The 72089-nt window shown below is 46.6% G+C and overlaps 1 gene segment (V, D, J or C); it reads right to left on the bottom strand.

Moving 5' to 3' along the window:
- Positions 1 to 14358: 14358 nt before the first annotated feature.
- Positions 14359 to 46912, bottom strand: LOC130024139 (immunoglobulin heavy variable 4-30-4-like). The segment is given in 2 exon segments: positions 14359 to 14711; positions 46831 to 46912. Coding segments are annotated over 2 exon segments (399 nt in total).
- Positions 46913 to 72089: the final 25177 nt, after the last annotated feature.

Genomic DNA, 72089 nt, shown 5'->3' with positions numbered 1-72089 from the left:
TTATTTCTATGCAGTGCAGGGGTTGAGATATATCCAAGAAGCCAGAAAATATGGTCTGAATATGATATTAAGAGTCAAGGGTGAAACCTAACACGCAAATTAACAAAATTGGACTGAAATAAATACAAATGCACAAACAAGTAAGACAGCGTGAGTGGGTGAGTCTCCCCCTCACGTCCACGGTAGCTCTAATGTGGCCCCCGAGTTCTCCTGAGCTCAGTGAGAGCCCTCGGAGACAAACAGGAGACAGAGACAAGAAGTGTTACTTGTCTTCCCATCACTACACTGTGGGGCAGAGCCTCTAACCTCCATCAAGGACCTCAAAACTCCTTTCATATTTATACTTCAAAACTACATCCCAGCATGTATTGAAAAACAGACAAGATGAACTCTTGTGTTTTGTTAAAAAAAAATAAGTAAAAGAAACAACTGTCTCACATCCTGCCCAGATATGTGGCGTCCAAGATATGTTTTCACTCACGTGATCAAATGGGAGAAAACAATTTCTTTTACACAACTCAGAGGGCGGGGAGTAAACTTCCTTGGACCTGATCAGGGAGACCGTCCAGGTGGTTGCTTGAGAAGTCCAGAGACTAGTAAGTAATTAGAGACAAACCTAAATAGTGTGCACATGTGGGGCCCTTAAGTCTTTGGGACAAACTTCATCTTTGTTTGGCCCAACAGAGCCCAGTATGTGGCTGAAGTTCTCTTTGCCATTTCAATATTCCTGCTGTCTCCTCAAAATGGGGTGTAACGCTGAGACAATTGATAGACTCTCTAATGTACAAAGGACACGACTCGCTGTAGCTCTGTCCCGGGGGTCCTGTCCCAGCACAGCTGCAGCCCAGGACCCAGAATCCTCACAGCCCTGCCCTAACCTGTGCTGTCTCCCCATGCTCCACCCAAACCAGCAGTTTCCAGGGAGACTGGACCCCAGAGCTCAGGAAGGAATGGAGAAAACAGGAGATGCATAATGAAGGGAACATTTCCTAAACCACGTCGCTAAAACACACTGGTAACATTATCTCCTCCCCCCCTTTATTATTGATTCACCATGAGGCACAGTAACAAAGTTTTGATGTTTGACCTTTAATCACACAATCATCAGACACCCATCCCTTCACAAGTGCACGCTTTCCACCACCCAAATCCCCAGTATCATTCCCCCTCCCACTCACACACACCACCACCATTCCACACCTCCCCTGCTGTGTGGCAGACAATTTGCACAGTACTCTCTTTCTCTACTCTGGTTACCTTCGATATTTCAGACCAGTCCCACCACCCACCACTCCTACCTTCGAAAAGCAATGCTAATGTATTTGGTATTGCTTCATATGCTCTAGAAATTTAAAAAAAATGAATAATTAGGGTCTGGAGAGATCGCTGCAGCAAATTACTGGGGTCCTCAGACCCCAGACCACATTCATTTGTGTGTCTCTGGATCATGGCTGTTTGGGAGCGTAAGTACACAGTGGCCATATGTGGGCATCATCTCAGAGTCCCATCAGGGTGGGGGGAAGGAGAAGGGCCAACTTCTCCCCTGTCCTGTGAGGCCTGGCATTTCCCATCACTGCCACCTTGTACCTGGAGCTTTTTGCTGAGTTCTAGAAGATGGCAGAAGTCTGGATTCATAGGGGACAGGCGGAGGGATGACACCTGTCCCTGTCTGGAGTGGCCCAGTGAAAGTGGACTATGGCAAAATCAAGAGACATCTCTGCAGCAAGTTGTTCAGGTCAGAGATTCATGTGTATGTGTCTGGATCATGGCCATGTGGGACTTTAAATAGACAGTGGCCATATGTGGGTGTCACCTCAGAGTCCCATTGGGGAAGGGGGAAGGAGATGAAAATGATCTTAAACTGATGAAAACTCACTTTAGCTAAAGATTTTTTAACATGCTTTACTCTATAATCAGTACATTAATGAAAATATATCTCTTTGATCAATCCTCCCATACTCATTTTATGCGTTTTTTATTCCTTACACATATAAAGTAAGTCATCCTGGATCATAATTAGTAATTTACTAAAAAATGAGAGAAATGAATAAAACCATAAATCATTCATTTTGCATTTCTCATTATAAGACACTCCTGGCATGAGAGAAACACTTCCATGATTTTGTTCTTGACAGCAATTTGTGTAGGTACAATGGAATTTGCACGTGATAGCTCAAGAGTGTCTCAAGACTTTATCTGTTACCACTAACTGATACCCTGAGCTCTACAGGGAGGACCAGGACACAGACAGGAAGTAAACATGGAGAATGCCAAATGTGGCCCCCAAACCAAAGAAAACACATATTGTCTGCATTTGGATAAGAACAGGTTTTCATAATGATTAGATACTCGTCCATTTTATCCCAATTTATTCGTGTGTATCTGGGCTGATAATATGGTTCTAATAAGAAATATATCTTCACAGTTTAACTTTATTATTGACATTGAATCTATGAAACTTTTTATTTTTAAAGTGAAGAGGATTTAATTGCACATTTGAGATGTTGAACAGGTGACTTTGGAAGGTCAGAAAAACAGGAGAGTTGCCTCAGTAGTGTCACCATATGATGGGAGGGGGGAATGTATATCCTAATCCCCAAATTTCAGTGTCTCGGGAGGGTGAACGGAGGTTGAGGTTGATTCACAATGAGAAATTCATTAAAACTCACACCTGCAATGGTCTCTGTATGAGCCTCAGTGTAAGAAGGGACCCTGGGCTCTCGGGTGTGGCATATCTGGGGATGTCGGGATAGTGGGGGCTCAGGGACATGCTCTTGGTCCTTGCATCTTGCCTCACTGTGAAGGGGTCAGCGTTGCCCATGTCACAAGACCTGGTCTCTCCTCTACAAGGGGTGAGGGGTGGAGAAGTATTGGGGAAATCTGAATGTCCACTTAGTGAGTGGATGGAGGACGAGAGGTCAGGCAGTCCAGGAGAACAGAACTCCCGGGTGTAAGGTGACCAGGTTGAGTCTACCAGGCACCAGGTCAGTTGGCACAGAGTCTGTCTGAGGGCAGAAGGAAGGAGCCAGCACACAGCTGAGTGAACACCAGAATTTCCCTTTCTGATCAAGTGACTCTTACAGAAGATAATGATAATTCTACAGGGTCATTTTAATTTCTACAAGAGAATAATGTGTCCCTTAGGCCCCATGATCCTGTCATTGGAAACTTTTCATCAGGACAGAGAGAGTATGATAAGTCATTACTGCCCACAGCGGGAATGTAGGACTAAGGGCCACAACCCACAGGACAAGGTGCCCTTGGGGTCATCTGAGAGCTGAGGGGCAGTCAGGCCTGATCTCCACAGAAACATGATTCATCTGGTCATAAGCAACGTTTCCTCAGGGGAGAGTCCTCAGAGCCTCCTGAGGGCCTGTGCCACTGAAGCTTACTCTGCTTCCTCCTGCAGGTGGTTTGTGTCTGTACCCACACAGCCTTCCCTTCACTGTGTGTCTCGCACAGTAGTACAGAGCCTTGTCCTCCTCCCTCAGGCGGCTCATTTGCAGAGAGAGCGTGTTCTTGCTGTTGTCTCTGGAGACGGTGAACCGTCCCTTCACAGAGTCGGCATAGTATACATAACTACTTTTACTACTTATGCTTGAAACCCACTCTAGGTCCTTCCCTGGAGCCTGCCGGACCCAGCTTATCATGTAGTCACTAAACGTGAATCCAGAGGCTGCACAGGAGAGTGTCAGGGTCCCTCCGGGCTGCACCAATTTTCCCCCAGACTCCACCAGCTGCACCTCACATTGGACCCCTGCAAACACAAAGACATCCTGGTCAGGAAACTCTCCTCACACAGAGGATCTGTCTCTCCCATCTCTCTCATGCTCTGTGTCTCTGTCGCCCATGAGTTACCTGAGTTACCACCTAACACAGCCACCAGGAGAAGCCAGCTCAGCCCACACGCCATGTTGGTTCTGTCACTCTCAGAATGGAGCCCCTGGCAACCCCTGAAGCGACTCCTCTCCTGGAGCCCATGCTGGGATGGGCTGTTTTCATCATAGCAGGGAGAGGCTCATTTGCATATCCTCCTCCTACATAAAACATTCTGTTTGAACCGAAAGAGTAAGTTAAGGACTCCAGAGCAAACGTCAGGTTCTGGGGGTGACTTGTGATCCGGAAAAGATTCTGTCATGCAATTGTTATATGACAACAAGTTTGATTTGTGATATTTTGTCCTTATTTTTGATGACTACCATGTAATATCTACAGTCATATTTCTGTCTTATGCATCATTTTTACACAGAAAAGCTTAAATATTTTATGTAATATTATCATAACACATTGTAAGAGTTGGCCCCATTATTGAGACAAAAGTAATCCACTTAATGATACCGAGTTATGAGAGAGTTGGGAAGCAAGAATTAAAACAGAATCAGGAGTAAGGCAGAATGACCAGACAGCATAGCCCTGATAACTGGGAAACCTGAGGCAGGATTCTGTGTCTGCTCTGTCTCTGCTGTTTCTCCCAGAGGAAACATCCCTGAAGTTAAACATGTTTGTCCTGATATTAAAGGCCCTCGGGTGTGTAAAAGCTTAGCTCATATAGACTAAGTCAGGTAGCTGACCTAAGAATGCCATTCTTCTGATGATTCCTGGTTCTAAGTGAAAACTCTCAATGTGTTGGGCATTAGAAGCTCTTGGTTAATCTCACAAGCAAGTTAGTCTCCTGACCCCCAACCCCTTCTTTCTGAAGTCTTTCTTTAAAATACTCAGAGCATGCCATTGTTTGTCCCTGTTCGCCAGGTTCGTTCCCCAGTAACAAGAGATGTAGAGACAGCAGAGATAAGCTAAGGAAGATAAGCTTTTTCCCTTGCATGTTGCAGATCAAGATGCATTCCGTGCATTTCATATGGTTCCCCATGCCTCCACCAAGAGTGACCCCTGAGTACAGAGCCAGCAGTATACCCAGTTGTGGCACAATAACAAATCCAAAACAACTGGGGCCTAGTGACCTTCCTGGTGTGGTTGGTCTGGTCGTCAGACGCACTTAATCCACTCTGTCCTGTATGTAACTCAGCACCCAGAAGATAACCGTGAACCTCAGGAGCCAGTTATTTGGGTCATTACTGCGTAATCTCAGCTCCATCAGGTTCCTGAAAAGAGCTCATGGAGAGTCCTCAAGCCGCAAACTATTTTTTTTCCTGTTTGTGTTTTATTTAATTATTTAATTAACTAATTTTATTAGTGAAACACCATGTGGCACAGTTGTAAACTTTTTTTGTTCTTGGGTTTCAGTTATACAATGATTGAGTACCCATCCCTCCACCAGTGCCCATTTTCCACCTCCAGTGCTCCCAGTATTCCTCCCACCCCCATTCCCCCATCCCACCCCACCCCTGTGGCAGGGCATTCCCTTTTGTTTTCTCTCTCCTTTTGGGTGCTGTCGTTTGCAAAAGAGGCATTGAGAAGCCACAAACTATTGGGACTGGAACATGGTCTTAGTGCTCAGACTCACACACTTTACAAGGGCACAAGTGTGCTGGCCCTGAGGAGTGGACTGCCTTCTACCCACCTCCCAAATGCATGGAACCTGGACACAGGCTGTGTCACATACGTGTACCTCGTAATTACATGGAGCACCCAAGGGCTGAGTTCAATCGAATGGGCCAGAAAATATGCTCTGAAATTTGATGTTTAAAAAAGTCAGCATTAAGGATCAAAAGTAATCTACAAACCTAACAGTTCTAGAATATTCTGCTAAGATAGACACAGAGACACACGAACACCAACGCAGGCAACATGAGGATTCAGATGGATGATGTCACACCTTAGGGACCAGGTGGCTACAGGATTCATAAATACTCTCGTGTATAAGCACTTGACTCACTGTTTCTGTCCCCAAGGTTCCTGTCCCAGAGCTCCTGCATGGCCAAGACAGTGAATCCTAAGAGTCCTGACCCACCTGCGCTGTGTCTGTATCTCCACAATCAGCAGTTTCCAGGGGAGCTGGGCCCCCAGACCTCAGGAAGGACGCTGGAGTGTCTGGGGACTGTTGGGGATATTTCCTAAAGCTGCTGCACCAAGACCAACAGGACACCTAATTAAATTTATGATAGTTTATTTTCACACACCAATATCAACTGTAGATTAACATTTTTTATTTTATTTTCATCTTATTTAATTAGACATATTTCTTTTCCCTTTCTTGCCTCATATTGTAGCTGTTTCACTCTTTCAGATGTAGGATAAATAAAGCATTCTTGTTTATAAGTAGTAATATATTAGAAATAGTGCAAGAACCAAATTAGAAAGGAAAGAAATCTAGAATATTCATTTCATATTTTGTCATTGTTAGACACTCCTGGCATGACAGAAACTTTAAAATTTTGTTTTTCACAGAAACTTGGGCAGGACCAATGGAATTGGAGCATCTTTGCACATGTTCATTTTCCTGCACCACTAGCCTGATCCCTGAGAACTACAGAAGAGACCAGGACACAGACAGAGTACTCCGAGGGGTGGCCCCACAACTAAAAAAAAAACCAGAATATCCATATTTGAATAATACAGTTTTTCAGAATGGCTGTGTATCCATTAGTTTAACTCCAAATTAGCCAGTTGCAACCATCACTCAGAGTGTAATTTCTAATGGGAAATTTACCTTCAATATTAGTCTTTATTATCGACACTGAACCTTCAAAATTCTTTGAGTTCCCTAAGCGAAGAACTATTGTTGCACTTGTGATTTTAAAGAGGTGATTTCGAAAGGTCCCCAGAACAGGAGAGCTGCCAAGTGATGTCCCCATGTAAGGGGAGGGAGGAATGTAGATTCTATCTCCAGGTTTCTCTGTCTTGGGAAGGCAGACAGGAAACTAAGGTTGATCTATAATGAGAAATTCATTAAGAGTCACATCTGCAGTGGTCTCAGTAAGGAGCCTCAGAGTAAGGAAGACCCTTAGGCTCTGGGGTGTGGTGCATCTGGGGGTGCCGGAGAGTGGGGGCTCAGGGAGAGCATCGATGTTCTGGGTCCTTCCTCTGTCTCACTGTGAAGGGTCAGCACTGCAGGTGTCACTGGACAGGGTTTCTGCTCTACAATGGCTGAGGGGTGAAGAAGGAATGGGGAACCCTGAATGTCCATTTAGTGAATGGATGAGGGACTAGAGGTCAGCCCGTCCCAGAGAGCAGGACTCCCAGGTGTGGGGTGACCAGGTAGAGGCTACCTGAGTGCAGGTCATAGGGTAGAGGTCAGTGGGCACAGAGTGTGTGTCTGAGAGCAGAAGGAAGGAGCCAGCACACAGCTGAGTGGACACCAGGATTTCTCTTTCTGATAAAGTGACTCCTGAGCATTGCCAGGTTTGACCCAAAAAGCCAAAAAAGAAAAGGAAAAAAGATAGAAAAGAAAAGAAAATGATCTGGGGGTGGTCCGCCACGTGCAAAGTAAATACTCTACCCACTGTCCTTCGCTGCAGCCCCAGATCATTAATTCTTTTTTTTTTTTGGCTTTTTTGGGTCACACCTGGCGATGTTCCGGGGTTACTCTTGGTGGTGCTCGGCGGACCCTATGGGATGCTGGGAACCGAACCAAGGTAGGTCGTGTGCAAGACCAATGCCCCGCTGTGCTATAGCTCCAGCCCAGGTCATTCATTTTTGAGCCACTCTTTGTGCCTCAGACAGGTTGCGATGGAACCCCCTCTTGCCTTTGCTCGGTCTCAGCGAAGATGGTGGCCGGAGGGCAAGTTTTGTTTCTCCATGGGATTGATGAAAATTGGTAGTTTCAGTAAAGCCAGATGCAGTGCGGAGAGGAGGCAGGAGGACCACGCTTTCTACCCGGCTCCTCTGTCGGGGATGGTGCCTCACTGCTCTACCCGGGTCTGGGCCTCGACAGCCCTCTGGTTCCTATCATCTCTGCTGTCTTCCCCTGCCCCCCACCATGACCCCACATTTTCAGCGGGGCCATGGGTCACGGCCCCCAGGCCTGCTCACCTGAAGGCTGGTCGGCCCCTCAGGTTCTGGGGCGCCTGCTGATAAAGTCCCTTCACTTTTCCCGGCCTGGGTTTGGGTCGCTCCTTTTCTGTTTCTCGGGGAGCCAACCCAGGCTTGCCGGGGGCTACTCCAGGCCATGGGTCAGGGTCAGACCGGGCCCGCTGGCCTGCCCGCCTTCCAGCTTCCAGGCCGTGTGTCAGGGTCGGACCTAGGCCTCTTGGCCTGCCTGCCTGTGCTCCGGCTGTGGAGCTCTGCGACCTCTGTGGTTTGGGGAAGCTGCTCTCAAGCAATCGCTGACCCAGCCTAGCTAGGAGGAGGGATAGCACAGGAAAATGGGTCGAGGTAAGTGGCGGGTGCATGCACGCTGCATCTGGCCCTTCCCTTCTGGGTCCCAAGGGATGACTGTCGTGCTCCTGACAATCAGACCCCTTGACAGCCTCCGGGACCCCCCATGCAGGATTCTGGGGTCTGTGTGTGTGTTTGGGCTCTCCCGGGCCCTAGGCCCGGCTGGAATCTAAGGTTGGAATCTTCCCTGCTGCAGTGGGGAAAAAAATCTTGGGACGTTGTTTTTGTTCTGTTCAGTTGCTTGATTTGGGTTTGGAGGCCACATTCGAGGTCCTCAGGGGCTACTTCAGCTCAGTTATGTGGAGTCGCTCTCCACAGTACTGGGGAGGTCATGGCATATGCTGGAAAACCAGAGCTGGGCTTCCTGCATGTGGAGCCTCTGTGGTGGTCCTTTGAGCTGTCTCCCTGGCAGTAAACCCTTTTTCTTATGGCTACAGCCAGCTGTGTGCAGGGCTGATTCCTGGCTCTGCCCTATTTGTGGTTGGTTTTGTTTTTTTGGGACACACTGGGAGGGCTCAGCAGTTATTCCTGGCTCTGCACCTAGAAATTACTCCGGGTGGTGTTCAGGGGAAGCCAGGGATCAAAGCCCGGATGACTGCATGCAAGGCAAATGCCCTACCCACTATACTATCTCTCTGGCACCATGGGTCACTCTTGGAGGTGCTGGGGGACTGGAGGTGGTGCCGGGGATCCAATATGGTTCAACTGCATGCAAGACAAGTGCCTTCCCCGCTGTACTCTCTTCCTGGTCCTAGACCCATTTTATTATTATTATTATTATTATTATTATTATTATTATTATTACTACTACTACTACTCGATTCCTCCATTCCTCTCGGAGAGCCCGGCAAGCTACCGAGAGTATCTCGCCTGCATGGCAAGCCTGGCAAGCTCCCCATGACGTATTCGATGTGCCTAAAACAGTAAGAACAAGTCTCACAATGGAGTGTTACTGGTGCATACTAGAGCAAATAAATGAAAAAACGGGAGGACAGTGCTACATTGCTACAGATGAAGTGACTACTACTAGGACACCATGATAATCTCTACAGGGTCATTTTAATTTCTACCAGAGAATAATGTGCCCCTTAGGCCCCAGGGAAGTCATTGTCCCATTAGTAAAAAGTACCATCATGAGGCAGAGAGTGAAATCAACTCCTTCCTGCCCACAGTGGGGATGGAGGACTCAGTGCCACAACCCACAGGACAAGGTGCCATTGGGGTCATCTGAGAGCTGAGGGGCAGGTCAGGCCTGATCTCCACAGAAACATGATTCCTCTGGTCATGAGCAACGTCTCCTCAGGAGAGAGTCCTCAGAGCCTCCTGGAGGCCTGCTCCCATGAAGTTCACACTGCTTCCTCCTGCAGGTGGTTTGTGTCTGGGACCACAGGGCCTTCCTCTCACTGTGTCTAGTACAGGGCCGCGTCCTCCTCACTCAGGCGGCTCATTTGCAGAGAGAGCATGTTCTTGCTGTTGTCTCTGGAGATGGTGAATCGGCCCTTCACAGAGTCGGCATAGCTTATTAAACTACTATCAGACCTAATGTATGAAATCCACTCTAGGCCCTTCCCTGGAGCCTGGTGAACCCAGTGCATCCCATATTTGCTAAAGTCAAATCCAGAGGCTGCACAGGTGAGTTTCAGGGACCCCCCGGGCTGCACCAAGTCTCCCCCAGACTCCACCAGCTGCAGCTCACACTGGACTCCTGCAAACACAAAGACATCCTGGTCAGGAAACTCTTCTCACGCAGAGGATCTGCCACTCACATCTCTCCTGTGCTCCATATCTCTGTTGCCCATTAGTTACCTCCTAACGCAGCCACCAGGAAAAGCCAGCTCAGCCCACATGCCATGTTGGTTCTGTGTGAGTCAGCATGGAGCCCCTGGAAACCCCTGAACTGACTCCTCTCCTGGAGCTGAGGCGGGGCTGAACCATTTTCATCATAGCAAGGAGAGGCTCATTTGCATATCCTCCTCCTACATAAAATGTTCTGTTTGAGCCTAAAGAGTAAGTGTAGGACTCCAGAGTAAGTGTCAGGTTCTGGAGTGACTTGTGACCTGGAAAAGATTCTGTTGTGCAATTATTATATGACAACAACTTTAATTTGTGATATTTTGCCCTTATTTTTGATGACTATTATGTAATATCTACAGTTATGCTTCTGTTTCATTCATCATTTGTCACAAAAAGTTAAATACATTATGCAGTATTCTCATAACACATTGTAGGAGTTGGTCCAATTATTGAGACAAAAGTAATCCACTAAATCACACCAAGTTATGAGTGAGTAGGGTACCAAGAATTAAGACAGAATCAGGAGTAAGGCAGAATGGTCGAATAGCACAACCCTGATATCTGGGAAACCTGAGGCAGTATCCTGGGTCTGTTCCGTCTCTGCTGTTTCTCCCTGAGGAAACATCTCTAAGGTAAAGATATTTGTCCTGATATCAAAGGCCGTTGGATGTGTAAAAGCTTAACTCAGATAGACTAAGTCACGCAGCTGACCTAAGAATGTCGTTCTTCTGATGATTTCTGGTTCTACGTAAAATCTGTCACTGTCTCGGGCATTTGGAGCTCTCGGTATGTGAGCATGTTAGTCCCCTAGCCCCCCACCCCTTCTCTCTTAAGTATGTCTAAAATACAGCACCCATGGTTTGTCCCTGTCCACCAGGATTGGTCCCCAGTAACAAGAGATGTAGAGGCAGAGAGGGATAAGCTTCTATCCTTGTGTGTGGCAGAACAAGTTTCATTCCCTGCAGTTCATATGGTTTCCTATGCCCCACCAGGATTGACCCCTGAGTACAGAGCCAGCAATATACCCAGAGTGGCACAATAAAAATTCCAACCAACAGAGACTGAAGGATAGCACAGTGGAGGGGCGCTTGCCTTGCACATGGTTGACCCAGGTTTGAACTCTAATATCCCATATGCTTCTCCTAGCAATTTCAAGAGTAACTGCTGAGAGCAGAGTCATGAGTAGTCCCTGAGAAACACCAGGAATTGTCCAAAAACCAGACAAAAACTCACAAATAACACCAAACAAAATATGGGCTATCAGCTGTCAAGAACTTCTTCCCTGTAATGAGAGAAAATTGTATTTATTCTGAATTTTGCCTTTACCTGAAGAAGGATATTGGAGACTAGTGTGCATGGAGGTGCATGGGGTGTGACTCTTCACATCAGCCCAACCCCATGTCTCCTTGTTACCTTGTCAATATTTGATTAGCAGTAAAAACCATAGGAGGTCATGCCCTACACAGAATACTGACTTATAGATCATTAATGTTTCATGAGCGCTGGCATATGTGGACACCTGTGCAGTGACCATCACACCCCAAACAGTGGATGAACCCCTCACCCCAGTTTTTCCCCTTGGCCCATGGTAATCCTCCCTCCACACCTCACCCCTCCCTCATGCTCTCTGTAGTGCTTTCAGTTTGTATAAGTGTATGTAGGGTGTAATGACAGAGATTCACTCTCAATAGCCTTCCACTCTAGGGATATATTATAGGTTTTTACTCATGACAAAAGGCGTCTTGCATTATTTTCAGTCCTAAATCTTTGGGCTGGAGCAACAGCGTGTAGGACATTTACCTTTCACATGGCCAGCCCAGCCGGCCCAGGTTCAATTCCTCTACCCCTCTCAGAGAGCACGACCAGTTACCAAGAGTATCTCACCCATACAGCAAAGCCTGGCAAGCTACCCGTGATGTATTTGACATGACAAACACAGTAACAAGTGTCACAATGGAGACGTTACTGGGCCCACTCAAGCAAATCAATGAACAACGGGAGGACAGTGACTCTGAAAGTGACTGGATCTTTAAAATAGGTCTCACGAGCTCTCTAAAAGGAGTGAGAAAAATGAGGAAAAGATGTTCTACATCTCACATGAATATCAAACAGGTAAAGATTAAGGTAAAGGTAAGCCCGGCCAGCTACCGAGAGTATTCGATATGCCAGACACAGTAACAACAAAGTCTCCAATGGAGACGTTACTGGGCCCACTCGAGCAAATCAAACAGAAAGCTATAAAAATAATAACAAACCAGGAAAGCACTGATTATCACTCACCCTGCCAGGCATTGGAGTCCTAGGGGCCTGGTGGGGTGAGTGTGGGGGACAGGGAGGACAGATCACAGGGAGAGGGTTTGGAGTGTGAGGGTGTCACTGAGAATGGAGATGCTCTGGGAACGATGGGGAAGGGTCCTAGGAAAGGCGCTCGAACTGGGCATGGATGGGATTGGGTGGGGCTGATGGGGGCCGAGTGTCTCTGTGCTGTGACAGAGCATTGGCCATGTGGGCTTCCAGCACTTGGTGACCCTCTTTGCTCCCTGGTGGGGCTGAGGTCTTTTCCCAGGTGGCTCTTGAGTGCCCTCTGGTGGTTGTCAGCGGCCCCGCAGCCGCTCCTGTGGTCTGGGGGTCCTTCAGAGTCCCTCAATTCCCAGTGTGAATAGAGGAAAGGAGTCCTCAGCTTCACCGGGGACAGGAAGTGTGAGAACTTAGGAAATGAGCACAGCCTGACTGACACTAAAACTGACCAGTTTCCCCAGGGAGGTGTATTCAGAGATGCCCCATGTAGAAGGGAATCCTTCCTGCCTCCACGTGAAGGTCACTCATGCTTAAGTCACATCACAGTTCACAGAGACCTTAGAGTAAGTCTGGGTTACAGAGAAAGGGCCAGAGAGGGAAAGTCCTGCAAAAGTAGAGCAAAGGGTCACTGTACAAAGAGACAGAAAAGCTAAGAAAGAAAATAACTTGTGAAAATCAATGTCACTGTCAGTAGTTTACAATGGATGTTTGATTTGTAGATCGGTAGAATTTGCAAGTTCAATTAAGGATCAATATCCAGAAATATAAGCTGGGAATGTTACTATTTTTGGCATTTGAATATGTCACGGGGAGCTTGCCAGGCTTTGCTGTGTGGACGGAATACTCTCGGTGGCTTGCCACGCTCTCCAAGAAGGGCAGAGGTCAGCCTCGTGTAAGGCAAACGCCCTACCTGTTGTGCTATCACTCTTGTAAAAAATTGAATGGCAAATATCTGTGAACACAAATACTTCTTGCAGTGTCTTTGAATTCAGTGTCTTTCAATATTACCTGAACATTTTTTTCTCAAAAAAATAGATTTTCTCTATAAAGTGTGACACTATTCAAGGCAGTTAGGTTCCAAATGAACTAAAATCAGAGGCAGGAGAAATGAACTGTTATTCCTGCCTCTTTCTGGGCATCTCAGCTCATCTGCCCCCTGTGTGGGAGACACAATATGGGGGGCCCTGGGTATTAGGGTCCAGAATGAGAAGGAATCGATCACTTGATTTCCTGGTTCCCAGCTCACACAGGAACAGAGAGTAATTAATCCTCATTGATGCATGTTTTTCAGATGATACTTTTTGTTGGCAATCAATGAGCATTCTAGCTACAGGATCAGTGTTTTAATTTGATCCAGTTCAGTTGTGACAGCCGCAGCATCTTCCTGAGCTTAGACACTAGTGAGTGACAGGGCCCCTTCCTGAAGGCCCTGCAGGCGAGTGCCCAGGAGTGCACTGAGGGGCGTGGGCTGGAGCTTCCCCCCCTAGTCCTCCAGCAGCCCCTCCCTTAGCCCTGCACAAAGAGACACAGCAGAGTGAGGAAGAAGAGGAAGCTCAGGGGTCACAGGTAGTTCTTCAGGTGACCAAGCATCCCCTGACAGGAGACAGTTGAGCCCATCTCTGGGCGTCCCTGAGCACCGGAGTGAGACTCTACAGGGAGCAGACAGGAGGGGAGTGTGTGGGGTCACTGCGGGGTGGGTCAGAGACCTTCACCCCCATATGGCTGGGCAGAAACAGGGGATGCAGGAAGTGTGAGATCCTGGAGGAAGTTGGTAGAGAGATTTGCGGGAGATTTGAGAGTGGACCTGTCCTGAGAATGAATGATAGCAGGGAAGGCACCCCTGTGTGACTCCGTGGTCCTTCTGAGTACAGTGTGGGTTAGTTACTGTGCTGTTAGGGTTCCCTTTGTGCGCCGAGCCCCTCCTAGACCTTTGCCCCTCTCAGTCCTAAGCACCCTCTGGTGACTCTGGAGAGCCGTGTAGCCCAGCCTGTCTCAACAGGTTTGTGTCTGGGCTCCCCCTCGCATCCCCTCACTGTGTCTCACACAGTAATACACAGCTGTATCCTCAGGGGTCACTGAGCTCAGCTGCAGGGAGAACTGGTTCTTGTTCGTGTCTCTGGTGATGGAGACGTGGTTCTTGAGGGACGGGCTGTAGTAGGTGTTTCCATTATAACATATGCGCCGCAACCAGAGCAGGCCCTTCCCTGGGGGCTGGTGGATCCATTCCCAGCAGGCACCACTGGTTGTGATGGAGAATCCAGAAACAGAGCAGGTGAAGAAGAGGGTCTGGGAGGGGGCCACCAATCCTGGGCCCGACTCCTGCATCTGCACCTGGGACAGGACACCTGGGGACAAGAAGAATCAGTCACTGTCAGTCCCTGCAGTCACTCCCTCCCCTAGACCCTGTCACATCGGGGATACTCACGCAGGGGGCCTGTCACCAGGCAGAGGAGAAGACCCCCAAAGAATCATCTTCTTTTCGACCACAGCTCTGCCTTCCCCAGAGACTCATCCCTGAGAGAGGAGACCGCTGTGAGCTCCACAGCCAGAGCGTTTGACCCAGGAGCCTGAGAGGAATTTGCATTAGGTGGCTTCCTATGTTATTAGCAGAGACTACATGCAAGGCAAGAGCCCGCAGTGCCGTCCCCTTCCCGCACTTGGTGACTCTGACAGGGATCTGACAGGTTCCTTGATATAAAGCCTCTTACTCGCATGGCCCCTATCCCCGGGTCTGTCCAGGAACCTGCGAGCCCAGTACATGAATCTTCGCAGACTCGCATGCCTGTCTCTGTGTCCACCTCAGTCAGCAGTTTCCAGGGAGTTCGGACCCCAGGAAAGACAGTAGAGTGAACAGAGATGACAGGGACTGGGACCTTTCCTAGAGCCACAGCAACAGAGCAATGGACCCTTCTTAACTCTGTGAAAACGGGTTTCCAACCACCAACTTTAACTTAAGACTTTATTAACATTTTCTTTGCTCTATTTTCATGTCATTAAATTACTATATTTTTTCTTCAGTTATTCCTGATTCATTTCTTTGGTGTTCCACGCCTTCATATAAAGACTAAATAAAATTTCATTTTTCATTTCATCATCCTGTTATTCGTCGATTGCCTCGAGCAGGCCCCAGTAACATCTCTTTCATTCTAGCCCTGAGATTATATTCAAGGCTCTTTAGGAGAATGAGACCCATTATTGTTACTGGTATTTGGCATATTTGGTACGCCACGGGGAGTTTGCCAGACTCTGTCTGATTTTATAGTCTCTGAGTCTTGGCCGTTGATGGGATTACACGGCGCCAGGGGGCCAGGTGGTGGGTGTGACCCCCGCCTACTGGAATTTGGAGGATCTGGGTGGAGGATGCTTGACTCCAATCCGAGTAGGTTTGGAGGTCTTGGCCCCGGAACCCGCGTGGCTTTGTCCCTCTGCCAGTAACTTCATGTGTGCGGAGAGTGGTCTCAGCATGGTGGTGGCTGGTCCTGGAGGTCTTCGGCTGCCGGAGCCCTGGTCGGGGCAGGGAGGAAAGCTCAACCCGCTCCCCTCCAAGGGGCCTCGGCGAGGAACAGCCAGGCGTGGGGGCAGAAAATAAAATTACCTCTTTATAATATTTTTATCGTAAATAAAATACCCTGTATTAGAATTAGTAATTTATAAAAAGGAGTGACAAAAAGCAAATTAGAAATGAATGAAAGTCTGCATCATTCATTTTGTATTTTCTCATTATTAACCTCTGACAAAACAGAAAAGCTTCAAAATTTTAGCAAGGAATGATGAAATATGCAATTTGCTGCAACATGGATGGAACTGGAACATACTACGTTAAATGAAGCAAGTGAGAAGAAGAAAGATAAACACGGGGTATGTGCTGTTTAGGGTAACTGGTTGAGGAAATGCAATGGTGTAAAGGGTGGATGCCCAGTTCCCCCTTGGTCTCAGAGTTTATGGAGAAGAAGGAAAGAAACAGCGTGAAGAGGGAGTGGAGAGGAGATAGATTAGGACCAACGGGGCAGGGGCCAAGGACACTTGGGGACATGGGTGGTGTCAAGGAATGAAGAGAGAGTCACAACATAGACCCCAGACCTGGGCGTATTGTGCCTCCCCTGCTCTGCTCCTGAGCAAAGAATCTTGTTCCTGTCCTTCAGGGCACACGGAACCATGTGGAGGGACAGTGGGGTCAGTCCCCAGGACAGGTCTGCAGCAGTACAGGCAACTGCAGTGAAGAACTGACCTGCATCTCAATTGCAGGCCGAGAACGGGACGTGGTCAGCAGGCCCCGCAGAGTGTCATCTCACATCTGCCAGGGACTGGCCCCTGGGGAACTGAGCTGAAGCAGGGTCAACACCAGGACTAAGAAAACAAGACAGTCACTCGAGAGAGAAGCACTGGATGGGGGACCACAGGCTCGAGAACTGAGTTCTGACTCGCCCCTTCTCACTGCTCTACACCAATGGCCATCAGAAGCGCAGGGGCGGCAACTACAGACATTGACCTGCTCACCACCCAGGGAAGCTGCTCCCTGTCAAGGGTCTCTGCACAGCAGGACTGAGGGGCAACGTCGCTAAAGTAGGTTTATCTCAGGAGTGCTTCTTCTTTTTTTTTTTTCACTTACAGCAATTATTTTAATTCAGAAATTCAAACACACATTCAGAGAAACTATTCTTAAGATAAGTCCTACTTTAAAAATGGGGTCTCTTTGGGGAGAAAAAAGAAAGAAAAATAATTAGCCAAAAGCAATACCTAAATTACATGATTACATTAGGCTGAATTGGCACATAGTATTTTTGATGCAAACAGCAAAAAGAATCATCGCACAACCCGCTATCATTAAACTGTTTCAAAACTGATATACTCCAGTGAATAAAAGTGTAACAATACCTTTATGATCTAACTGCTCAGAACAGTACTATCAGTGCTTTGTTTAATTTCCTCAGCAACTTTCCCCTTTTATCTCCTACAGCAATTCCTCTGTTGGCTTAACTTAACAAAGTCCAAAGTCTAGGTAGTAATAAAGCTCGATGAGCAGCTACTGGTTACTGATGAGGTTCTTATTCTTTAGGAAACTTGTGCCCATTACTAAACTGGATGACATTTGGTGTATGGTGTATATTCTTCAACATATCAAAAAAAAACACCTCCTTTTTAGACAAGTAGAATATAATAATTTTGCTCCCGTTCCTTTCGCCATTGCACTGTTTTCCATATTAAGTTGCAATAACTTGAAAACTTAGCAAACAAACAAACAAATAAAAGAACTTTCCAATACACCTGGTAAGATATGATTCAAATGTGTACAGCCGTTAAGTGATAAGGGATCTGAAGAGAACGATCACAAAGATGAAGTCCTAATTCTCGGTGACATAGAATGTACTGGTGATGTTCTGTCCTAAAGAGAATGGAGAAAGTTTTCACTTGAGTTGCTTGTGCTCAGTGAGCACAAGTATTTGTCATGAACATTAGAGAATGGCTGAGGTAGATGTAAGCACCTGACGGGCACGTGGAGGAGTGCTTCTTCTTGAAAGAGGAGAGATAAAGTCTTTACAGGACCCCCCACCTCTTCTCAGCAGCTTTCTGCATTGGTGCTGCCTCACCTCCTATAAAGTGCAGATCATCCTCATCTTGTCCTTGTCCTTAGTCCTTCTGACTTAACCCTTTGTTCCCCACACAGACACATATCTCCCACATCTTTGTTAGGCGTTTGACAACAGTGGGAAACTATGGTCTCCAAGACTGTGGCAGGTGGGCACAAGCTGTGCTGGGCCGTGTGACTCCATGGGGGGATGGGGCTTGTGTGCAGCCCAGTGTGGGGATGCTGAGCCCCAGGTCTGATGGAAGCTGGTACCAGATGCCTCTTTTCTACGTGGTCTCTGGGCGGACACGGCTTCTCTCAAGCCCTAGATTGAGGCACCTTAGGGTGACAAAGAGGGAATTGTTGGGGTGCCATGTGCTGAGGTAGTTCCCCTGGATTTCTCAGGTGGTGGGGCAGTGATCAGCAGGGGAGCAAGGGCTAGAAAAGTCTCCAATGGGGGTTGAAGTCAATCCCACCCTGGTCCTGCGGGTGGGCAGCAGTGTGGGGACAGATGCTGTTGGTGGGCTGTGTGAGATGTTGTCAGACCCTGGGGAAGCTGTGTGCCCTGGTCTGAGGGGATGCAGCAGCCGAGTGTTGGCTCTGCAGGGAACAGTGTGGACGGCAGCTGTGGATGGAGAGTGTGGACTACATGGGACTGAGAAGACCTGGTTGCTGGAAATCTCTTGGGGACACATTCTGTTTCAGTGCAGTAGAGAAATTGATGTATTTACTAATTTTTAATCTCCTAATTGTTTCATTTTCTGTTTTCCTTCCAAGCTAGGTCCTGGTTGTTTGGCTACTTCTGGTCCTTCAGGTCTGCTTTATGACTTATGACATACACATCCCTATCCTGAGGTCCGAACTCCCTGGAAACTGCTGACTGAGGTGGACACAGAGACAGGCATGCGAGTCTGCGAGGATTCACGTACTGGGCTCGCAGGTTCCTGGACAGACCCGGGGACAGGGGCCATGCGAGTAAGAGGCTTTATATCAAGGAACCTGTCAGATCCCTGTCAGAGTCACCTAGTGCGGGAAGGAGACGGCACTGCGGGCTCTTTCCTTGCATGTAGTCGAACTGTATTTGATACCCAGCATCCCATATGCTCCCCTGTGCCCCATCAGGAGGGATTCCTGAGTGCAGAGCCAGGAGAAATTCCTTAGCACCACAAGGTATGGCACTCAAACTAAAAAAGAAGTGCTCTGAAAGTTAGAATTCTGAGCAGGTTTCAGCCTGTGTGATCTTCACAACTAAACAAACTCTTACCTGGTGAAGAGGAGAGATGGGGCCGGGCTGCTGGGGAGAGTCACAGTCCAGGTAACCCCAAGATCCCTGGGCCCCAGTCACTCCAGGGAAGCATAGAAATCATAGAAAACACAAATTGTTTACAACCTTTCATTCCTCAGACCATTGTTTTTCATGAGGGTTTAGGTGTGTAATTCGGGGAACACTCAGGATTGCTAAGAGACAATCCTGACACTGTGGTCAGGGATCCCTCCTGGCATTACTCTTGGAGACTATCAGTGTAGGGGATCAAACCAGGTCAGCTCGGCGCAGGGCAAGCCCCTGAGTCCTAAACTGCCTCCACACTAAGGCCACTGTTAACTGGGTTGTTCAGAGGAGTCACTGGTCTGGGTATCAGTGCCTGTTCTCACTAGATACCTGTTATCAGCACTACATACAAATATCCAAGGTTTTCCCTGTTAATATACACTGTGTAATAGACATGCTATCAAATATATTGCATGATTTATCCGAAATATGAACATGAAAAAATATTATTTCAATTATCACCGGGTTGGAGCGATAGCCTAGTGGGTAGGGTGTTTGCATTGCACATGGCTGACTGGGCCAACCTGCGTTCGATTCCTCCGCCCCTCTCAGAGAGCCCAGCAAGCTACTGAGAGTATCTCACTGCACAGCAAAGCCTGGCAAGCTACCCGTGACATATTTGATAAGCCAAACACAGTAACAAGTGTCACAAAGGAGACGTTACTGGGCCCGCTCGAGAAAATCAATGAACAACAGGAGTGACAGTGACAATTATCACATAGTAAGTTCATGGTATAGTATCAGGTTTATCTGGAACTTTTCATGTCAAATCAACTCCACATCCCAACAAAAGCTCTGGAGGCCTACACTGTGTACATGTTCAAAACAGGAACCTTTTATACAGAAGGAAAACATGCAAATGAGCCTCTCTCTGTCATGACGAAAACCCAGCCCAGCCTCAGCTCCCAGAGTCGAGTCAGGTCAGGGGTTCCCAAGGGCTCTATCCTGACTCACACAGAACCAACATGGCGTGTGGGCTGAGCTGGCTTCTCCTGGTGGCTGTGTTAGGAGGTAACTCATGGGTGACAGAGACACGGAGCGTGGGACAGACAGGAGAGGCAGATCCTCTGTGTGAGGAGAGTTTCCTGACCAGAATGTCTTTGTGTTTGCAGGGGTCCAGTGTGAGGAGCAGCTGGTGGAGTCTGGGGGAGACTTGGTGCAGCCCGGGGGGTCCCTGAGACTCTCCTGTGCAGCCTCTGGATTCACTATTAGTAACCAAGGGATGAACTGGGTTCGCCAGGCCCCAGGGAAGGGCCTGGAATGGATTTCATACATTAGGTCTGATAGTAGTTTTACAAGCTATGCTGACTCTGTGAAGGGCTGATTCGTCATCTCCAGGGACAACAGCAAGAACATGCTCTATCTGCAAATGAGCCGCCTGAGGGAGGAGGACACGGCCCTTTACTTCTGTTGGAGAGACACAGTGATGGGAAGGCCCTATGGGCCCAGACACAAACCACCTGCAGGCAGAAGCAGGGTAAGCTTCAGAGGCTCAGGCCCCTAGGAGGCTCTGAGGACTCTCCCCTGAGGAAACGTTTGTCATAACCAGATGAGCTGTTTTTCTGTGGTCGAGGCGAACATCACACTTTGCTCTCAAACACACAGACTTCATCCACACTGACCTTTCCCTCTACCTCGTTATACTATCCCTGGAATCCTGCTCTCTGGGATGGTTTGAACTTTGTCTCCTCATCTGTTCTTGAGATGGACAGTCAATGTTTCCATTCCCTCTGCACCCCTCAGACATTGTAGTGGACAAACCAGCCCCTGTGGCACGTGCAACTCTGACCCTGCTCAGTGAGACAAGAGGGAGAACCCATGGGAACCCACATCCCTTCCTGCACCACAGTAGTCCTGGGTGAGTCCTGACACGGGCTTCCAGTGCCCCCAGGGAGACACCCTGAGCAGTGGGACAATCCACCTCTCCTCAGGGATGAGTCTGACTCTCTCAGAACTGGGTTCCATACAATGTGTCTCCAACAGTCACTCATGCCCATGAGCTCATCCTCAGACTGCTCAGTGCTCTTTAAACTGTGCTCAACGGTGGCTTTCTTCATCTCATTTCTTAAACTGCAAGTCGGATTACTTTGATAAGTTGCTCATAGAACTTTAAAAGGTCTCTTTTATTGTTCATTGCTGATGTGTTTGCCAGAAGATTAAAGAGAGTGAGAGCAATAAGATGCATGGGGCGGGTGTGCGGAAGGACCAAGTGGCAAGTCTGTGTCTGAGCACGCACAGAATCTCTGAGTCTCATCACACAGAACCCTACCCTGAGCTCCTGGAGGCCAGGGTACATACAGCCTCGGAGTGCATCTGCCACAGTCCATTGACCTCACTCTCCACTCGCCCCACCCAAGTAGCGAATTGGGGGATTAGGATTTCAATGTTTACCCTCAAACAATGGCTGACCCCCTGAAGCTGCTCTCCTGGTGACCTTTCAAAGTCACTTTTAACAACAAGTTCACCACTAAGTCTGATTAAATTGAAAGTGGTATAATGGTTCAATATCAGTGACAAGACTGAAACTGTTTCTTCTTGTGAATCACAGTCTCACCCAAGGACCAAATGACTGTGACTGTGGCGGCTCCAGGGCTGCCCTGCGGGGGGCGCTCACACCCACTCAGCAGAGGTGTAGCCCAGGAGCAGGAGCACAGGGCTGGGAGGGTTTCTCTTCCAGGGTCCCGAGTTCCTGTTGGAACAGCAGCAGCACCAGAAACACTCTTATGACAGGTCAACAGGATCGTGTGCCCCAGTGCGAGTTTCTGTGTAACCCCGAGTCACTGTGAGAACTGACCCAACTCAGGGCAGTCAAGACCATATTAATAATGGTTTCTGGGTGTGAGGACCCTCACCCAATGGAGAGTGGGCAGGTGGGAGTGAATTCGGGTGGTTCCAAATGTGGTCCCTGCTGGCCCATGATCAGACAAGCAGATCTCCCAGGCAAGGACAGGCCCAAGGGTCTCTGTGCCTTTCTGACTCCCAGTGACTTTTACATGGCACCATGGTCCAAGGGAGACCCTGGTCTTTAGCGCTTTGCTGAGGAACCTCCCAAACTCTCAGAGCTGAGCTCTGATCTCAGCCATCCAGAGTTTGTAGGCCTGTGATTACATTGCTTCCCCGCTTAGAACATGACCATAGTGGAATATTTCCTGTCCTCAGACAAATCAAATGGAGAATAATTATATGCATTCTTACAGTATTGCCAAAGAATATATCTGAAAGATCCAGTGATGCCCAAAAGACAAGGCAGGGAAAGTTGAGCAGAGAGTTGGTCAGGGATGTGAGACGAGAATCCTGGGAATGCTGAGAAATGTTCAGATGCACGGTACTTGCCTTGTAGTAGAAAAGATCTCCACCTCTGTTCAGTTTCAGCCTCCCTCATGCTACAGCTTCAACTAAAGACAGAGTCATTACTATACGTGTCCTCCTGAGTCATGGACGCATCCTGCTGAGTAATAGTAGGAGTTCATGCTGACTCACTGTACGTGGTCCTGCTGAGTCAGTGTATGTGGTCCTCCTCAGTCATTGCTGTAGGTGGTTCCTCGAGGTGCCAAGTGTTTGAAGTGACACAGAAAAAAATAATGAACCGAAAAAAATGAATGGAACTTCAGGTCAAGTAGATAGTAGAGGTCAAGGTGCTTGCATTGCAGGCCGTTGGTGCTGGTCCAATACCAACAGCCGTATGGTTCCAGGACACACACCGGGAACACTGTGCTTGGTGCTGCATCATACATAGGACAGACAAGGCTTAGGATCCCCCGGTCAGGACACTGATACCAGGGACATGGTCAGTAGGCAGAGGCACATCCCTGTCCCAATTCAAACCCCTCATCAGTAAGAACAAACCTTCTAAGGATGACCTTAAATCATTAAGAGTATATCTGCTCCAGGTGAAGGAATTTTCACCCAAGGTATGTAAATGAATAATCTACTGTGAAATAGAGTTGACATGAATTGGAGCCAGACACGTCAGAACACAGTGGGAAAATTACACTGTCTCTTAGACCCTATGTTTTGCATTCACAGTGGGAGAACAGGAGCCACTACACAGGGACACAAAAGGGAAGGGGCCAGAAACTTCTGAAATTAGGATTCTCATTTCCACTCTCTTGGACTGGAGTGGTAGCACAGCGGTAGGGCATTTGCTTTGCATGCAGCCAGCCTGGCTGATCTGGGTTCGATTCCTCCACCCCTCTCGGAGAGTCTGGCAAGCTACTGAGAGTGTCTGGCCCGCACGGCAAAGCCTGGCAAGCTACCCATGATGTATTCGATATGCCAAACACAGTAACAAGTCTCAAAATGGAGATGTTACTGGGCCTGCTTGAGAAAATCGATTTTCACTCTCAGACTTTCCTGTGCTGATTTATCCACTCAATCCCTGCTCCGTCCTCATAAAACATCCTCAACCTGATGGGACTATAGTCCCTCTCTGGAAGTTTATGGGACTGGTGGGCTGGTTGAGTCTTCCGTGTTGTTCATTTTAACTGAGTGGAGCTCTTTGGCACTATTGCTGCAACATGGCAAGATGCCATCGCTGACAACATTGACAAGGAATAGGATCGACTGTTTCAGCATCTCCATGATTGTGCGAGGAACGTCAAGAGAGAGATAGCCACCAAAAAAAAACTGTCTTTAAAAACTCTTGAGTTTATTCGCCAACATGGTTTGGCACATGCCTCAGGTAACCGCCAGCGAACGTCTGAGCTCACAAAGCAGTGCAGAGATGCGATCAAGGAAGACCTCAAAGAGAGAAGAGCAGCAGTGCTGGTAGATGTGGCAGAATCCAGGAAAAGCATTCATAACACCCGCCTGTTCTTCGCCAACTACAAGACCAAGATGAATGCCCAACAATGTCCTGATGGAATTATCACACCTTCAAGAAAGGCAATGGAGAAGATTATCCATGACTTCTACTCAGATCTCTTTGAGACCCATGTCCATCTGCCTACAAACCAAATTCCGCAGGATGGATATGTCATTCCCAATGTTGTTCTGCCTCTGCAGAGAAAGGAGGGGACTCGGGGAAGGCTGGTGTGTGGGCTCCTTGGAAGGAGGTGCTGACTGTGGTTCAGAACACTCAGGCCTCTTCCTGGGGCCCTGTGAGAGTCATGCCTTTTCCTCCAGCACAGGAAATGTGCTTAGGAGATCTCAGGAAACAGGAACTGCTGAGGGGGAATCGGCAGCTGGGGAGGAGAGTCCCCGTGTCTCAGGTCCCTGAGGACCAAACCCAGCACTTCCAGGGCCTCTACTCTCTAGACAGACCCCTGACCCTCCGTGTCCCTGTGTGTTCACGTCTATTGTCCCTGTGTAAGATCTAACTTTTAGGCAAACAGTCATTGTTTGTTCAGAAAATTCAGAAAGAGCTAGGTCCAACTCATGGTCAATAAAATTTAGAGGTTTACTCACATGCTCAACTTTGATGAAAATTCTTTCACTGGAGCTGCTTCATTCTGAAATATACAAAGTATCTATGGGTTGGATTTGTGAATTCTCCTTAGTGATGAGTCTGTTGGGATAAGGAAGTGCTTCTTCCTAGATGACCTTCTTCTGGTGTGGTTGGCCTGTCAAGGAGCACCTAAACCTGCACTGCCCTCTATATAACTTCCCACCCAGAAGAGAAGGCACCTTCCTCTGGACTGTTGCTGAAGTACAGAGAGAGATACTGAGCCTTTCCCTCAGATGAAGTCTGGCCTTGTGAGCCCCATTCTGTGTCTCAGACCCTGATCCTCTGAGAGGAAGTCAGGAGGATCAGCGTCCCTGTCATCTCCTCACCCAGCGCAGCTGCCTCCCCTCAGGTTTCTAACACACTCAGGATGTGTTTGTCACACTGTGTATCTCACACAGTAATACAAGGAAGTGTCCTCACTGCTCAGCCTGCTCAGTTCCATGTAAGCTGTGTCCTTGGATTTGTCTGAAGTGAGTGTGAGTCTGCCCTGGAACTTCTGTGCATAGTTTGTACCACCATCCCTAAGGTGTATCCACTGATGTCCCAGGTTTTCCCACCTCAGCCCCTGACTGTACCAGCTGCACCTGGGAGTTCACACCTGTGGACAGCAGACAGGAGTGGGTGGACTCCACTTGATTTGTCCCGTTCCCTCAGCCCAAAGCATGGGGAAGCTTACCTGCAGCCATTGCCACCAGGAAGAGAATTTTCCAGGTCCAGTCCATGGTGGGGGCCGTGCACTCAGGGGCTTCTGAAGGTGTCGGTGTGCTTGGTGTGTGAGGTTGTCAGGACACAGACAAATCTGTATTTAACTCAGTGTCCCTCGTGTAATTTGCATATTCATGAGGAGGTAGAATTCATAGCTGAAGGCCTGGTCAAACCTGAGAAGGGGCTGGTGGAAACCACCGGGTCCATGCTCAAAGGGAGTGAAGAGGTCCACATTCTGATCCTTGTTTGAGGAGATGAGACCCTGCCCTGTCCCAGGACCCTCTGCACACAGAGCTCCCCCTCTGGAGGGCCAAGCCCTTTCAGGACCTTCCCCTCAGGGCCGTCCACATCTGTATAGCCTGCACACATCTGGACACACCTGGGCTTTGAGGTTATTTCTGGGATCCTTTCTCTCTCTGTATCTCTCCCCCCAAAGAATACTACTCAAGGGATAACTTCCCAAGGGATACTACAATGACACTACAAAACCATCCTACTGCCCCAGTGGTTTCTATTGGAGATAATAAGAATCCAGAAACACCCCCTGCATACAGGTCCTACTGCCTTATGTTCCTCCCCAAACGAAAGTGTGCACAATTTAACTTTCTGTGTCTTATACATATTTTAATCTTGATTTTCTTGAGAAAGCAAAATTTAGATTTATGGAAGAAGGAAATCCATGCTGAGGAGATTTTTGCATCTCTGCACCCAATTCTCCCATGTCTACACCCCTTCTAGCCTGAAACTTGGTGCTCTTGGGACTTCGCGCCTCCTGCAACATGGTCCCCACACTGCAGGGAAAGCCTCTGGGCTCTCAGGGGATTCAACCTTTTGGCATCTCTCAGACAGGACTGAATCCTGGTACTTCATTTCAGAAGCCGTGTTCACGAGTCATATTCTTTTATGGGCTTTTTGGTTTAGTTTTGAGCCACACTCAGTTGTTCTGAGGGCTTATTCCTGGCTCTGTGTTCAGGAATCACTCAGATAGATGCATCATAGGAAAATATTGGCAGAACAAGTAATTTTATATATATATATATATGGATTAAAAGGTGACAGTGAGTGTTCCTTGCTGAGATTATGTATAAATAATACAAGAAATACTTAATTCACTCAAATAAGAATAGTAAAAACCAAACTAAAAGAGGATTTAAGTCTTTAAGTAAAGACTTTAATATAAACAAAAATATATTGTAGCACTGTCACTGTCCTCCCTTTGTTCATCTATTCACTCGAGCGGGCACCAGTGACGTCTCCATTGTGGGACTTTTTGTTACTTTTTGGGCATTTTGAATAAGCCACGGGTAGATTGCCAGGCTCTGCTGTGTGGATGAGATACTTTTGGTAGCTTGCCGGGCTCTCCGATAGGGATGGAGGAATCAAACCTGGGTTGTCTGCGTGCAAGGCAAATGCCCTACCTGCTGTGCTATCGCTCCCCTGAACAAAACTATATTAAATTTGTTAAATTTATAAGATGTTTTCAAAAACCAAGCTTGAGTCTAGTACAGATGCCAAAAATTTTATCATAATTTTTTACTTTTTTTTATAAAGTAGGAGTAATGCTATTTATTCAGCAGTTGATTAAGCTGATTGAATTGGTCATGAACTCCACATTGATTTTTTAAAATTCAGAATCCTAATTTTATTTTACTTTTTATCATTATTTTTATTCCTTCTTTTTTTGTTGATTCACCATGAGATACAGTTACAAAGCTTTCATGTTTGAGCTTTGGTCATACAATCATCAAACACCCATCTCTTCACCAATGCACATTTTCCACCACCAAAATTCCCAGTGTTCCCCCCGGCCCCTTTACCAACTCTTCCTCTGTCTGTGTGGCAGACAATTTCCCCCATATACTCTCTCTACTTTGGTTACATTTGATATTTCAACGTCAGTCCCACCACCACTCAAACCTGCTGAAAAAAGCAATGCTAGATGATTTGTTTTGTATTGATTTTATGAATAGAATATAATTTCTAGGAAACTAAAAATAAAAATAACAATAAAATAAAATATAATAGGTCACACAAGCTTTCTCGAAGGAGGGAGAAAAATGAGGACAAGCTGTTCTATATCTTACATGAATATCAAAGAGAAATCCATAAAAAAAAAAACAACCAGGAAAGCACCGATTAATACTCACCCTGCCGGGCGTTGGATTCCTGGGGGTCTGGTGGGGTGAGTGTGGGTGACAGGGAGGACAGATCACAGGGAGGGGGTTGGGAGTGTGAGGGTGTCACTGAGAGTGGAGCTGCTCTGGGAGTGATGGGGAAGGGTCCTAGGAAAGACGCTGGAACTGGTCATGTATGGGAATGGGTGGGGTGATGGGGGCTGAGTGTCTCTGTATTGTGGCAGAATATTGCCCCATGTGGGCTTCTAGCACATGATGACCCTCTTTTCACCTGGTGGGTCTGAGGCCTTTTCTGAAGTGGCTCCCTAGTGCCTTCTGGTGGCCGGCAGAGTCCCTGCAGCCCCTCTTATTGTCTGCGGGGTCCTTCAGAGTCCCACAATTTCCAGTGTGAATAGAAGAAGACAGTCCTCAGCACCATCAGGCACAGGAAGTGTGAGCACTGGCAATGAGTCCAGCCTGACACACCAGTTTCCGGATAGGGGAAATCCTGCGAAGGGCCGAATAGAGGAAGTCCTGCGAAGAGAGAGTAAAGGGTCACACTACAAACACAGAAATGCTGAGAAAGGAAGAATTAACTTGTGAAAATCAATATCACTGTCAGTAGATTACTCCAGCTGTTTGATTCATAGGCCAGTAGAATTTGCGAGGACCAGTAAGGATCAATATGCATGAATATAGGCTGGGTATTTGAAATCTTGTGAAAATTTGAATGATAAATGTCTCTGAACAGAAATAAAGCTTCTTGTACTGTCTTTGAATTCAGTGACTTTGAATATTATCTGAACATTTTTTCTCAAGGAAATAGATTTTTTTTCTTTAAGGTGTGTCATATCCATGCCGGGATCTGGATTTTATAGTCTCTGAGTCTTGGCCGCTGATGGGATTACACGGAAAATCCCGATCCCGGAACTGCGTGGCCGCAAATCCGCGCGACATCTTACCAGGACTTTTTTTATGACATCTTATTGTCTCATTCCTACTTTGGACAAACTTGCAGGCTATCGAATGTAGCCTGCCCACAGGGCAGAGTCTGGCAAACTCCCCGTGGCGTACCAAATATGCCAAATACCAGTAACAATGATGGGTCTCATTCTCCTAAAGAGCCTTGAATATAATCTCAGGGCTAGGATGAAAGAGACGTTACTGGGGCCTGCTCGAGGCAATCGACGAATAACGGGATGATGAAATGAAATGAAATGAATATCCATGCCAATCAGGTTCCAAATGGACTAAAATCAGATGCAGGAGGAATAAATTTTTATTTCTGCCTCCTTCTCTGCACCTCAGCTCATATGACCCCTGTCTGGGGTACATACAAGTTACTGGAAAACTGGGAACCTGGGGGGAAGAGGCCCAGTCCCGATACAAGTGGCTTGGAGATCTCATTCACAGCCCTAACTGCATCTTTTCTTTCAAGATTTGTGGGTCTCTGAAATAAGGCCAATAAATGAGCTTATATAGTTGAGCTGGAGGTGGTTTGTGGGTGTGGCTCCAACGTACCTAATATTTATCCATTTAATTTCATGGTAAACATAGCCCCAAGTTGCTGGGGTCTGGCCAAGGGCACAGCAGCAATTTTGGGGTATCTGGAAGCCTGAAGGCACCATCATGCTATTGATGAAATCGCCCCACAGGTACAGGTTGACCTGCTAGAGGCACCATACCCCCAAATAAATTTATTATATATATGAATTAATACGACACATGTAAGTAAATAAGAAATAATTTACTTATGGAACGAATAGGGTGAGAATCTGTCTGAGTTCATCATGTCGAACAAGACCATCCATGGTAACTCACAGTTCCAGAAGGCTGAATCTAAACGTTGCACTTGGGAGTCTCTGGTTGGACTTTTCCACAACATAATTGACCACATCATATTCAAGTGACAGTTTTGCCTGACCGATGTCGTTGTTGTTCCACAATTCCAAATGGGATCAGACCACCAACTCCTTTGTGCAAAATTATATTTCACGGAGTGGGGAGAAAGGACTACAAAGTTTAAGAAGAGAACTCCCAGAACAATCACCAACTGGGTGCTCTTTGGCACTATTGTGGCAACATGGGAAAATGCCGTTGTTGACAATATTGACGAGGAATAGGATCGACTGGTTCAGCACCTCCATGATTGTGCGAGGAACGCCAAGAGAGAGATAGTCACAAAAAAAAAACTGTCTTAGAAAATTCTTGAGCTTATTTGCCAACGTGGCTTGGTGTAAGCCTCAGGCAACCGCAAAGGAACGACTGAGCTCGCAAAGTAGTGCAGAGAAGCAATAAAGGAAGACCTCAAAGAGAGATTGTGACATGAAGGACAGTCCAAACACAGAATCTGGTCATCATCATGTGAGACATCATTCCTCCTTTATTGATCTCTAGGAACCTGTATTATGGGTTATCTCTCTTTTTCTTTCTCCCTGTCTCGGTCTCTCTCTTTCTTGCTCGCTCACTCTCTCTGGTTTATGAATTGCAATACACACACTGAAAGGTTATCATGTATATCCCTTTTCCTACTTTCAACACTCAGTTCTTGTCCAGAGTGACCCTATATACCTATTCCTGTCATACTGGTCCTTCTCTGTCCTTCAGCCCCCACACACTTGAAGCAAGTTTCCAACCCTTGACTAGTCATTAAGGCCTCTGTGTATCCTGGCACTTAATATTAATCTCTTAGAAAAGTATAAATCCCACGGAAGAGTGCAATTATTCGGTATCTATCCCTTTCCTTCTGAGACATTTCACTCAGCCTGAAATCTCCATGTCCATCCATTTATAAGCGAATTTCATGATTTCATTATCCCTGGTGGCCACATAGTATTCCATTATGTAGATATACTGTATTACATCCAGTTGTCTATTCTCAGACACTCTGGTTTTTTCTTAGTTGGGTATTGTGAATGCAATATTGTGATGCAGTAAACATAGGTGTGCAAATATATTTCCAAATTAGTATTTTGGGTCCTTTGGAGTCGATACAAACAGTGGAATTTCTGGGTCATATGGAAGGTCAATTCTACATATATTGGGAAGTATCCAAGATTTTTCCAAAGAGGTCTATCCCTTTGATTAATTACAACCAGCAGAGAAGAAATATTAGATTTCCCTCACATGTATGCCAACACAGAATGTTTTGGTTCCTTGTGATGTATGCCCTTCTCCCTGGTATGAGGTTATATCTCATTATTGTTTTAATTTGCATTTCTCTGATAAGAGCTGTGGAGAATTTCTTCATTCAATTATCTGCCTCAAAGTCTACTTTAAAGATGTTATCTATTAAAACTCCCATTTCAGATGGGAGTTATTTTTCTTGATAAGATCTATAAGTGCTTTATGTATGTTTTATTAATCTTACATCAGATAAGGCATGGGCAGATATTTCTCCCCAGGTTTTTGGTTGTCTTTTGATTCTTATAATCATTTCATTTACATTGATTGTGTCATTTAAAAATGAGAGACTCAGAACACAAAAAGTATGAAATGGGTGAAAACTTTGGCTCCACGTTCATTCCAAAATTATTAGGTTACATGAAGAAAAATGAAACAAGAATTCAGAGACCATATGTTTGAACTCAGCAGAGAGTAACTGCTTGTGGGCAACACAAAACGTTTTGTCAACGTCTGACCATAATCACAAACACAAAGTCACCTTCAATGTTGGGTGCACAAACAGCCTAGAGTGTTGGTGAATCCTCAGGTGGAATTGTGAACAGTGTGGGTGAATCATTGCAGATCCAGAGTCGGGACACACCTCACATGTCTTCACAGAGCAGGGCCTCACTCAGCCTCTGTGCACACAGCGAAGTGCTAGGATGTGGTTCCTCCTTCCAAAAGCACAAGCGAAACAAGATCAGCTCTGGACTCACTCCCCACTGCCTTCTCAGAGAGTCGCCAGGGCTCAGCACTTCCCCATCAGACAAGATAAGCCTCGGGTACTTTATGTGCCTCCTGGAAACCCAAAAGCATTAACTAGTGGAGATGATCACAGTCATGTTCACTGCAGTACAGTAGCCAAGATGTACACACAATACACAACTGCAGCTCTCAGTTCTGTCTGTGTTTCCTCATTCAGCCGTGGAGTCCGTTCTTTCTCTCTTTCAGTTCTGTTTGAGGGACAGTGATCATTGTTTCTTTCCTTCTCTCCCTGAGAGTCCTGAGTCTCCCTGTTAGTGTTTGCATCAGATCAGAGAGCACTGAGAGGATTGTTGCTATCTGCCCACCCACAGAGCATCGGATGTTCTGATGTTCTTACCTGAATACAGTCTAAATTCATTAAACAATAAAATTATTTTCATTGTTCCTGCTGCTCTGTGGGAGCTAAGCGTGTAAGTGCCCGGTGGTCTGGGTATGGATTGGGTGAAGTTTCTCACTCTACTCACCTAGGGCTGTGACTCTAGGAACTTCTGGCAGCGACAAAGTCTGTGGTGTTTTCTCAGTGGGCCTGAGAGGGCCAGAGGTCAGGTGGCAGAAATAACCGTGGGTTCTGCTGCTGACAGGTCCTGTGACATTCCCCAGGGGACAATATCATGAAATTTTAGAAATTAAGCCCACGAGTTTCAGGAACATAAACTCTAAGTCCAAGTGTATAGAATTGAGAGCCCAAATAAATCTTTAGATCTTTTATGGTGAAACTTTGGAAAAGGATTCAATCCCAAGGAGTAAAGCAAGGAAAATCTCTTCAACAAATGGTGCTGGGAAAACAAAACCACATACAAAAACAACCATAGAAGACAGAATTGAATCCATCTCTAACGCCAGATACAGAATTTAATTGAAAGTGGACTTATGGTCTAGCTTTGACAGCAGAATCTTTAAAATACACAGAGGAAAAACCTCAGAAGTTCTCTCCATGAAACAATCTTAGAAGGCTCATTTCACTCTATTGCAGAGATAAGAGAAATTAATATAAATAAATGGGACTAAATCAATTAAAATTTTTGAAGGACAATATAAATGACATTAAAATTCAGATACCTTACTTCTTCGGAGAAAATGTGTACCCACCAAACATCAGATCCAAACTAGTATCTAAGATATTTATAGAAGTCACCAAGGTCAATTTTAGAACAAATCACCTAACATAAAATGGTGGTGGGAATAAACAGATACTTTCCTAAAGGAACATTCCTATGGTCTGTGTAGGCATATGAAATATTTTCTATCAACACTCACTCTGAGGGAAATGTTAATATAAAGGACAATGGTGGTGGGTGTGACCCCCACCTACTGGAATTTGGAGGATCTGGGTGGAAGATGCTCAACTCCAATTCGAGTAGGCTTGGAGGTCTCGGAGAGTGGTCTCAGCAAGGTACTGGCAGAGGGACAAAGCCACGCGGGTTCCGGGGCCGAGACCTCCAAGCCTACTCGAATTGGAGTTGAGCATCTTCCACCCAGATCCTCCAAATTCCAGTAGGCGGGGGTCACACCCACCACCTGGCCCCCTGGCGCCGTGTAATCCCATCAGCGGCCAAGACTCAGAGACTATAAAGTCCAGATCCCGGAACCGCACGGCTGCATTCACGGCCGCGCGACATCTTATCAGAACTTTTTCTTATGACATCTTATTGTCTCATTACTACTTTGGACAAACTTGCAGGCTATCGAATGTAGCCTGCCCACAGGGCAGAGTCTGGCAAACTCCCCGTGGCATACCAAATATGCCAGATACCAGTAACAATGATGGGTCTCATTCTCCTAAATAGCCTTGAATATAATCTCAGGGCTAGGATGAAAGAGACGTTACTGGGGCCTGCTCGAGGAAATCGACGAATAACAGGATGATGAAATGAAAATGAAATGAAATGAAAAGGACAATGAAATCATCTCTCCCCAGTGAGAATGGCTTATATAAAAATTACTGGAAAGAACCAATGTCAGAAGGTTGTCAATGGAAACACCATTTCTATGTTTATGGGAGCCCATCTATGGAAAGCACTATGTGATTTCTCTAAAAAGTAAAAATAGAATGTCCAAGTTACAACTGATTCTATATTTGACCCCTTGAGCACACTGCAAACAAAAACAAAGATAGTCCTCCCGTTGTTTATCAATTTTTGCTAGAGCGGGCACAGCAACGACTCCATTTTGAGATTTGTTGTTACTGTTTTTGGCATATTGAATACGTCATGGGTAGCTTGCCAGGCTTTTCTGTGTGAGAGATACTCTCGGTAGCTTGCTGGGTTCTCCAAGAAGGTGGAGGAATCGAATCCGGCTTGGCTGGGCTGGCTGCGCACAAGGTAAATGTCCTACCACTGTGCTATCAATAAAAATATAAATTTGATAAAATATATGTAAACTTATGTCCACTATGGCATTTAGTATCATGGTCAGGGCATGGGAAAAATTCTAATGCCTAATGAAAGTTTCATGGATAAGAAGTTTTGGTGTATATGCACAATGGGATACTGTGCAGTTACAAGAAAAGTCAAAATATCAGCGTTTTCTGCACCATGAATTGAACTAGGGAATATCAGATTAAGCGAAGTTTGTCAGAGAGTAAGGACCAATTCAGACAATCTCATTAATTGTGGTACAGAGAGAATAAAGCGTCATGATGGACAGAATCCAATGATAATGGCCCCTGCACCCTAACCACACTCTGGGGTTCCCTGAGGAGTCGGGTGGGGGCTTAGATCACTGGGAAGAAGAGACTGAGCACAGGGGCCACAGCAGAGTGTGGGGGTCTGTGAGGATTTGGTGCTGGGAGAAGCACAGGGAGTTTGGAACCCACAAGCATCAACACTCAGACTATTGTCATCATGTTCCCTCAGTGACAATCAAAAAGGTAAGGGGAGAAACCTCTACTTTCTGTGAAGAGGAGTGATCTTCATTGGAAGAAAAATCAACCTCACCTGACCTAGTAGGACGTAACTGTCTCTAGTGGACTCTGAGACAGGAAGAGGAATGAACAAATCTGTAATAGGAAAGTAATGACTAAAATGTCTATAAGTGAAGTATTAAATTTTGTTCTATATTTCAACAAGGGCTGGAGCGATAGCACAGTGGGTAGGGCATTCTACCTGGGTTCGACTCCTCCACCTCTCTCAGAGAGCCCGGCAAGCTACCGAGAGTATCCTGCCCTCCCAGCAAAGCCTGGTAAGCTGCCTGTGAGGTATTCGATATGCCAAAAAGAGTAACAACGAATCTCACAATTGAGACTTTACTGGTGCCTGCTCGAGCCAATCGATGAACAATGGGAAGACAGTGCTACAGTGCTCTCCGAAAGTAGTGAGTGGTCACAAGGTCAACCTAAAGTCAACCTGCAGCAAACTACAGTGATATATTTCAACAAAACAGTGAAGCTGGGCCCCCTTAAAAGCTTCTGCTCCTGCCACCTGCTCCTGGAGCACAGCCCTGGTGTCACAAGAGCAGAGCTCCCCCCATTTGTCACAGGCACCCCTGAAACTCCCCTGTCTCCTCAGCAGGTTTGTGTCTGGGCTCACAGGGACTTGACCTCACTGTGTGTCTTGCACAATAATACATGGCTGTGTTCTCAGGTACTGAGTTGCTCAGTTTTAGGTAAACTTGGTTCTTGGAGGTGTCCCTGGAGATGCTGAGTCGGGACAAAAGACTTGGCTTACAGTATGTGTTTCCACTAGCCCATATCGCACCAAACCAATCCAGCCCCTTTCCTGGGGTCTGGCGGACCCAGTTTACACCATTGCTGGTTATAGAGAATCCAGAGACCAAGCAAGTGAGGGACAGCGTCTGTGAGGGAGTCACCAAGGTTGGTCCTAACTCCTGCAGCTGTACCTGGGACCGGAAACCTGGGGACAGAGACCCACAGTGAATCATGGGCTCAGAGGACCCATCCCCACCTTTGAGCCTCTGTCCAGGGGATACTCACATCCGGGAACTGCCACCAGAAAGGGGAGGAACCACCGCTGATGCACGTTTCTGCCCACGAGATCCATCATCTCAGACACTGTGTCAGGGGAGAGGGAGGTCGAATTGGGGTGAGTGTGAACGTGGTTTTAATCCTGGGTCACGAGTGCAGATTTGCATGGGGGAGCCTCTGTAGAGAAAGGAGGGGACCCGTGGAGGCTGGTGTGTGGGCTCCCTGGGAGGAGGTGTTGACTGTGGCTCAAAGCACTCCGGCCTGTCCCTGGGGCCCTGTCAGAGTTGGGCCTTTTCCTCCCACACAGGAAACATGCTGAGGAGCTCTCAGGAAACAGAATTGCTCTGGGGGAAATGGCAGCTGGGGAGGAGAGTCCCCATGTCTCAGGTCTCTGATAACCAAACCCAGCCCCTCCAGGACCTCTACCCTATTGACAGGCCACTTTGTGTACCTGTGGTGGCTCCTGTTCTCCCACTGTGAATGCAAATCCCGGGGCCCAACAGACCATGTCATTTTCCCTGTGAATTCTGACTTATCCTGGTCCAATCCATGCCATTCATATTTCACAGTTTTTTTCTTAACTCAGCCCAGGTGCTTCATGGAATATGGGCTAAGTTTTTTCACACATTTATTTGTTCAGCTACCTTGGATAAAAATTCATTTTCCTTGAGCAGCTCCACTCTGAAATATTCAAGGCAGTTATTAGAATGGATTTGTTCTTTCTTATTGGTGCTGAGTCTATTTAGGGACAAGGAAGATTCCTTGCCTTGTGACCTTCCTGGTGTGGTTGGCCTGGTCGTCAGGAGCACCTCAACCCGCTCTGTCCTGTATGTAACTCAGCACCCAGAAGGTGACCATGATCCTCAGGACCCTGTTATTGTGGTCATCACTGCGTAATCTTAGCCCCATCGGGTGCCTGAAAAGAGGTCATGGAGAGTCCTCCTTAAGCCACAAACTGGAACCTGGTCTTAGTGCTCAGACTCACATTTTACAATGGCACAAGTTTGCTGGCCCTGAGGAGCGGACTGCCCTCTACCCCCCTCCCAAATGCATGGAACCTGGACACAGGCTGTGTCACATACGTATACCCCGTAATTACATGGAGCACCCTAAGGCTGAGTTCAATCGAAGGGGCCAGAAAATATGCTCTAAAATTTGATGTTTAAAAAGCTCAGCATTAAGGATCAAAAGTAATCTACACATACAGCAGGTTCCACAAAATTTGCTAAGACAGACACAGAGACACACAAACACCAACGCAGGCAACGTGAGGATTCAGATGGATGTTGTTGCACCTCACATACCGGTGGCTATAGGATTCATAGTCACTCTCGTGTATAAGCACATGACTCACTCTGTCTGCCTTCAGGTGTCCTGTCCCAGAGCTCCTGGAGAGCCATAACAGTGAATCCTCACAGACCTGACCCACCTGTGCTGTCTCTGTATCTCCATAGTCAGCAGTTTCCAGGAGAGCCGGGACCCCAGACCTCAGGAAGGATGCTAGAGTGCCTGGGGAATATTGGGAATATTTCCTGAAGCTGCTGCAGCAAGACCAACAGGACAGTTTCTTAAATTTAGGAGAGCTTGTTTTCACACACCAATATTAACTGTAGATTAACAATTTTGTTTATATTTTCATCTTATCAAATTAGACATATTTCTTTTCCTTTTCTTGGCTCATGTTGTAGCTGTTTCACCCTTTCAGATGGAGAATAAATAAAATATTCTGGTTTATAATTAGTAAAAGGTAAAGGTAAAGGCCCTCCCGTTGATCGTCGATTTACTCGAGCGGGCCCAGTAACGTCTCCATTGGAGACTTTTGTTGTTACTGTGTCTGGCATATCGAATACTCTCGGTAGCTTGCCGGGCTCTCCGAGAGGGGCGGAGGAATCGAACTCGGGTCGGCCATGTTGGCCGCTTGTAAGGCAAACGCCCTACCCGCTGTGCTATCGCTCCAGCCTTATAATTAGTAATGTTTTAGAAATAGTGCAAGAACCAAATTAGAAAGGAAAGAAATCTAGAATATTCATTCCATATTTTGTCATTGTTAGACACTCCTGGCGTGACAGACACTTTAAAATTTTGTTTTTCACAGCAACTTGGGCAGGATCGATGGAATTGGAGCATCTTTGCACATGATCAATTTCCTCCACAACTAGCCTGATCCCTAAGGATTATAAGGGAGACCAGTACACAGACAGAGTACTCCTAGAGGTGGCCCAACAACTAAAATACACAGAATGTCCATATTTGAATAGTACAATTTTTCATAATGGTTTTGAATCCTTTCGTTTAATTCCAAATTAGCCAGTTGCAATCATCATTGAGAGTGTAATTTCTTTTTTTCTTTTGAGAGTGTAATTTCTAATAGGAAATTTACGTTCAACATTAGTCTATATTATTAATACTGTGCCTTCAAAATTCTTTGAGTTCCCTAAGTGAAGAACTAATGGTGCACTTGCGATTTTAAAGAAGTGACTTTGGAAGATCCCCCAAACAGAAGAGGTGCCCAGTGATGTCACCCTCTGAGGGGAGGGAGGAATATAGATTTTAATCTCCAGGTTTCTCTATCTTGGGAGGGCAGACAGGAAACTAAGATTGATCTACAATGAGAAACTCATTAAGAGTCACAACTGCAATGGTCTCAGTATGGAGCCTCACTGTAAGGAAGACCCTTTAGGCTCTTGGATGTGGTGTATCTGGGGGTGCCGGGAGAGTGGGGGCTCAGGGAGAGCATCGATATTCTGGTTCTTTCCTCTGTCTCACTGTGAAGGGGTCAGTGCTGCAGGTGTCATTGGACAGGGTTTCTGCTGTACAATGGCTGAGGGGTAAAGAAGGAATGAGGAAACTTGAATGTTCATTTAGTGAGTGGATGAGGGACTATAGGTCAGCCCATGCCAGACAGCACAACTCCCAGGTATGGGGTGACCAGGTGTATACTACCTGGGTGCAGGTCAGAGGGTAGAGGTCAGTGAGCACAGACTGTGTGTCTGAGAGCAGAAGGAAGGAGCCAACACACAGCTGAGTGGACACCAGGATTTCTCTTTCTGATAAAGTGACTCCTGAGCATTGCCAGGTGTGATCCAAAAAGCCAAAAAAAAAAAATGATATGGGGGTGGAGTGGAGGAAAGTGGATAGACCCTTGCAGCCTTGGTCAGCCACTTGCAAGGCAAATGCTCTACCCATTTTCCTTTGCTGTAACCCAAGATCATTCATTCTTTTTTTTTTTTTGGCTCTTTTGGGTCACACCTGGCAATGCTCCGGGGTTACTCCTGGTGGTGCTTGGGGAATCCTATGGGATGCTGGAAATCGAATCCAGGTTGACCACATGCATGGCCAATGCCTTTCCCACTATGCTATCGTTCCAGCCCTGGTCATTCATTCTTGAGGCCCTCTTTGTGCCTCAGACAGGTCGGGGCAGTCCTCCCCCTCTTGCCTTTGCCCTGTCTCAGTGAAGAATGTGGCCGAAGGGCAAGTTTTGCTTCTCGTGGGGTTGATGAAAATTGAGAATTGAGCATTTCAGTAAAGTCAGATGCAGTGTGGAGAGGAGGCGGGAGGACCGTGCTATCTGCCTGGCTCCTCTGTGGGGGATGGTGCTTCTTTCCTCTACCAGGGTCTGGGCCTCAAGGGCCCTCTGGTTCCTATCATCTCTGTCTGCCCCTGCCTTCCCATCCCCCACATTTTCAACTGGGCCATGGGTCATGGCCCCCAGGCCTGCTCACCTGAAGCCAGGTGGGCCCTCGGGTTCTGGGGCGCCTGCTGAGAAAGCCTCTTAAGCTTTTCTGGCCCGGGCTTGGGGGACGCTCCTTTTCTGTTTCTTAGGGAGTCAGCCCAGGCTTGCCCAGGGGCTATTCCAGGCGTGTGCTCCGGCTGTGGAGCTCTGTGGCCCCCTGGTTTAGGAAATCTGCTCTCGAGCAATCACTGACCCAGATTTGCTAGGAGGAGCGGTCGGCCCAGGAAAAGAGGTGGAGGCAAGCCGCAGGTGCTTGCACGCTGCGTCTGGCCCTTCCCACTGGGTCCTGAGGGATGACTGTCGTGCTCCTGACACCCAGAGCTCCTGGCAGCATCCAAGAGCCCTGCGCAGGACTCTGGGGTCTGTGTATGTGTTCCGGCTAGCCCAGGCCCTGGGCTGGGCCCCTTTCAGTGAATCTGGGCTCCTGCTGCAGTAGAACAAAAAAATAAATCTTGGAACCTTGTTTTTGTTCTGTTTAGTTGCTTGATTTTGGTTTGGGGGCCACACTCGGGGTCTTCAGAGACTACTCCCAGCTTGGTTACGTGGAGTCATTCTCTGCAGTGCTGGGGAGGTCATGACATAAGCTTGAAACCAGCGCTGGGCTTCCTGCGTGTGAAGACTGTGCGGTGGTCCTTTGAGCTGTCTCCCTGGCAGTGCAACCCTTTTGCTTCTGGCTACAGCCAGCTGTGTGCAGGGCTGATTCCTGGCTCTGCTCTCTTTGTCGTTGGTTTAGTTTTTTGGGACACACTCGGGAGTGCTGAAGAGTTATTCCTGGCTCTGCACTCAGAAATCACTCCTGGTGGTGTTCAGGGGAAGCCAGCGATCAAACCCCGGATGATCACATGCAAGGCAAATGCCCTACATACTGTACTATCTCTCTGGCACCTTGGGTCACTTTTGGAGGTGCCATGGTACTGGAGGTGGTGCCGGGTATCCAACCTGGGTCAGCTGCATGCAAGGCAAGTGACTTCCCTGTTGTACTCTCTTCCTGGTCCTAGACCCATTATTATTACTATTATTAGCATTATTATTATTGTTATTATTACTACCACTACTACTACTACTACTACTACTACTACTACTACTACTACTACTCTATTCTTCTGCTCCTCTTGGAGAGCCCAGCAAGTTACCGAGAGTATCTCACCTGCACAGCAAAGTCTGGCAAGTTCCCCATGAAGTATTTGATACACCAAAAACAGTAAGAACAAGTCTCACAATGGAGATGTTACTGGTTCCTGCACGAGCAAATCAGTGAAAAACGGGAGGACAGTGCTACAGTGCTACAGATGAAGTGACTTCTACTAGGAGATGATAAACAATCTCCACAGGGTCATTTAATTTCTACAAGACAATAATGTGCCCTCAGGCCCCAGGGAAGTCATGGTCCCATTAGTAAAATCTACCATCATGAGGGAGCGAGTGAGACAAACTCCTTCCTGCCCACAATGGGGATGGAGGAATCAGTACCACAACCCACAGGACAAGGAGCCCTTGGGGTCATCTGAGAGCTGAGGGGCAGGTCAGGCCTGATCTCTACAGAAACATGATCCATCTGGTCATGACCAATGTCTCCTCAGGGGAGAGTCCTCAGAACCCCTGAAGCTCACCCTGCTTCCTCCTAAAGGTGGTTTGTGTCTGGGACCACAGGGCCTTCCCCTCACTGTGTGTCTCACACAGTGTTACAGCGCCGTGTCCTCCTCCCTCAAGCGGCTCATTTGCAGAGAGAGCGTGTTCTTGCTGTTGTCTCTGGAGATGGTGAATCGGCCCTTCACAGAGTCCGCATAGTATTTATTACCACCATCATAATAAATGACTACAACCCACTCTAGGCCCTTCCCTGGAGCCTGGTGAACCCAATGCATCCCATGTTTGCTAAAGTCGAATCCAGAGGCTGCACAGGAGAGTGTCAGGGACCCCCCCGGGCTGCACCAAGTCTCCCCCAGACTCCACCAGCTGCACCTCACACTGGACCCCTGCGAAAACAAAGACATCCTGGTCAGGAAACTCTCCTCAGACAAAGGATCTGCCTCTTCCATCTCTCCTGTGCTCCATATCTCTGTTGCCCATGAGTTACTTCCTAACACAGCCACCAGGAGAAGCCAGCTCAGCCCACACGCCATGTTGGTTCTGTGTGAGTCAGGATGGAGCCCCTGGATACCCCTGAACTGAAGCTTCTCCTGGAGCTGAGGCTGGGCTGGACTCTTTTCATCATAGCAGGGAGACGCTAATTTGCATATCCTCCTCCTTACATAAAATGTTCTGCTTGAACCTAAAGAGAAAGTGAAGAACTGCAGAGCAAGTGTCAGTTTCTGGGGGTGACTTTTGACCCAGAAAAGATTCTGTCATGCAATTGTTATATGACAACAAATTTAATTTGTGATATTTTGTCCCTATTTTGATGACTATCATGTAAGATTTATAGTCATACTTCTGTTTCATGCATCATTTGTCACAGAAAAGCTTAAATACTTTATACAATATTCTCATAACATATTGTAAGAATTGGTCCTGTTATTATTATTTTTAAATGTAGGAGTATTGTTATTTATTCAGCCATTGATTAGGCTGATTGAATTGAGCATGAACTCTGCCTTACTTTATTTTTCCTTTTTATAAATTTATTTATTGAATCACCATGAGGCAGTTACAAAGTTTTCGGGTCTAAGTTTCGGTCTCACAATGATGAAACACCTGTCCCTTCACCAGTGACCATTTTCCATCACCAAAAAAAAAAAAACAGAATACACCCTATCCCACATTCTCCCCCACCCTGAGGAGGAAAAGATGATTTCCACATTACTGTCTCTATATTTTGATTACAATCAATATTTTGACACCAAGCCCACCATTATTATTTGGGATTTTACCCCAACACTCAGACCTGCCAAAAAAGGCAACCAGAGACAATTTGATTTCCAGTGCTGGTCATGAATAACAATGATGTTGTATGGCTGCAGTAATGGCCACATGATTTTGGAATTCTGAAATTTTAACAATTAAATCTGGAGGGATTTCTGCTAAAATCTGCTGTGTTTTGAGATTTATTCCCGAGTCTCTGGGATTATGGCTGTTAAGCAGATTGATCAGGAGCCAGAGAGGCTGTTCGTGGGCGGCAACCCAGGGTCTCATTGGAACAGGGAGGAAAGTGCTGGTTCCACCCCCTTCCCATGAGACCCCGAGTGTCTCGTCACTGCGGTCCCAAATCTGACTGTCCAATGGCCTCTGGAGGGTGGTGGCCACCAAACTGCCAGGGGGAACAGCCCAAGGCATGAAACCTATTCCCACCTGGGTGGCCTGGTGCCAGTAACCTACTGTGGAGACTGGACACATTTCTGCCAAAAGCTGATGGGTAACGAGATTTGTTTCTGAGTCTCTGGGATCACGGAAATTAAGGAGCTTGATCAGGAGCCATAGAGGCCATTCATGGGTGCATGACTCAGGGTCTCATTGGTGGGGGGAGGAAAGGGTCAGCTCCACCCCCACCCCATGAGGCCTCGTGTGTTCCATCACTCCAGGCCGAAACCTGACTGTCCAATGGCCTCTGGAGGTTTGGCACCCACTGAGCCACCAAGAGGGAGCAGGTGGAGGGACAACACCTTTTCCCCCCGGGGTTACCAGGTGCCGGTAAACTACTGTGAGGAACAGACATATTTCTCCAAAAGTCGCTGGGTTCAGAGACCTGCCTCTGAGTCTCTGGGATCATGGGCGTTAAGTAGCTCAATCAACAAATCAGCAACCAGAAAGGCCTTGCCTCTAATTATATAGCTGAGCCAGAGATGGTTTATGGGTGTGACTCCCACATGCCTAACTTTTGGCCATTTAATTTCTTAGTAAACTTGGCCCTAAGTTGTTGGGGTCTGGCCAAAGATACTGCAGCTCTTTTGAAGTATCTAGAAGTCCGAAGGCACTATCAGGCTGCTGCTGTACTCGCCTCATACGTACAGATTGACCTGCTAGCAGCACCATACTCCTGAGTTGGTCCGATTATTGAGACAAAAGTAATACACTCAATTACTCCGAGTTATTAATGTGTTGGGAACCCAAAATTAAAACAGAATCAGGAGTAAAGCAGAATGGCCAGATAGCATAGCCCTGGTATCTGGGAAACCTGAGGCAGGATCCTGTGTCTGCTCTGTCTCTGCTGTTTCTCCCTTCAATCTTTGAGGTTGGAGATGTTTGTCCTGATATCGAAGGCTGTCGGATGTGTAAGGCTCTTTTATAGACTAAGACAGGCAGCTGACCTAAGAATGTCGTTTTTCTGATGATTCCTCGTTCTGAGTGAAAACTCTCACTGTGTTGGGCATTAGGAGCTCTCGGTCCATGAGCATGTTAGTCCCCTGACCCTCTACTCCTTCTCTCTTAAGTCTGTCCTTAAAATACTCACAGCATCCCATGGTTTGTTCTTGTTCACCAGAATTGGTGCCCAGTAACAACAGATTAGAGGCAGCAGAGCTGTAATCTTCTTCTTTTGCTCTGGGTGATCAAGGTTTATTCCTTTCACTTCCTATGGTTTCCCATGCCCCCACCTAGAGTCACCCCTGAGTACAAAGCCAGCTGTATACCCAGAGTGGGACACAACAAATCCAAACCAACAGAGACTGAAGCATAACACAGTGGTGGGGCGCTTGTCTTGCACATGGCTGGCCCAGGTTTGAACTCAAGTATCCCATATGCTTCTCCCAGCAATCTCAAGTGTAATTGCTGAGAGCAGAGTCAGGAGTAATCCCTAAGAAACGTCAGGTATATACCCAAAACCAGAAAAAAACTCACAAATAACACCAAACAAAATATTGGCTAGCAGCTGCCAAGAACTTCTTCCCTGTAATGAGAACAATTTGTATTTATTCTGAATTTTGCTCTTACCTGGAGGATGTTGGAGACTAGTGTGCATGGAGATGCATGGGGTGTGACACTTCATATCAGCCAACTCCACGTCTCCTTCTTACCACGTCAATATTTGATTAGCAATAAAAACCACAAGAGGTCATGCCATACACACAATACTGACTTATACTTCATTAATGTTTCATGAGCGCTGTCATATATGGGCACCTGTGCTGAGATCATCACACCCAAAACAGTGGATGAACCCCTCACCCCAGTGTTTCCCCTTGGCCCATGGTATTCCTTCCCCTATGTCTCATCCCTCCCTCATGCTCTCTGCAATGCTTCCTGTTTTTGTAAGTGTATGTAGGTTGTGATGATTGAGACTCACTCTCAATAGCCTTCCATTCTAGGGATATATTATGGGTTTTTATTCCTGACTAAAGAGGTCTTAGATTACTCTCAGTCCTGGACCTTTAGAACAGGTAAAACAAGCTTTCTAAAAGGAGGGAGAAAAATGAGAAAAAGCTGTTCTACATCTTACATGAATATCAAAGAGAAAGCTATATAAAAAATAACAAACAGGAAAGTTTGTTCTGATTCATACTCACCCTGCAAGGCACTGGAGTCCTGGGGGTCTGGTGGGGTGAGTGTGGGGGACAGGGAGGACAGATCACAGGGAGGGATTGGGAGTGTGAGGGTGTCACTGAAAGTGGAGCTGCTCTGGGAGCGATGGGGAAGGGTCCTAGGAAAGACACTGGAACTGGGCATAGATGGGAATGGGGGGGGGGTGATGGGGGCTGAGTGCCTCTGTGCTGTGACAGAATATTGGCCTGGCCCATGTGGGGTTCTAGCACATGGTGACCTTCTTTGCCCCTGGTGGAGCTGAGGCCTTTTCTGGGGTGGCTCCATAGTGCCCTCTGGCAGTCGGCCATGCCCCTGAAACCCCTCCTGTGGTCTGAGTCCCCCAATTTCAAATATGAATAGAAGAAGTCTGTCCTGAGAACCCAGGGGAAAAGGAAATCTGAGCACTTGGAAATGAGTCCAGCCTGATTCACACTAGTTTCTCCAGGGAGGTGTGTTCAGAGACAGCCCGTGGAGAAGGGAATCCTTCCCACCCCCACGTCGAGGTCACTCATGCCAGAGTCACATCACAGCTCACAGAGGCCTTAGAGTAAATCTGGGTTACAAAGAAAGGGCTGGAGAGGGGAAGTCCTGCAAAGGGAGAGTAAACGGTCACAGTACAAAGACAGAAATGCTAAGGAAGAAAAAAAGAATTGTGGAAGTCAATATCACTTTCAGTAGATTCTCTGCGTGTTTGATTCATAGGCCAGTAGAATTTGCAAGGGCCAGTAAGGATCAATATTCTTTAATATAGGCTGGGTATTTGACATCTTGTGAAAATTTGAATGATAAATATCTGTAACAGAAATATAGCTTCTTGCAGTGTCTTTGAATTCAGTGACTTTGAATATTTATCTGAACACTTTTTTTTCTCAAGGAAATAGATTTTTTTCTTTAAAGTGTGTCATATCCAGGTCAATCAGGTTCCAAAAGGACTAAAATAAGATGCAGGAGGAATAAACTGTTATTCCTACCTCCTTCTGTGCACCTCAGCTCATCTGCCCCCTATCTGGGGGACATACCATGGGGGTTCTGGGTCTCAGGGTGCAGAATGAGAAGGAATTGATCCCCTGATTTCCTGGTTCCCGGCACACACATGGAAAAGCACGTGAATAATTAATCATCATTGCGCATGTTGTTCAGATGATATTTTTGTTGGCAATCAATAAGCATTCTAGCTAGAGGATCAGTGTTTTAATTTGATCCAGTTCAGCTGTGACGCCCACAGCATCTTCCTGACCTTAGACACCAGTGAGTGACAGGGACCCTTCCTGAAGGCCCTGCAGGTGAGTGTCCAGGAGTGAGCTGAGGGGTATGGGCTGGAACTCGCCCCCAGTCCTCTTGCAGCCCCTCCCATAGCCCTGCACAGAGGGACACAGCAGAGTGAGGAAGAAGAGGAGGCTCAGGGGTCACAGTTGGTATTTCAGGTGACCAGGCACCCTGACAGGAAACTCGACTGAGCTCATCTCTGGGTGTCCCTGAGCACGGGAGTGAGACTCTCCGAGGAGCAGACAGGAGGGAAGTGCGTGGGGTCACTGTGCAGAGGGTCAGAGATCTTCACCTCCATATGGCGGAAACAGGGGGAAGTGTGAGATTCTACAGGAAGTTGGTACAGAGATCCTTGTGGGAGATTTGAGAATGGGCCTGTCCTGAGAGTGAGCGATTACAAGGCAGGCATCCCTGTGTGACCCCGTTGTCACTCTGAGCCCAGTGTGGGTTAGTTGCTGTGCTATTAGGATTCCCTTTGTGGGCCTGACCCACTCCTGGTCCCTGTGCCACTCGCAGTCCTGAGCGCCCTCTGGTGGCCCTGGAGAGTCCTGTAGCCCAGCCAGTCTCAGCAGGTTTGTGTCTGGGCTCCCCCTGGCTTCCCCTCACTGTGTGTGTCTCTTGCACAGTAATACATAGCTGTGTCCTCGGGGGTCTTCAGCTGCAGGGAGAACTGGTTCTTGTTCGCGTCTTTGGTGATGGAGACGCGGCTCTTGAGGGACGGGCTGTAGTAGGTGCTTCCTTCCCAACATATAATCCCCAACCAGAGCAGGCCCTTCCCTGGGGCCTGGCGGATCCAGTTCCAGCAGTAACCATTGGTTGTGATGGAGAATCCGGAGACAGCGCAGGTGAGCGAGAGGGTCTGGGAGGGGGCAACCAGGCCTGGGCCCGACTCCTGCAGGGTCAGAGCAGACACAGCACCTGGGGACAAGGGGAATCAGTCACTGTCAGTCCATGCAGTCACTCCCTTCCCTAGACCCTATTACATCTGGGACACTCACCCAGGGGGGCTGTCACCAGGCAGAAGAGAAGACCCCACAGAATCATCTTTTTCTCGAACACAGCTCTTCCTTCCCCAGAGACTCAGCCCTGAGTGAGGAGACAGCTGTGAGCTCCACAGCCCAGAGAGCATTTGACCTGGAGCCTGAGAGGGATTTGCATGAGGCGACCCAGTGTGTTATAAGGGGCAACTTTCAGACCTTGGACCTCCTTGTCCCACTGGAGCGCTGAACTCACACACCCTGTCTGGTGGATTGAGCACTTGCCAATGAAGCACATTGAAACAGGTCACAGAAGGCTCCTCACTTAATTTAATAATCTGTCTTAAATTAAGTTAAGTTAAAATAAGCACAATCATTTCAATTTCAAGTTGCTAATAAAAATTGTTTGCATTGTTTATTTTTAAAAAGCTTTGTAATATAGGCACCATTTAGAAAGCTCATAACTATGATCATCCTTAAATTTGTTTCATATATGTCTCTCTCTAAAATAATATCCAAAAAACTGCACTTCCCAGTTCTCATTTTTTCCGTAAAGAAATTATGACATAGTTGTATCTGATAACTGTTTACAAATTATATAGTTAATAGAAAATTTCAGTTTGAGTTTATTTTTATTTTATTTTTTATTGGGGGGGCACACTCAGTGATGTTTGGTGTGCTCTGCACTGAAGAATTACTCCGGGCAATGACTGTTTCATTCATTCTGGGCAACCCAGCGTGAGACTGGGTGAGGCCCCTTCAGCCCCAACTGAGGCAACCCCAGCAGTCGAAAACCTCCAGATCTCAACTGCCGCCATGCACAAGGTGGCACATGCTTGGAAGGGCCTCACTCAAGAGCCAAACTATCCCTGGACATGTCACACTTTACCCCACCAATATACGACGAGTAGCACACCTCATTTTATGGGGTTTAAAGTAGAAGGCAACCAATCTTGGTGTTATATATATTTATACATACATATACATATATATACGTTTATATACATATATATATGCAGACAAGACTCAACCTTTAACAACATGTTACTAATCTCTTATATAAGGGAATAATGGCTCCTGGACGAAATGCAGCAATATTCAAACACTTTCTTCTAAGAAACATTTTTGGTCTCGTTTTCAGTTGGATTATTCAAAACAAGGAATACAAAATAAATTATTATTGTTCCACTTTGAGGGCAGGGTTTGGGATTTGATATGGAAATATGGTAGTGGGAAGGTGTAGTGGTGGTGGGATTGGTGTTAGAATATTAAATGTAACTAAATATTGTGAACAACTTTAAAAAATAAAATAAAATTTTTAAAAAAGAATTTCTTCTGGCAGTGCTCGGGTGGGCCATATGGGATGCTGGGAATACCCCCACTGGCGAGGGCAAGAAAAGAAAATTATGAATTCTACTATCACTCTGAATCTCTGATTTTTGAATTTTATATATATATATATATATATATATATATATCATGCATTCTCATGGGGCAGGCATTAGTTATAGGCTACATTTAAACTATTCCAAATGCTTCTTTTAAAGTTTTCATGGAATATGTAGATTTTCTAACTTTCAAAAATTTTTCCACCATTGCCCTTTCTCAAAGTGGAGAGGAACAGGTCAGTGTCACACTGGGGGTTTCTCTGCCTTTCATCTCACCCACAATGCCCAGGGGATATTACGCCAACTCTAGGGGCTTCTCCACTGAAGTCACTCTGCTTCTGTCCATATCTGCCCATCTTTTATCTCTATCAGAGCTTGCGTGTCCCTGCTCAGGGGTCCTGCTGTTCCCACCCTGTCACCCTCCAGCAGGGCCACAGTTGGTTCTGTTGCTCCATCAGGTGCCTCCAGCAGTGGGTAACATTCAATGACACTTAAAGGGAACGAGTGTCCCGGGAGGAGTGGATTTCTGGAGATGACTGAAGGGCGTCTGACAGACCCTTTCCCCAAATCCCCTTGTCACTGCAGACCCTGGCAAGAGCTCAGTCTGAACTGACATGTTCATACTCGGTCACTTATGAAAACTGTCTTCTCTCTCTCTCCCTGTCTCTCTCTGTCTCTCTTAGTATCTCTCCCTCTGTCTCTCTCTCCTTTCTTACTTTAAGCACTGTGATTTAGAAAGTTCTTCACAATACAGTTGTTTCAGGTTTTCACCATGCCAACGACAGTCCCACCTCCCATGTGCTCTTCCCTCCACGTATGTCCCCCGTTCCCCCTCTCCCCCCAAGCCGGCACTGGGAAATGAGCCCAGCCTGATTCACACGGGTTTCCACAGGGAGGTGTTCTCAGACACAGCCCATGGAGAACGGAATCCTTCCTGCCCCCACGTGGGGGTTACTCATGCCTGATCACATCACAGCTCACAGAGACCTTAGAGTAAGTCTGGGTTACAAGAAAGGGCCGGAGAGGGGAAGTCCTGCAAAGGGAGAGCTAAGGGTTACAGTACAGATAGAAATACTAAGAAAGAAACGATTAACATGTAAAAATCAATGTCACTCTCAATAGAATACTATGGGTGTTTGATTCATAGGCCAGTAGAATTTCCAAGTTCCACTAAGGATCAATATCCTTGAATATATGTATTTGACATCTTGTGAAAATTTGAGTGATAAATATCTGTGAACAGAAATACAACTTCTTGCAGTGTCTTTGAATTCAGTGACTTTGAATATTTATCTGAACACTTTTTTCTCAAGGAAATAGATTTTTTTCTTTAAAGTGTGTCATATCCAGGCCAATCAGGTTCCAAATGGACTAAAATCAGAAGCAGGAGGAATGAACCGTTCTTCCTGCCTCCTTCTGTGCACCTCAGCTCATCCTCCCCCCTGTCTGGAGGACACACCATGGGGACCCTGGATCTCAGGGTGCAGAATGAGAAGGAATTGATCGCCTTATTTCCTGGTTCCCGGCACACACAGGGCACAACATTAGAATAATTAATCATCATTGCGCATGTTGTTCAGATGATATTTTTGTTGGCAATCAATGAGCATTCTAGCTAGAGGATCAGTGTTTTAATTTAATCCAGTTCAGGTGTGATGCCCACAGCATCTTCCTGACCTTAGACACTAGTGAGTGACATGGACCCTTCCTGAAGGCCCTGCAGGTGAGTGCCCAGGAGTGAGCTTAGGGGTATGGGCTGGAGCTTTCCCCCGAGTCCTCCTGAAACCCCTCCATTAGCCCTGCACAGAGGGACACAGCAGAGTGAGGAAGACGAGGAGGCTCAGGGGTCACAGGTGGTTCTTCAGGTGACCAGGCACCGCCTGACAGGAGACTTGGCTGAGCCCATCTCTGGGCGACCCTGAGCACCGGAGTGAGACACTCCGGGGAGCAGACAAGAGGGGATTGTGTGGGGTCACTGCCGAAGGGAGAGTCAGAGACCTTCACCCCCATTATGTCTGGGTGGAAACAGTGGGTGCATGAAGTGTGAGATCCTGGAGGAAATTGATATAAAGATCCTTGCGGGAGATTTGAGAATGGGCCTGTCCTGAGAGTGAGTGATGGCAGGACACGGACCCTTGTATGACCTTGTGGCCTCTTTGAGTACAGTGTGGGTTAGTTACTGTGCTGTTAGGATTACCTTTGTGGGCCAGTTACTGACCCCACCTGGTCCCTGTGCCCCCTCAGTCCTGAGCGCCCTCTGGTGGCCCTGGAGAGCCCTGCAGCCTATTCTGTTTCAGCAGGTTTGTGTCTGGGCTCCCCCCCCCCCCCCCGACTTCCCCTCACTGTGTCTCTTGCACAATAATACATGGCTGTGTCCTCTGGGGGTCGCTGAGCTCAGCTGCAGGGAGAACTGGTTCTTGTTCGTGTCTTTGGTGATGGAGACGGGATTCTTGAAGGTGGGGTCGTAGTTGATGCCTCTTGCATAACAGATGCTCACCAACCAGAGCAGGCCCTTTCCAGGGGGCTGGCGGATCCAGTGCTAACAGTAACCTCTGGTTGGAATGGAGAATCTGGAGACAACACAGGTGAGGGAAAGGGCCTGGGAGGAGGTCACCATTCCTGGGCCCAACTCCTATAGGGTCAGAGCAGACACAGCACCTGGGGACAAGGAGAATCAGTCACTGTTAGTCCCTGCAGTCATTCCCTCCCCTAGACCCTGTCACATCTGGGACACTCACCCAGGCGGGCTGTCACCAGACAGAGGAAAAGACCCCACAGAATCATCTTCTTCTTGAACACAGCTCTGCCTTCCCCAGAGACTCAGTCTTGAGTGGGGAGACAGCTGTGAGCTCCACAGCCCAGAGAACTTTTGACCCCAGAACCTGAGAGGATTTTCATGAGGTGACCCAGTCTGTTATAAGGGGAAACTTTCTTACCTTGGATTTCCTTGTCCCATTGGGTGCTGAACTCACCCACCCTGTCTGGTGGATTGAGCACTGGTCAATGGGGCACATTAAAACAGGTCATAGGAGGGTCATGCCTTACTCGTCTTCATAATCATAGAAGATGAACGGATGAAAATTCCCTAAATTAGTTCACATTTTCTCTTTTCTATCTCTCAGCAACTCTAAAATTAAACTTTGTTTCCCTTATTTAAACACCGAGATTTGCAAGTTGTTCCTAATGCAGTTTTTAATATTTATATTAATTAATATTAATAATAATGGGTTTTTAATATTCCAACACCAATCCCCTCTCCTAATGACCTTCTTTCCTCAGTGTCCCCATTTCCCAACCAACCCCAGAAGTCTGCCCTTTCAGCAGGCACATAATGATTTATTGTATGTTACTGTTACTGGAGCGATAGCACAGCGGTAGGGCATTTGCCTTGCACGCAGCCAACCCGAGTTTGATTTCTCCGCCTCTCTCGGAGACCCCGGCAAGCTGCCGAGAGTATCTCGCCCGCGCGGCAGAGCCTGACAAGCCACCCATGATGTATTCGACATGCCAAACACAGTAACAACAAAAATCTCCAGTGGAGACGTTACTGGGCCAGCTCGAGCAAATCGATGAACAACAGGAGGGCCTTTACCTTTACCTTATTACAATAAAAAGATTAAATTAATTATCAAATCACTTCTAGTAAAAGAACATTTGTGAAATTGTTTTATCTCACCTCAGGGTTGTGGAACCTTTGCCTGAGAATTTACTAAGTTGTTGGTCACTGGTTGAGCCTTCTATATTACTGTTTTATTGTTGAGTTTAGTTGGCTTCTATGTTACTTACTCATCTTGTTTAGTGGCTCCAACTGGAACTTCAGTTCTGAGGAATGAGGAGGTGTCATTCAGTCCAGAAAGTTTAGGATCTATCGACTGGAAATGAGTCTGAGGAGACTCTCAGTGAAGTCCTGAAGTTAGGCCTTGGGCAGTAGGTGTGGTGGGTCAGTGGGGGGTGGGTAGAGCTACTGGGCCTTCAGCGGAGAGGAGACAGGGCCCTTGTAGAGCGCCCTCTAGTGCTCAGCCGGGGTCGGTGTGTTTGTGAATTCCAGCTGCTGGGCTGCAGGTCTGGTGGGTGAGTGGGCATGAGACAGCTGTGGGGGTGGGCGCGGCTGCCTAATACTCATGTCTAAGATGTTATTAAAACTCTCATCCTGTCTGAGAATCCAAGACAAACCCAAAGGACAGACGTGTTCATCTCAGCCCCCACTGTTTTCTAGGACAGAACTACGGCAGCTTCTGAGGAGCCATGAGACAAAGTGTATGGAGGGGTCAAACCCTGACTATAGGATTGATGGTTTACGGTTGGGGCTGGCCGGGCTTTGTCTTGAAAGAGACCACTGGTATAGATTATATTTCAACCAATTCCAACACATATTTCAAAATCTTTCTTCAGTCTCTACTTTTTTTTTAATCTTCTTAATCACATAACTTTGACTGCAGTGTTTTTTTGTTCATGTCCTTTCATTCTGTATTTTTTGTTTCCCCGAATTATCTCATTATTAAGGAGACAGTATCCCGCTGGATGCCTGGAAGTGTGGAGTTCTCCCTGGCACAGCCCCTTGACCACTAGAGGATATTGGACCTATAGAGAGTTCCCAAAGCCCCATCTTCTCGGACAGTTCTAAGAATAACGTAGATGAATTGGCCTTGATTTGCTGGTGATCAGTGGCTCCAGACTTGGGAAAGAGACATCTCTAGTGTCAGAAATACTTCAACCTTGCTTCTGCCACAGAGCATCAAGGCCAGTGCTCCAGCAGCTTCTTCCAGTCATAACAATCCTCTGCTTCTCTCTGCCACCTGATCCTTAGTTCACACAGGCATCCTCCCTCAGGCTCTATGGACCATTGCTCACCTAATAAACTGTCGTATGACTAAGAGTCTATGCCCCACGTGGGCAAGCTATGTCTCAGTCATGCTGCACTCATAAACCTTTGAGCAGCTACTTCCCAAGACAGACGGACCATCTCCTTGTTCTCAGAGTCCCTGTGGTTATGATATAACTACATGCAGGGACACGGGAGTCCAAGCATTTGATCAATGTCTTCTGCAAGGGGGACGTTTCCCTAGTCCCACAGAGACTTCAAACTTCATGATGCAACCTCATCAGGGAAGATAGGGCATGGTTCGGACTATCTGGGATTTTTGAACGCAACACCTTTGAGAGGAGAGGATTTTCCTGAGACTCTAGAAGGGCAGAAAAAATGCCCCCAGTCTCAGCCAAAACATTTCCTTTTTCTTGTCATTTAGAATGTGACCTAAGGGTCCCCTGTAGAGATGTTGAACACAGGAGCCTGTGTGCCTTGGGCTTCCACAAAACAGGAAACTGAAAGTCTCCTCCAGGGACTGAGTGAGGGGAACTGAGGTTCCTGTTTGTCCCAGGACACAGAAAGATGGTTAAACGTTGGTCAAGCTAGGAGACTCCCCCACACTTCTGCTCACAAGGGAGCACTTCCTGTCCCAGTGCCTTGTCTGTGTGCAGGTGGAACAACCATTCTGAGATCCTGGAACTTGATGCAAGCCTGAGAGATTGAAACAGGTTTAAGTTTTGGAGTTTAGGTAATTGGATGTTGTGAGGATTTGGAGATTGAAGTCAGCGTTAAAGTCCCTTTCCACAAAACTCAACTGTGTGGATCAGTTCTCCTATTGGGCTGCTCTTAGTTGTTGTTGCTACCTTGCTGTGTATCCTTTAAGCCCATATTATGAGACAGATGATGCTTTATCTCTCCCTTTTCTGCAGACTGGTTCACTCAGCATGATATACTCTATTTTTTTTTCTATGTTTCAGAAAGTCGAGTGATTTTCAACTCAGTAAGCACAGTAAGGCCCACAGAAGGTAGACAGGATTAGGACTCTGTCCAGGTGTTTCTCATGTATGTAAATTTATGAGTAAAATGTCTTCAGAACAATGCCCCAGACTTTCTGGATTCAGTTGGAAGTGTGTAGCACTAGGAGAGTTGTAAAAAATCTCCAAGGGCGGCCAGGGGATGGCCCTGACGGCTCTTCCCCTGGCCGCCCAGGATTCTGGGGGCACGAGCCACTCTCCCAGTCCAGGTCATGGGGCAGACAGTGGATGAAGCGAGGGCCAAACTGGTTGATTGATTAGATGCTGTTTATTCCATTCTCATCCCCATTTACTCCTGTATCTCTCTCTCCATCTCTCCCGGGCCCCAATCTGGAACCCCCTTTCCTTCTCGCTCTGCTCTGGCTCTGATCCTGCAGCCCACTCTTACAGTCTAGTTAAATTCCAAAACCATGCATGGCTGTACTTCCACATAGGTGTGGTCACACAAAATAGGGTTAAACTTCTCTCCCTCAGGGGATGCTGCTTCTAGGACAGGGTCTCTTTAAGCAGGAATCCTATGGGTGTGTTTCTTCTCTCGATGTCCAACAAACATATAAGCATTCATAATATTAATCGTTTTATATGGACACAGTGAAAGATGCATTAAGCTTATAGAATTGCTCTCCTGGGATCATCCCGATCTCAGACTACAGTGCTCAGACCATATTAGTCTTTCTTATTCCTAGCAGGGTCCTAGTCTCATCATTACTTTTGGATCATGACAGCATTTGTCCATGATTAAACTCTTAACTTATAGTTAAGAATTACGGCACTGGGGCTGGAGCAATAGCACAGCGGGTATGGTGTTTGCCTTGCACACGGCCGACCCGGGTTCGATTCTCATCATCCCATATGATCCTCCAAGCACCTCCAGGAGTGATTACTGAGTGCAGAGCCAGGAGTAACCCCTGAGCATGGGCTGGGTATGACCCAAAAAGTAAAATAATAATAATAATAATAATAATAATAATAATAATAATAATAAAGACATATGGCACTTTGGCCAAGCCCATCTCGATACCAAGTTAGCACATAGCTTACTGCTTGCCCTAGTTCGATCCAGTTCCTTGTTGGGACCCTGTTTTGGGGGACGTTAGGAAGAGAGGGTAACTGAGGCTTAAGTTGAGAAAGCAGATGCCCAGGAATGAATAATATTCGAAGCCAATTAAATCCCATGTTCCAAAAGCATCATATTAATTGTCTTTTTGTGTCTATACAAAAGGACATTGCTTTAAAGTAAACTCTTCAAAAGACATAAGGAGGGGAGAAAGGCATTATTAACTTAAATAACAAGTTCAGTGTCCTACGAATTAATAGAGTCTGATTAGGGGGAAAAGATGATTAACTGGTTGGGAATAGAGCATAGAGAAGTGATTACAGATAAACAAAGGAATGGGAGTGACTTGTGAGCACTATGATGGGTGTGACCCGATAAGTCTAAGCACCTTGTGGCAAGAGAGAAAGGACAAAGCAATGTTATCCTACAGAGAGTGGTTGGTGATTTGAGAATGTGGCATTCCCAGTGCCACTTGAAGTTGTCACTACACACAGAGGACAGTGGGGAGACTGAAAACAGTCTGACACTCCAGAACTGTAGGTGGCAGTTCAGTCACCAAGAAGCCCCATCTAGGCAGACGCCTGAAGGGTACTTAATCACTTAATCACTTAACTTCACTTTAGTCCTCGATTTGCTCGAGCAGGCGCCAGTAACGTCTCCATTTGTCCCTGTCGCGTGCAAGTGTAGTCCAATGGCATCTGTTCACTCCTGGAACATGAAGAGCCTCAAACCGATTGTTCATGATCTTGACGAAGAAGTCTGACCATCTGGTAGGTGGGCGGCCACGCGGTCTTTTGACATCCCGTGGAATCCAGTCGGTAACAGCTCTAGTCCAGTGGTCGTCTTTAAATCTCATTACGTAGCCAGCCCATCTGATTTTCGACACCTTGGCAAATGAGACAGCGTCCCTGATTCTTGATCGTCGACGGATGTCAGAACTCCGGATTCTTTCTCTCATTTGAGTGAAATGTGATATTCCGAGCATAGCGCTTTCTATTCTTCTTTGGGAGACCTGAATAGCGTTCTCATCCTGTTTGCGTAGGGCCCAGGTCTCTGAGGCATATGTTAAAGCAGGAAGAACAGTGGAATCAAAGAGATGTGCCCGGAGTCGGAGGTTCTTCGTCCTCTTAGCTATTAGTTTGACGTTCTTGGAGGCGTTCCAAGCCGCTGTCTTCCTCCTGCGCAGCTCGGTTGCCAGGTCATTTGTCATGTTGACCTCTCGACCTAGGTACACATAGCTGTTGCATTCGGAGATGGTCGTTCCGTTGACAGCGAATGGGCCATCAGGAAAGAGGCTGTTCCTCACAAACACTGTCTTCGTAAGATTCAGCTGTAGTCATACCTTTCCACACTCACGGTCAAAGTCGACCAGCATTTGTGCCGCTTGGCTGATGTTTGGTGTTATGAAAACAATGTCATCAGCAAAGCGGAGGTGGTGTAGTTGCCGACCATCTATCTTCACTTCCATTCCTTCCCATTCCAGTCGTCGTATGATGTTCTCGAGGGTAGCACTGAAGAGTTTCGGTGAAATGGTATCACCCTGCCGCACCCCTCTCTTGACGTCAACGAACACTTCTTTGTAGAATGGTGAGATCCTGGTAGTGAATCCGCAATACTGCTCATGGAGGATCCTGATGTATTGGGCTTGAATGCCCTGATTGGCTAGGGCTTCAATGACTGCTTCCATCTCAACAGAATCAAAGGCCGTCTTTAAATCAATGAACGTTAAACAGAGCGGCATCTTGAACTCCCGAGAAACCTCAATGAGCTTGGTTATCGTGTGGATATGGTCGATGTTGCTGAATCCTTTGCGGAACCCGGCTTGCTCGCATGGTTGTCCTTCATCTAGTGTTCTGCCAATCCTATTTAGGATGACTCGAGTGAACAACTTATAGATGACAGACAATAGGCAGATCGGGCAATATTTGCCAATGTAATGGATGTCTCCCTTCTTGAACAGTAGTACGGTCCTGCTGGTTTTCCATTGGGACGGAACCTTGCATTCAAACAGGTAGCAAGTGAAGAGCCGAGCCAGTGTATTGATGAGCACTGACGGCAGGTTCTTCAAGTGTTCAGGTCTGACCTTGTCTGGGCCGGGTGCTGTTTGTTTCTTTACCGATGAAATGGCGTGTCGGATTTTGGAAGGGAGAACGTTGGGAACGACATATCCATCCTGTGGAATTTGGTATGTCGGCAAGTGGACATGGCTATCGAAGAGATTTGAGTAGAAGTCATGGATAATCTTCTCCATTGCCGTTCTGGAGAATGTGATGGATCCATCAGGACGTCGGAGGGCAGTCATCTTGGTCTTGTAGTTGGTGAAGGACAGGCGGGAGTTACAAATACTTTTCCCGGCTCTGCTGCATCTACCAGTACTTCTGCTATTCTCTCTCTGAGGTCTTCTTTGATCGCATCTCTGCACTGCTTTGCGAGCTCGGATGTTAGCTTGCGGTTGCCTGAGGCATGCGCCGAAACACGCTGGCGAATTAGCTCAAGAGTTTTTGAAGATAGGCGATTTTTTGTGGCTATCTCTCTCTTGTCGTTCCTTGCACATTCATGGAGGTGCTGAACCAGTTGATCGTATTCCTCGTCAATGTTGTCAACAATGGCATCTTCCCATGTTGCCGCAATAGTACCAAAGAGTTCCCAGTTGGTGGTCGTTCTGGGAGTTCTCTTTTTGAACTTTGCAGCCCTTTCTCCCCGCTCTGTGAAGTAGAATTTTGCACGAAGGAGACGGTGGTCCGATCCCGTTCGAAATTTTGGGACAACAGCGACATCAGTCAAGCAAAACCATTGATTGAATCTGATGTGGTCTATTTTATTGTGGAATCGTCCACCGGCAGACTCCCATGTCCATCGTTTAGATTCTGCCTTCTGGAACTGTGACTTACCATGAATGGTCTTGGTCGACATGATGAACTCAGACAGTCTCTCACCCTGTTCGTTCCATTCTAGGCCATGGGTCCTGATGTGAAGTTCTTCAGATGATCTTCTTGGTACTATCTTGGCATTAAAATCACCCACAATGATCTTGTAGAAGGTGTGGTCTTCTTTATAGAACTTCTCTAGCTCCATGTAGAACTTCTCGATTTCTCTTTCATGATAGTGAGATGTTGGTGCGTAGACAACGAAGATAGAAACTGCAGGCAGTGAGCCACGTCTATTCAAATGTAAACGTCCGATTCTGGTTGTTAGGCATTCGAATGAATCAATGCTCTTGGCCAAGTTTGTGTTGACAAGGACACCGAAGCCTCCAACACCTCTTTTATCGCATGTTCTGAGGAACAATTCTTCTCCAGTGTCGAAAACGGCATGGTGAGATTCGTGCCTTCTTGTCTCGGGCAGACCAATGATGTCGTACTTGATCATTTGCGCTTGTACCATCAGGTCCTCGATGGATGCCTCTGATGCTAGCGTACGTGCATTGAAAGTACAGACGATCATTTTTGTCTTCCTTCATTCTGGCAGCCTAGGTCGGCCTTGAGATTTTGTCGGCCTCTCCTTTCTCATCCTTCTCAGTGCTGCCATGTCAGTGAAGCCTTCAGGGCCAGGTGAATGAGACCAGTTTTAGTTACTGGTTTTGGCATATCGAATACACAACGGATAGTTTGCCAGGCTCTTCCGTGTGGGCGGAATACTCTCGGTAGCTTGCAGTCTTTCCGAGAGGGATAGAGGCTTTTGGGGCGGCCTCTAATCACCCTTGTAGGTGTTACCATATTTGAACCCTATCAAATACGGTACGGCAATTCCGGAAGATGGGTATTTAGTGTCTTATGATGTGTCACGTGGCCGCAAAGCAGCCGCGCGGGTCCAGAAAGCGTCCTGGAGTGTGGCGACGGCTGGGTAGTGGAAGTAGTGTCAATAGTGGAAGTCTGCCAGTGGGGTATTTATCTGGGTAGGATGGGTCTCCTGTGCGCAATTCGATCCCTGGGTGGTTGATGGAAGCAGACAGTGCAGGGTAGTGTGGGGCTCCTGATTAGAATCCCTTTGTCACCTGTGGTTGGTGGGAGCAAGCAGAGAAGCTCTGTCCCTGGGTCCGCCGAGCCTGGAGTCCAAGGTCTCAGAGAGTTCCGCTTATCTTGTTTTGTGGGTCTTCAGTCGTGCGTGAATCTTGGCCGGAGCTGCCACGCGGGTCCGGAAAGCGTCCTGGAGTGTGGCGACGGCTGGGTAGTGGAAGTAGTGTCTGAAGGGTACATTGAGAACAATCCTCGAGGTCTGATTTCTGGACTGCCCTGTCCCCAAAATATTTCTGCTCCTTTCTGCTCTACCACACTGACAATCCAGGCTGGCCCTGAGGTCGGGCCTCTGCTTCTGTGCTCTGCATTGACCTCGGTCGGAACTTTCGCCCATATTGTGCTCTTTGTGACTTAAGGAATTGAAGGTTATCCTAATTTGTATGTGTTCAATGTTCTTCTAGGAGAGGGAATGAAAATACTCTTATATCAGATATGAGCATTTTTTCTGTCATGGGAAGGGTTTGCTCATTTTTTGTATTGGCCATTTTGATAAATTTGTAACAGTTTTTTTAAGTACAGGTATGAATTTTGGATTCTGCATCAGAAGTCAAGGTCATAATCCAATTATGGAAACACGTATATTCCCAGTAATACTATGGTCTACATGAATCATAGCCCCTCACGTTGTCAAGCTTTGTGAGGCTTCCCCGTGGACACTGATAGGAGATATACATACATATACATACATATGTATATTTCTGTTTTCTACTCATATAGTCTATACATTTGTGCATGAATATATGATCATGTATATCATGTTCTCGATATCAAGTGAGAGAAATTTATGCATTGTGATTATTTTTTCCCATATTGCAAGGCATGCACAAAATTAATGCCGCACTCAATCACTGTCACGGTATCACTGGTATCCCGTTTTTCATCTGTTTGCTCGAGCGGGAACCAGTAATGCCTCCATTCGTTCCAGCCCTGAGATTTTAGCAGTCTCTCCTTATGCATCCTTCCCATATTGGAGGATCTTTCAGGGTTAGGGGAATAAAACCCATAATTGTTACTATTTTTGGCATATTGAAATACACCACAGGGAGCTTGCCAGGATCTGCCATGTGATGTCTCACTCAATACCATATATTTCCCAGAAATATTGGTCATTTGGTGACGTCAAAACCCAGATAAACTCAGCTAGGATGCATGACCCTATGGTGGAAGGAGAGGCTCCTGCGGCCTTGCTCTAGATCCTGTCTGCTGGTTCATGCTACTGCCAGCCCTACTGGGCACACCCCAGAACGTGTGTCTGTGCTTGCGTCACGACCTTCCCCTGAGCTGGGCTGAAATGCCCCCAACATCAGGCCTTCACAGACCCTGAAATTGACCATTTCCTTACCACCACGTGATAGAAGAAATGTGGCACTGATACCTTTCATATAGGGTCATCTCCTCCACTGTCTCTTGTCTAATGGCAGGAGTCCAGCTCAGGAATATAGAGATATGAAGATGTACAAAGGGGCAGGGCGGCACAGAAACTCCAGAATGGCGTCTGGCCACCACAAGGAATTCATCTCAGAGAAAAAGATTTCTTGCAGAGACAGAATTTCAAACAAAATGTGGAACATTGAGGTTCTACCATGGATAAACCTAAAGTTCAGAAACCTGACCCCAGCCCAAGGTTCGATGTGGTTCTTCCTGTATCATCTGGGGTGCTCCACACAAAATCCTAGAAGGAATTAGGAATAACACCAGGTGTTCTAGAGAGAGGCCATCTTCCTCCTGGCTGTTGCTGAAGGACAGAGAAATCCTGAGCGTTTCACTCAGATGAAACCTGGCCCCGTGAGCCCCATTCTGTGTCTCAGACCCTTAGTCTCTGAGGAGGAAGTCAGGAGGATCCACGTCCCTGTCGTCTCCTCACCCAGAACAGCTGCCTCCCCCTCGGTTTTCTGACACATTTAGGATGTGGTTGTCACACTGTGTCACTCGCACAGTAATACACGGTCGTGTCCTCAGTGCTCAGCCTGCTCAGTTCCATGTAGGCTGTGTCCTTGGATTTGTCTGCAGTGAAGGTGTGTCTGCCCTGGAACTTCGATGCGTAGTTTGTATCATCATTGTAAGGGTGTATGTAACCCATCCACTCGAGCCCTTGTCCCGGGGCCTGCCGCACCCAGTGCATCCAGTAGCTGGTTAAGGTGTATCTGGACCTCTTGCAGGAGATCTTCACTGATGTCCTCGGTTTTCCCACCTCAGCCCCAGACTGTAATAGCTGCACTTGGGAGTTCACACCTGTGGACAGCAGACAGGAGTGGGTGGACTCTACTTGACTGGCCCTGTTCCCTCAGCCCAGGGCATTGGGACACTTACCTGCAGCCACTGCCACCAGGAAGAGAATTCTCCAGGTCCAGTCCATGGTGGGGACCAGGCACTCAGGGGCTTCTGAAGGTGTGAGTGTGTCTGCTTTTTGAGGTTGTCAGAACACAAAAACATCTGTATTTAACACATTGTCCCTCGCATAATTTGCATATTCATGAGGAGGGAGAACTCATAGCTGAAAGCCTGGTCCAACCTGAGAAGGAGCTGGTGGAAGCCACTCGTTCCATTCTCAAGGAGAGTGAAGAGGTCCACGTTCTGACCCTTGTTTGAGGAGATCAGACCCTGTCTTGTCCCAGGACTCTGTGCACACAGAACTCCCCCTTTGGAGGGCCAATCCCTTCCAGGACCTTCCCCTCAGCGATCCACATCTGTATGGTCTGGACAAATCTGGGCACACCGGGGCTCTGAGTTTATTTCTGGGATCCTGTAACTCCCCAAGGGATACTACAGTGAGACTATGAAACCATTCTAATGCCCCAGAGATTTCCATTGGGAATATTAAGAAGTCCAGAAATGCCCCCTGCATACAGGTTTTACTGCCTTATCAATATCATAAATGTTCCTCCCAAAACGGTTAAGTATGCACAATTTAACCTTCTGTGTCCTATACTTATCTTTATCTGTGTCTCCTGCCCCCGCGCCTGGCTGTTCCTCGCCGGGGCCCCTTGGAGGGGAGCGGGTTGAGCTTTCCTCCCTGCCCCGACCAGGACTCCGGCAGCCGAAGACCTCCAGGACCAGCCACCACCATGCTGAGACCACTCTCCGCACATATGAAGGTACTGGCAGAGGGACAAATCCACGCGGGTTCTGGGGCCGAGATCTCCAAGCCTACTCGGATTGGAGTCAAGCATCCTCCATCCAGATCCTCCAAATTCCAGTACGGGGGGTAAAACCCACCACCTGGCCCCCTGGTGTCGTGTAATCCCATCAACGGCCAAGACTCAGAGACTATAAAATCCAGCTTCCGGAACCACGTGGCCGCATTTGCGGCCACGCGACATCTTATCAGGACAACTTTTTATGACATCTTATTGTCTCATTCCTACTTTGGACAAACTTGCAGGCTATCGAATGTAGCCTGCCCACAGGGCAGAGTCTGGCAAACTCCCCGTGGCGTACCAAATATGCCAAATACCAGTAACAATGATGGGTCTCATTCTCCTAAAGAGCCTTGAATATAATCTCAGGACTAGGATGAAAGAGACGTTACTGGGGCCTGCTCGAGGCAATCGACGAATAACAGGATGATGAATGAATGAATACTTATCTTTATTTTAGTTTACTCAACAAAGCAAAATTAGTTTTCTGGTTTTTAAAAAGGTTTTTATTATTTTTTTATTAAATCTCTGAGATAGACCTTTACAAAGCTGTTTGTGATTTGATTTCAGTCACACAGTATTCGTGTTTTTGAAGAGAAGCCCTTTTCATCACTGCACACCTTCATGACTGCAACTCTGGTCTTGGATCTTGGTACCCCCTACAGCCCGGTCCCCACCCTGCAGGGAGAGTCTCTGCTCTCAGGGGCTTTAGCCTCTTGGTGTCTCTAACACAGGATTGAATCCTGGGACTTCAATTCAGAAGACTTGTTCACAGTCATATTCTTTTCTGGGCATTTTGTTTTGGTTTTGAGCCACACCTGGCAGTTCTGAGGGCATACTTCTGACTCTGTTCTCTGGAATTGCTCAGGTAGATGCATCCTAGGAAAATATTGGCAAGTCACAAGATTACAAGATCACAACCATCCTGTTATTCGTTGATTGCCTCGAGCAGAACCCAGTAACGTCTCCTTCGTCCTAGCCCTGAGATTTTTTTAAAGTGCCATATTCAAGGCTCATTGGCAAATCAAGTAGTTATATATCTAACAATTGAAAGGTGACAACGAATGTTCTTTGCTGAGATTATGTAAAAGTAATTCAATAAGCACTTAATTCACTCAAATAAAAACCATCAAAATAAAAGAGGATTTAAGTCTTTAAGTTAAGAGTCTAATATAAACAACAATATACTAAACTGGTTAAATTTATGAAGACTTTTTCAAAACCCAGGCATAAGTCGAACACAGCGGCCAACAAGTTTATTTTATAACTGCATTAATAGGAAAAATATAAGTAAATAAATGAATAGCACTATGGCATTGTCTTCCCATTGTTCATCAATTTGCTCAAGCGGGCCCAGTAACGTCCCATTGTGAGACTCGTTTTTACTGTTTTTGGCATATCAAATATGACACGGGTAGCTTGTCAGGCTTTGCTCTGTGGGTGAGATACTTTAGGTAACTCGCCAGGCTCTCCTAGCGGGACGGAACGCGGTGGGCAGCGTGTAAAGCAAATGCCCTTTCGCTGTGCTATCGCTCCAGTCAACTCTTGCCCGAGACCACCCAGGCAGTTTTTTCCAGTAAAGTGCATGATCTGAGGTCTTGGGGCAATAAACCGGTGTGAACCTTTTCTCCCAAGTAAGAATGAAACTCATCGCAAAGCTGCACTTAGGGTCTGAATTCATAGGGCAGCATGGAGCTGCTTTCCCCCTGGCCCCTCCAGTATGTTCCCACTGGCCAGGCGTGCTGCAGCGCCCAGAGCTGACACCCACCGGGGGTCGGGCAGTATCTGCGGGTGCGGGGCGAGTGCCCCCGGTCTGATCTCTGGCTCTGGGCCCACGAGTTCCGGCGTCATGTCCTCTGGCCGTGGCGAGGAGGGTGCACGTGCCGCGAGACCCTGCGGATGGTCCCCGTGCGACCCTGGCTGGGGGCTCCCTCAGCTCCACCAGGGGGAAGACTGGCCTGGCGCGGGCCTCTGAACCCTGGCCTCCGTGGGTGGTCGCAGTCTCTCTGGCTCCCCAGCGACAGCGCGTTTAGCACAAGCCCCAGGCCTGACCCCCATGCGCTCCTGGGAACACAAAGTGCGGAAAGGCACGGGCAGGACATGCGACGCCCCACGCGCCCCATGCGGCCAGCGGCCCGGCCACTGCCGCCTGCGGGAGGCCCAGGCCCAGCTGTCAGCTACCCCCACCTCCGCCCCAGGCCTGGCCGCTGCGTATTTCCCTTCCTGTGGCGGTTCCTGCCCTGCTGGGTCCCTCTAGAGGTACCAGCAGCCCATCCAGCCCCTCTGTGTCCTTCCCACCCACCGGCACCAATGGCCTGGGCCTGGGGCGTAGGAATGAATACGATAAAATAGTTAACTTTTATTGGACACATGACTAGAACCCTGACTTTTTCAGTGATGCACCAGAGTATTCTTTAAAGAGATTTACTTAGAGAAATGCAAGTGGAAGAAGAGAGAGGGTAAGGAGAGAGGGAGAGGGAGTCAAGGGAGAGAGAGAAGGAGAGATAGAGAGAGGGGGAGAGAAAGGGAGAGAGAGACACGGAGAAAGAGAGGGAGAAAGAGGGAGAGAGAGAAGGAGAGATAGAGGGAGAGAGGGGAGGGCACACGATTGACAAGGACAACCCACACGCAGAATGTTGTCATCATCACATGAGTCATCCTTCTCCCTTGGTTTGAGGTGATATCTCATAATTGTTTTAATTTACATTTCTCTGAATAGTGTCAGGGAGAATTTATTTATGCAGTTCTCTGCATCAAAGTCTATTTTAAAGATGTATTTCTTTAAAATCCCTGTTTTATATGGGGTTTATTTTTGGTGTAAGAGCTACAAGTGCACACAGAGGCCCAGCTCTGGGCAAGAAAGCTGAACGGCTCCAATTTCAACAGGTACAGCCCGCCCCCAAGGGCTCGGGTCCCTCTCTGGGCACGCGCAGCTAGAAACAGTCCCTAGACAGCCGGTTTTCAACCCCTGATCTGCGTGGGACGGGCACAGAGGCCCAGCTCTGGGCAACAAAGCTGAACGGCTCCAATTCCAAACAGGAGACTTTCCCAACTCCTCGCCTAGTGCCAGGGACTCTTTCCGGAGCTGCGGCCGCTAACGCGGCCGCGAAATATTTTCCCACAACATATGCCATAGGAACCATAAGCTAACTTCTTAGATGGAAACTTCTCTATTTTAGCTCAGCCACTAGAAACACAGTAGCCAATAACTCATAAGCCTATCTTAACTCACACTGCATATCAAAGCAGAATAGTAACAGTGAACGTGAAGGACTAAACCACACCTCTCACAATGGTAAAGCAACGCAAAAGCCCACCAAACTTTCATATTGAAGAGTCTAGCCCAGATGACACCAACAGTACTGTAGTGTTAGACAACCTCTCTGACAAGGAATTCAGAAGGGAGCTACTTAGGATGCTTAGGGAATTAAAAGAAACAATGGAAACCAATGCCAATAGAAGACAAGAGGATCTGAAGGCAGAAATGAGGAAAATGCAATCAGAAATGTCAGACCTGAAAAATCTCGTAGGCGAATTGAAAAGCTCAGTGGAAGGCCTCAGCAGCAGAGTAACAGCTGCTGAGAACAGAATCAGTGAGCTCGAAGATGAAGTTCAGAGACTCTCCAGAAAAGAGCAGAAAATGGGAAAGAGACTCACAATTCGGGAACAGATGGCAAGAGAAGATCGTGATGAAGCCAAGAGGGGTAACATAAGAATTACTGGAGTCCCAGAGGTACAGGAAGAAAACCTCGATGAAGAAGAAACTGTCAAAGAAATCATTGCTACAACATTTCCAGAGCTGAAGAAAACTTGTGACCACATTCAGGAGGCCCAAAGGGTACCAGCTAGAAGAAATCCGAATAAAAATACCCCAAGCACATTCTGATCAAAATGACCAAAACCTTAGACAGAGACAAAATTCTGAAAGCAGCAAGATCGAAGAAAGAAATCTCTTACAAAGGAGCATCCTTAAAATTCACAGCTGATTTTTCTGATGAAACCCTCATGGCCCGAAAACAGTGGTGGGACATAGTAAAAAAACTCAATGAAATAAATGCCTCCCCCAAAATACTTTTCCCAGCGAGACTCTCATTCATAATAGAAGGAACAACACACAGTTTCACAGACAAACAACAGCTCAGGAACTTCATAGACTCAAAACCATGGTTACAAGAACAACTAAATGGGCTACTTTAAGGCAAGAAAGGCCTCTCAAATATACCAAATTTTAACAGAACAATGGTACAAAATCCCATAACAATAATCTCTCTCAATGTCAATGGGCTAAACGCACCAATTAAAAGACATAGAGTGGCAGGATGGATTAGAAAATTGAACCCAACATTCTGCTGCCTGCAAGAAACGCATCTCAATAGTCAAAGCAAACACAGACTCAGAGTCAAAGGCTGGAAAACAATCCTACAGGCAAACAGCTCCCATAAAAAAGCTGGGGTAGCCATCCTTATATCAGACCACATCGATTTCAGAGTGAGGAAGGTCATAAGAGACAGTGAAGGCCATTTCTTATTGATCAGAGGATCTGTACAACAGGAAGAACTTACAATAATAAATGTATATGCACCTAATGAGAGACCAGCAAAGTACTTAAAACAACTACTCATAGATTTGGAAAAAGACATCAATAGCAACACAATACTAGTGGGAGACTTCAACACTGCTTTGTCACCTCTTAATAGATCAACCAGACTCAAGCTTAGCAAGGACATACTTCATTTGAGGGAAACAATGGAAGAAAGGGACTTAGTAGATATATACAGGACACTTCATCCACAAAAAGCTGAATACACATTCTTCTCAAGCGTCCATGGAACATTCTCCAAGATAGACCACATGCTGAGCCACAAAACATGCCTCCATAAAATTAAGAAGGTAGAGATTGTATCAACAATCTTCTCAGACCATAATGCGCTGAAATTAGAAGTAAATCACACACAAAAACAGAAAACTAAATCAAACACCTGGAAATTAAACAGTGCACTATTGAACAACGAGTGGATTAGACAGGAAATCAAAGAGGAAATCAAAAGATTCCTAGAAACGAATGTAAATGAGAACACGAGTTACCAAAACTTATGGGACACAGCAAAGGCTGTGTTAAGAGGAAAGTTTATAGCTCTACAAGCATTCCTCAGGAAGGAGGAGCGAGCACACATAAGTAACCTATCCTCACAGCTTAAGAGCTTGGAGAAGGACCAAAAAAGGAGCACAACCCGAACAGGAGCAAGAAAATAATAAAACTCAGAGCAGAGATTAACGAGATGGAAACTCAAAAAACAATCCGAAAGATCAATGAAACCAAAAGCTGGTTCTTTGAGAAAATTAACAAGATTGATAAGCCTCTAGCAAAACTCACAAAGAAAGGGAGAGAGAAAACCCTAATAAACCGAATCAGAAATGAAAAGGGGGTCATTACAACAGAAACCACAGAAATTCAGAGGATCCTCAGGGAGTACTTTGAGAAGCTTTATGCCACGGAACATCAAAACCTCGAGGAAATGGATAAATTCCTAGACTCCTACAGACTCCCAAGGCTGAACCAAGAAGACCTGGAATACCTGAACAGACCTATCACCATCAAGGAAATTGAAATGGTAATAAAAAGTCTCCCCAAGCACAAAAGTCCTGGCCCGGATGGATTCACTAGTGAATTCTTCCAAATCTTTAAAGAGGACTTACTCCCGATGCTCTTTAAGCTTTTCCACAAAATTTAAAAATCAAAAACACTTCCGAACAGTTTCTACGAAGCAAATACCACACTGATACCAAAAGCAGACAGAGATACCACAAAGAAAGAGAATTACAGGCCGATATCCCTGATGAACACAGATGCAAAGATCCTCAACAAACTACTAGCAAATAGAATCCAACTACTCATCAAAAAGATCATACACCATGACCAAGTAGGATTCATCCCAGGGATGCAAGGATGGTTTAACATTCGGAAATCAATCAACATAATCCACCATATCAACAAAAGAAAAGATAAAAAGCATATGATCATATCAATAGATGCAGAGAAAGCATTTGATAACATCCAGCACCCCTTTATGATGAAAACCCTAGCCAAAATGGGTATAGAGGGGACCTTCCTCAACATAATTAAAGCCATCTACCACAAGCCTACAGCAAGCATCATCCTCAATGGGGAAAAACTGAGAGCCTTCCCTCTAAGATCAGGGACGAGACAGGGATGCCCACTCTCTCCACTGCTGTTCAATATAGTACTGGAAGTACTTGCAATAGCGATTAGGCAGGAAAAAGATATTAAGGGCATTCAGGTAGGAAAGGAAGAAATCAAGCTCTCACTATTCGCAGATGATATGATACTCTACTTAGAGAACCCAATAACTTCCACCAAAAAACTCCTAGAAACAATAGACTCATATAGTAAAATTGCAGGTTATAAAATCAATACACAAAAGTCCATGGCTTTCCTATATGCAAACAGTGAGAGAGAAGAAAGCAACATGAAAAAAATAATCCCATTCACAATTGTGCCCCAGAAAATCAAGTACCTAGGAATCAGCTTAACTAAGGAAGTAAAGGACCTGTACAAAGAAAACTACAAAACGCTACTTCAGGAAATAAAAGAGGACATGAGGAAATGGAAAGATATCCCCTGCTCATGGGTCGGGAGACTTAACATTGTCAAAATGGCAATACTACCGAAAGCATTGTATAAATTCAATGCAATCCCTATAAGGATACCCATGACATTCTTCAAAGAAATGGAGCAAACACTCTTGAAATTTATATGGAACAATAAGCCCCCACGAATAGCTAAAGCAATTCTTGGGAAAAAGAAAATGGGAGGAATCAACCTCCCGAACTTCAAACTGTACTACAAAGCAGTAATAATTAAAACAGCATGGTACTGGAACAAAGGCAGAACTGCAGACCAATGGAACAGGGTTGAATACACTGACATCTCTCCTCAATCATATGCTCATCTAATCTTTGATAAAGGTGCAAGTAATGTGAAGTGGAGTAAGGAAAGCCTCTTTAATAAATTGTGTTGGCATCACTGGACGGCTACATGCAAAAAAATAGGCTCAGAACTCTGCCTAACACCATGTACAAAAGTAAGATCAAAATGGATTAAAGACCTCAACATCAGACCAGAAACCATAAGGTACATTGAAGAGAAAGTTGGCAAAACCCTCCATGACATTGAAGCTAATGGTATCTTCAAAGATGCCACGCCACTGGCCGAGCAAGTGAAAGCAGAGATAGATAAATGGGACTATCTTAAACTAAGAAGCTTCTGCACCTCCAAAGAAACAGTGACTAAAGTACAAAGACAGTCTACAGAATGGGAAAGTATATTCACCGAATACACATCTGACAAGGGGCTGATATCCAGGATATACAAAATACTGGTTAAACTCCACAAGAAGAAAACATCCAAGCCCATCCAAAAATGGGGCAATGAAATGAACAGAAACTTTCTCAAAGAAGAAATCCGAATGGCAAAAAAGCACATGAGAAAATGCTCTACATCATTAATCATCAGGGAGATGCAGATCAAAATCACAATGAGATACCATCTCACACCTCAGAGACTGGCCCACATTCAAAAGAACAAAAGCAACCGATGCTGGCGTGGATGTGGCGAGAAAGGGACACTCCTTCACTGTTGGTGGGAATGTCCACTGGTTCAGCCCTTCTGGAAAACAGTATGGACGATTCTCAAAAAATTAGAAATTGAGCTCCCATTTGACCCAGCAATACCACTCCTGGGAATATATCCCAGAGAGGCAAAAATGTATAGTCGAAGTGACATCTGCACTTGTTTGTTCATTGCAGCACTCTTTACAATAGCCAGAAACTGGAAGAAACCTGAATGCCCAAGAACAGATGACTGGTTAAAGAAACTTTGGTACATCTATACAATGGAGTACTATGTAGCTCTTAGAAAAGATGAAGTCATGAAATTTACATACAAGTGGTACAATATGGAAAGTATCATGCTAAGCGAAATGAGTCAGAAAGAGAGGGATAGACATAGAAAGATTGCATTCATCTGGGGGATATAAAGTAACAAAGTATGAGATTAATACCCAAGAATAGCTGAGATCAGCACCAGGAGGATTACTCCATAACTTAGAGGCCAGCCTGGTATCCTAGAGGAAAGGGCAGTTCAGATAGAGAAGGGAGCACCAAATAAAGTATGTTTGGAGGATCCTCCCAGGAGGGGAGATGCATGTCGAAAGTAGACTTTAGACTGAACATGTTTGCCACTCAATGCCTCTTTTGCAGACCACAACACCCAAAAGGAGAGAGAGAACACAGGGGATTGCCCTGCCACAGAGACAGGGTGGATGGGGGGATGGGGGTGGGAGGGATATTATCCATGGTGGTGGAAGATGGGCACTGGTGGAGGGATGGGTATCTGATCATTGTATGATTGAAACCAAAGGAAAAAAAATTGTAAATCTTCAACTTTAAAAAAAATAAAATAAAATAAAGGGAAAAAAAAAGAGCTACAAGTGCTTGGTATATGTTTTATATATCTTACATCAGCCGAGGTGAGCAGATGTTTTCCTCAGATTTTTTTGTTGTTGTTATTCTTTGATTCTGGTCATATTTTCATTTACAATGATTGAGCCATTAAAAACAGATAAACTAAAAGCATGAAGTGGGTGGAAACTTCGGCTTCATATTGAACTCAAAATAATTAGTTTACGGGAGGGAAATTGAATCAAGAAGACATAGACCATGTGTTTGAACTAAGTAACCACGTGTTGTTGACATGAAACATGTATCACAGGCAACCACAGTCATAAACACAAACTCACCTTCAATGTTGTGTGCAAAAACAGCCGAGAAAGTCGGTGAGTCCTCGGGTGGAATTGTGATCAATGTGGGTGAGTCATTGCAGGTTCCAAGTCGGGACACACCTCAAGTGTCTTCACAGCGCAGGGCTTCACTCATCCTCTGTGGACACAGCAAGGTCCTACAATGTGGTTCCTCCTTTCACAAGCACAACGTTGAACAAAATCGACTCTGGACTCCTCACTGCCTTTTCAGAGAGTCACCAGAGCTCAGCACCTCCCCTTTGACAAAGATGAGCCTTGGGTACGTTATGTGTGTCCTGGAAACCCAAAAGCATCAACTAGTGGAGATGATCATAGTGGTATTCATGACAGCACCAAGTACAGTTGCTAAGTTACACACACGACACACAACCTCAGCATCATTTCTATTTCCACATTTGGCCATGGAGTCCATTCTTTCTCTCGTTCAGCTCATTTTGAAGGAGAGTGATCTTTGTTTCCTTCCTTCTCTCACTGAGATTCCTGAGTCTCCCTGTCAGTATTCTCTTCAGGTCAGAGAGCACTGAGAGGATTGTTGCTCTCCACACACTCACAGAATATCGGATGTTCTGACGTTCTTACCTAGATTCAGTCCACATCCATTAAAACAATATAATTAAGTTTTCATTGTTCCCGGTGCTTTGTGAGAGCTAAGGGTGTAAGTTCTGGTCATCTGGACATGGATATGGTGAAGTTCCTCACACTATTCAGCTAGGGCTGTGTGACTCTAGTAACTTCAGACAGCCACAAAGCCTGGGGTGTTTTCTCAGTGGAACTGGGAGGGACAGAGGTCGGTTAGCAGAAAAAACTAGGTTCTGGTGCTGACAGTGCCTCACTAAGGCCTGTGACATCCCCTGGGGAACAGGCTTTAAGTAATATCATAAAACTATATAAATTAACGTTTGAGTTTCATGAATATAAACTCTCAGCCCATTAGTATCAAACTGAGAGTCCAGAAAAAAAACTTAGATCTTTTAGGGCAAATCTTTGTGAAAGAATTCCAT

This window comes from Sorex fumeus, unplaced genomic scaffold, assembly GCF_029834395.1.
Source record: "Sorex fumeus unplaced genomic scaffold, SorFum_2.1 ptg000028l, whole genome shotgun sequence".
Classification (NCBI taxonomy): Eukaryota; Metazoa; Chordata; class Mammalia; order Eulipotyphla; family Soricidae; genus Sorex; species Sorex fumeus.
Note: the sequence above shows the minus strand (reverse complement) of the source record. Positions and strands in the feature narration are given on the sequence as shown.